Raw genomic sequence first — 72,089 nt, forward strand, 5'->3', positions numbered from 1 at the left:
TCTGATTGCACAGGAAAACCTTCAACACCCTGCTCCGCCGGGAGGTCCAGAAGGGAAACTCTTCGTCCCCCCTCAACATCGGATTACCCTCCTGGACTTAGCTCACACCTCTCCGGGCTCTGGACACCCAGGCAGGAGGCGGACCCTCTCGCTCCTACAACAGCGTTACTGGTGGCCATCGATGGCTCTGGATACGGTCCGCTACCTCAAAGGATGCTCCATCTGCGCCATAGCAGACACCCCTAGAAGACTCCCGGAAGGTAAACTGGTGCCTCTGCCCATTCCTGAACGTCCATGGACCCATATCGGCATTGATTTCATGACTGACCTCCCTCTCTCTCAAGGCTACACCTGTGTACTGGTAGTGGTCGACAGGTTTTCAAAATCATGTAAACTCATCCCTCTCAAAGGACTCCCCACTGCGTTCGAAGCGGCAGAGGCACTATTCCACAACGTCTTCCGTCACTTTGGCATCCCAGAAGATATCGTCTCCGACAGAGGCCCCCAATTCATCTCTAGAGTCTGGTCAGCATTCTTCCGTCTTCTAGGGGTGTCCGTCAGTCTCTCCTCGGGATACCATCCTCAGACCAACGGCCAGACGGAGCGTAAGATTCAGGAGCTGGGGAGGTTCCTGAGGATTTACTGCCACCGTAACCAGGACTGTTGGAGCCAGTACCTACCCTGGGCCGAATACGCTCAGAACTCCCTCCAGCAATCTACCACCGGGCTCACCCCCTTCCAATGTGTCCTTGGATACCAACCTCCGCTCTTCCCATGGTCAGGTGAGCCCTCGCAGGTCCCAGCGGTAGATCACTGGTTCCGACAGAGCGAGAGGGTCTGGGACTCGGCTCACGTGCATCTCCAGCGGGCAGTGCGGAGGCATAAGGAGCAAGCGGACGCTCGTCGAGGACCCACGCCGCAATACCAACCTGGACAACAAGTCTGGCTCTCGACGAGGGACATCCGCCTCCGACTGCCCTGCCTTAAGCTGAGTCCCCGATACATCGGACCATTCACTATTGAACGGCAACTGAACGAAGTGACCTATAGACTCCAACTCCCTGCACAGTACCGTATCTCACCTTCATTCCATGTCTCACTCCTCAAACCCTTCACTGAACCTTTGTCTCCTCCATCCACAGAACCTGGTGATGATGCCGTACCTCCTCCTCCGGCCATCGAAGACGACAACGACATCTTCCGGGTGAGAGCTATCCTCGACTCTCGACGACGGGGTCCTCAACTGGAGTACCTTGTGGACTGGGGAAACTACGGCCCGGAGGAGCGTTGCTGGGTAAATCGTAACGACATCCTGGACCCCAGCCTTCTCACTGACTTTCATCAAGACCATCCAGACCGCCCCGCTCCCCGTGGCCGAGGTAGACCCCGTCGTCGCACAAGATCCCAGCCGTCAGGAGCCGCCCGTGGAGGAGGGGGTACTGTCACAGCCACACCTTCTACACTCCCGGAATCGGACACTTACGCCACACCCACTCGTCCCCAATCACCCGAATTCTGAACTCCTGTGCATCATCACCAGAACCACATATAAAGCCATCAGTCACCATCACTCATCGTCTGGTCTTGCACCGATCTCCTCACTTGCCTGAACGCCATTATTAAACCTACCCGAACTCTTGAACCCTCTTCATCCTCGTCAGTCTTCCTGTCCCCATCGTCTTCATCTGAGCACCATCTGGATCACCGTTCACCATAAGGGAAGTTGTGTTGTCACCGTTCTATCCACCTGTCAAGATTCACCTGTGTCTGAAACCTCTGATTCACATTAAACTACCTTATCACTGTATCCTCTGTGTCCTCGCCTGTGTCTGACAGGAAGATTATTTCACCCATATTTTAAAAAGTTATCTGAAACATTAAAGTAGACACTTTACCTATATTTTATATGCTTTCTATGTACATTAAACCACTTTTGTAAATGTAACTTGGTGCAGACACCAAAATGGAAAGTCTCTGCAAAAAATTTGGAACACTGTACAAATTGTGAATAAAAAGAGAATGCAATGATGTGGAAGTTTCAAATTTCAATATTTTATTCAGAATACAACATAGATGACATATCAAATGTTTAAACTGAGAAAATGTATCATTTTAAGGGAAAAATAAGTAGATTTTTAAGTAGATCCCCTCTTCTTTTTATAACAGTCTGCAAACGTCTGGGGACTGAGAAGACAAGTTGCTACAGTTTAGGAATAGGAATGTCCCATTCTTGTCTAATACAGGCTTCTAGTTACTCAACTGTCTTAGGTCTTCTTTGTCACATCTTCGTCTGTGCCAAATATTTTCTATGGGTGAAAGATCTGGACTGCAGGCTGGCCATTTCAGTACCCGGATCCTTCTTCTACGCTGCCATGATGTTGTAATTGATGCAGTATGTGGTCTGGCATTGTCATGTCTCTTCCCTGAAAGAGACAACATCTGGATGGGAGCATATGTTGTTCTAGAACTTGGATATACCTTTCAGCATTGATGGTGCCTTTCCAGATGTGTAAGCTGCCCATATCACATGCACTCCCATACCATCAGTGATGTAGGCTTCTGAACCGAGCGCTGATAACAACTTGGGTTGTCCTTGTCCTCTTTAGACTGGATGACATTGCGTCCCAGTTTTCCAAAAAGAAATTTTTTTGATTTTCCTGACAACAGAACAGTTTTCCACTTTGCCACAGTCCATTTTAAATGAGCTTTGGCCCCGAGAAAACGCCTGTGCTTCTGGATCATGTTTAGAAATGGCTTTTTTGACCTATAGAGTTTTAGCCGGCAACGGCGAATAGCACGGTGCATTGTGTTCACCGAAAATATTTTCTGGAAGTATTCCTGAGCCCATGTTGTGAGTTCCATTACAGTAGCATTCCTGTATGTGATACGGTGCTGTCTAAGGGCCCAAAGATCACAGGCATCCAGTATGGTTTTCTGGCCTTGAAACCTTATGCACAGAGATCGTTCCAGATTATCTGAATCTTAGGATGATATTATTTTGTAGATGATGATACTGTAACTTCAAACTCTTTGCATTTTTTTCTCTGAGAAACTCCTTTCTGACTTTGCTCCACTATTTTTCGCTGCAGCATTGGGGGAATTGGTGATCCTCTGCCCATCTTGACTTCTGAGAGACACGGCCACTCTGAGAGGCTCTCTTTCTACCCAATCATGTTGCCAATTGATCTAATAACTTGCAAATTGGTCCTCCAGCTGTTCATTATATGTACATTTAACTTTTCCGGCCTCTTATTGCTACCTTTTCCAACTTTTTTGGAATGTGTAGCTCTCATGAAATCCAAAATGAGCCAATATTTGGCATGACATTTCAAAATGTCTCACTTTCAACATTTGATATGTTATCTATATTCTATTGTGAATAAAATATAAGTTTATGAGATTTGTAAATTATTCCATTCCTTTTTACTCACAAATAACTCACAGTGTCCCAACTTTTTTGTAATTGGGTTTGTATTAAATGTTTTAGGTATGGAAGGAAACTCTGCAAAGCCTGTTGTGTAACAAAGACATACACTGTTAAAATAATAATAATAATAATAATAATAATAATAATAATAATAATTCGCACCCTAGTTTGATTTATTATTATTTTACTTTTTTATAAATACGCCACCTATAAGCCTACACCTATAATATATCCCTGACATAATAAAATGTCCATGATGTCGCTGTGACGAGTGGGGCAGGGCCGAGAGACGTGGGAACGAGGAGGGAGGCCAGGTGATTGGAGATGAGCTACACCTGCGCCCCACCACCGGTCTCGAGTTCCACGTAGGAGATGGAAGGATATAAAACTGGAGCGACGACCGTGAAGGACGAGAGAGGACCAGGCCTGGGCCATTATTTTATGTTTTGCTTTTTATTTATGCGCACCAGTCGTCCGTGAGGGGCTGGTGCGCTGTTTTGTGTTTATTTTTGGCATTAAAGTCTTTATTTGATTGTGCGCCGGTTCCCGCCTCCTTCTTCCGGATGATTAGGAAGTTTTTATTATTACAGTCGCGTTATATTTATGCATGTCATCACTGTCTGGACTTCATAATCAAGTGCTCCCTCTCTTTGTCTGTCTATCAATCTGCATGGCTGTTTGTCTGTCTTTCTCCTTCAACACCTGGTTAGACATGAAGTGTGGGTGTGTTGTGTCAAATATTGGCTGCTGTGGGGCAGTAAATTAAAACGAGGTGCAATTTCCTCCAGTCTAATTAGCAGTAAATTGGCAGAGTCTGTTTAGTCAGTCTGTCCAAGGCTACAGGGAGAGATTAACATGTCGTTACATGAGTCAAGGAATAGGCTGCTTCATTCTATCACAATATGGTTATATTTACACAATATGCCATAAGTTACCATTATGTCTATTTAACATGTTCATTTAGTGCAATTAAACAAAAAAAAATAACATGCTAACAATGAACACATTTATTCACGTGTCCTGCTTTTTATGTTTAGTGATAAGGAAATAATACAAACAATATATTGACCTCAAGTCACTTTTGGTAATATCTATTCAGTGTTTGATTTAGATTAATTGCCATTTATTTGGTTAATAATTCAGCATATTATGCTATCAGTTCTGTTCAGTTCTTTTAATTGATTGACAACTCTAAACTGTAATATGCATGAACTACTATTAACAAAGAGTATGTTTGTGTAGATTCACGCAGTTTCAAACCCATTTAGGTGGTGAGTTTAGTTTTTAAAGGCTGCAATTCTGCTTATGCATATGGTCTGATGGTTTTAGTACATTTAGTGTGTGTGTGTGTGTGTGTGTGTGTGTTTGAAAGCTCACGTGGTAAAACAGATTGCACTCTGGTCAGGTTCATGAATGGAAAGCATCTGTCATGCATTGAGCTGTAAAAGCTGTGCAGGGTTCCCTGGCTGTTTTCATTCTAGAAAAGCAAGAAAGAAAATGAAAATACAGAACAGCAGCATGGAACAGAAACCTTCTCTCTCTGTCTTTCTCATTTGGGCAGGAGTGTGTGTTGTTAGTTGATTAAATGTGGTATCAGAGGTGAACTATCTATTACTTTACAAATTTTCTTTCAGATTTGTTTGATTTTTTAAGAGTTTGTCCATCCTCCTGTCTACTCTTTCCTGTATTTGAGTCCAAAGACAGCTACTGTCTTTCATCGTCTCTTTCTCACATTCGGTTACCTAGGCCTCACACTCGTCACAGTCAGTGTAAAACACAGCTCTGATCAATACACCTCCTTATCAATGTCACTGAGACCATGTAAAGATGTAATCACACCATTGACTGGACTGAAACGTGAACTGTAGCCCACTTACAACAAAGAAGACTTTTAAGGTGCTTTCACACCTGTAGATCGATGACTTTGTTCCAAAAAACATGGATTACAATGTTGCTTTTTATTCTTGGTGCAGTTGGCTTTTACACGGCAGATGTTAGGCTGATGATACACGGTGCAAGTTTTTTTGAGCAATGTTGCTTGGGCACTTTCCTATTGAGGATGGGTAACAAATATCTATCTGGATACTAAAGATCAGTTTTGGGCCCTGTATCTCATCTGGTTGCCCATTTTTTTGCTCAAAAAGTTGCCCAGTGTATCATCACTCTTTCCTAGGCTCTTGTTGCTCTAGTAGCTGTTTTGTCTCAGGGTCATAACTACTGTCCTCCTGTTGGGTCCCTGATAAAATGGCTGATTATCTGCTCAACCTGCAATTTATCTCCTTGATGTTAACCAGTGATGATGTATTTTCTCCATTGATCATTTTGTGAACAATGCATTACACTAACATTGGCTTTCAATCATTGCAGCCTCAACTGTGAATTTGTCTACGAAGCAGTTAAAAGTGTGAAATACAAATACATTGAGCAGTATCTGACTTTTAGTTTCTCCATGGGTCACCAAAAAAAGCACATTCAGACATTTTTACAACAATATCAATCTTTGTCGATGTGGCTTTAACTCAAATGACTCATTAGGAAATAATTGCTTTAGAACGTTGACAGCGTCCAGTGATTTATGACGCAAAGAGAGAGCGTGCACAGGTGAAATCAATCTGCTGTAACGAGAGAGTCCACTCTTACCAGTCTCTCTCAGTCACACTTCTTCTCCGTTAGTGTTTACAGTCCACCGTTCTTCTGGGTCTATGAAGAGGGCATTCACACCTAATGCCGTGTGGCACATGTCTGCAAGCATCGAGCTTCTCAATGCTGATCAAAGATACTTGAAGGGCTTCCCTCCATTCAATCTTAATGAGGTTTTAATGAATCCATACCTTCTGCTGCTGCCAACTTGGAGATGGTCTGCACAAATTCTGATGTAAAGTTCTCTTTGAGTCTTAGATGTCACCAGTAATTTACCCACTTCTGAGCTCCAGAATCTAACATTTTCATGAGGCCATTGAGTTTCTGTGAACTCTTGTCCACCATGGAAGTACTTGAGAAATAGGCTCAATTTGAGGTCTGTGTTCTTCCTCCCAGACTTAATTAACGTTATACAGGAAAATAGAAGAGGGGGTGTGTAGGTGGAGGGTTGCTGGAAAGATTGATGCAAGACTTAGGAAACCAGACATTTTTATTCTGCAGGAGTGGATGACAATGTTTATTCAGAAGTTTCTTTTTGAAATGTTTTACCTCCTTTACATAGTGCTTGCTTTGTTCCTGAGTGGACATTGAAAGACTGGACACTTGGTACAGTAAATGCATTTAACCATCCCTTATGAAAATCTCTAGGTATTTTCTGGAGAGTTTCACCAAACAATAGTACATTGATCTGAACTGACTGAAGAAATCCAACGGTGATCCATTGTTGACTGACAAAACATGTAAAGTAAAAAAAAATCCCATTAGCGACTTCTTCTTGTGATTGTCAGAATGCAAGAAGCATTTAGTTAGGTATGTGAAGTATTGTTAAAGCCTGCATACATTTTCTATTTTTGCAGAAACACTAAAAACGTGCATTATGAACATTTACAGTATTTCAAGTATTTTATGTTTTAACAGCTGGGTTTCATTTTAGGTTCATATAATATGGAATTCATGGATGTTTATATCCTGGTTTTATTGCATTAAATCAATGTAATTAATTAAATATGTTTAATTGCATTATGTTCATACAATGCATTTAATTAATTTGATTTTTTTCTGGTTCAAAGGGTTCCATCAATTTGCTTAAAAAATACACTACCATTGAAAGTTTTTTTTTGAAAGTCTCTTATGCTCACTAAGAATGCAGTTAGTTGTTTGAAAATACAATCAGAGCAGATTGTGAAATATTATTACAATTTAACAGAACTCTTTAGATATATTTTAAAATGTTTAATTTATTCCTGTGGTGGCAACATTGAATTTTCAGCAGCCATAACTCATGTTTCAGTGTCACATGATCCTTCAGAAATCATCCTGATATGCTGATTTGCTGCTCAATAAATAATTTAGATAATTATCAGTGGTGAAAACAGTTGTGCTACTTCATATTTTTTTTTTGTGAAAACCATGATAGTTTTTTATTTCAGAATTCTTTGATGCATAGAAAGTTAAAAAGACAAGGGTTTACTTGAAATATAAATCTTATGTTACATTCCAATTCTGTCACATTTGAAAAATTGTATCCATGCTGTATGAATAAAAGTAAAAATTTCTTAAAAAACCTTTGTTACCAATGTTACATTGTTGGACTACATTCATCTGCATATTACATGTTTCATATTGTTGAGAAGTGGTTAAGTTTAAGGTAGCGGGTTACAAATAATGTGTAACGTAGACCTTACTATATATTTATTTTGTAAATTTGTACATTTCTGAATCTGTGCACATGATTACCTTTATGTTTTTGGTGCTATTAATACATATGTTTCAGTCTATATTTAAACAGACAAAAATTAGGAATACCTACACATACTAATGTGATTAGGCAGAAGATACAGTGGAACATGATGTTCTACAGTGTCTTTTACAGAAGTGTTTGACTGAACTCTGCGCTGAACTCTTCAGTAAACGACTCTTGGAGATTTCAGTGACATGTCAAGTGTGTGGGTGCTGTTATAGGGGGAAATGGAAGCCAGTGGTACAGGCTTTATGGATTTGGTGAAGTTTTTTGTTATGACTACTCTGTGGAGGTGTAACATTACATGCAGGCCACTCACTTTCTGTCCACCCTCTTTCTCCTCCCTGTATATTGTTAAATGATCTCAGCTAGCCTTGACATGTCCCTCTGGAGTTTTTTCCAAGGAAAGGCTTAAAACAGTGAGTGGTGTAAGGGTATCCACAAATCTTGATCTTGAAAAAAGATTCTGTTAATTGACAGAAGCATTGTTAATTGTGAATATTGTTATTAATAAATTTAGTTACCTATTCAACAATAGTATATTTTGTCATATTTCTTGTGGAATTATGCTATTATAGTATACCAAGGTCAAGGTCTATAGTAAGGATACTCTTTAAATAGTCTATGCAACAACAGTGGTTCACAAATGCATTCAAAAATGTTTTTGCACTAGTTCAAGAACAGCTTTTCTGAAGGGCTGAGTATTCATGACTGTTCTGGGTTTTGACATCAAGGTGGCCCTGCATATGTTGACTGGATGATGGATGGTTTTCAGGGGCTGGTGGTTCCATATGAACACAAAACTGAAAGTGCTTATGTATCCAGTTTATATGAGTACAAACTAGAAAATTCCTGGCATTTCTCCTCCCCATACCAAGACCAAGTGTCAGCAAGGTAATGGGTGTGATGCCAAAGTAGTGTGACTGTCCCAAGACCCTTCAGCAAGAGCTTATATTGGTCCTTTACCAGTGCAATAGTAGCATGCTTGCATTTTTGACATTTATTCATGTTGTTTATATTGTGTTTTCTAGAAAAAGACTGTTCTTATTTGTGCAAAAAGTAGGCGACATTATCTTGACTTGGCTTGTCACTAATTTGGCCTTCCATTATTGTATATAAAATCAGTAAAGGAAACACTGAATCAATTCTGAGTCTGAAATGAGTAAAATAGTGATGTTTCTTTCAGCTCCATGGCTTTTCAGTTGAGCTTTGCATAGTTTAAAACGTAGACTCTGTTGTGATCCCTTCATCTCCTCAAACTCCCTCACATCCCATTTTCCGTCTGCCTATCTCTGTATTTCCCTCTCTGTTCTTAAGGTTGGCTCGTGCCACCATTTATGTGGGTTAGGAAAGTGATTAGAGTCAAGAAAAGTGCTTTAAAGACCTGCTTTTGTCTACAGCTGAAAGACTTGAACGAATTGCTTCAATCCCGCTTAGCAGACCTGAGGCTGTTGGGTAAAATCTTCTTCAAGCCTCTGGCTGCCTTAAGCTACAGGTAGGAGTTTCTCACTCTCTGGGAATTTGCATCTTAATTGGGTTCGGCTCTTATAAATGAGGTTAATTACAGCAATGTGGATTTAATTTCAGAATCAAGCACATATTTAGGTTTGAGAGAGAAGGTTTAGAAACACACTGAGATTGCAGTATTAGTTGCACCTAAAAAATCAGATGAGGTATATCTTATGTTTGCTCATGACAGTCCTAAGTAGTTATTTTCTAATTCTAAGTAGAATGGGCCTGAAAAATGTATTAGTGATAATAAATGTATATAGGCAGTGACGTATAGCCATCCCAGAATGCACCTCAACAGTGTAGAGTCAATAGCACATAATCTCCTTCATGTGTTTCTGTGTAGCTCAGTTTACCTGGAAATTAATGCTTAAATAATGTTTATATATATATATATAATAAAATCACGGTTGCACAAAAATATTAAGCAGCACAACTGTTTTCAACGTTGATAATTATAAATGATTTTTGAAAATTCTGTTTTTATGTCACAGTAATACATGACTTTTTGAAATATATTCAAACATAAAACAGTTATTTTAAATGCAATAATGTTATATAATACTCTTTTACTGTATTTTTGGTTAAGTAAATGATGAACATTGGAGATTACTTTCGAAACATTTTTTAAATCTAACTGACCCCAAAAATTTAAAATAAATACATAAATGTGTAATAGTTGGCACACACACACAAACCAACATTTATGTGTAGAATGGCGCAAAACGGCTGAAATAAATGTTATCTGATTTGAACCACATGTGCGGCTTCTGTGGAACTTAACAGCTGTGTTAAAGGTCAATACTGTGAGGTCCCAGATCCACCATGTGCTCGATGGCACTTAAGGGAAGGGTGAGTCAATCTCTGCACGCTGGGAAGGCGAGCACATTGCGCAGAGTATTTTATTCATGGCTTTGTGGTTTTTTATGTTATTTTGCCATCCATTTTTTATTGAGAGAAAGACACTGACTCACACGGCGTGGTGTTCTTGTCCATTAATACTGCATGCCAGTCTCAGCCAGGATTCTACCATGAAATGTTTATAGAGTAAATAATTGCTTCTGGTTAGCGCATGTTGTCGACACCCAGAAGGCGACGGCCTGTGTTTGGACCACAGAAAACAATATAGTCTATGATAGTATATAATATCAGATTAAAACATTTAATGGTTTATAGTAGAGGATTTTGTGTTGTTTGACAACACCTTAATATGTAATATTAAATACTGAATATCAGATCATCATCATAATATTATAATAATAGATCATAATATTACATAGTTTCAATATGGTACCTTGGTCCATTCACAACAAATTTCATCTGATCCTATCACTGTACTGTACCATGGAAGGTACTGCCAAAAGTACTATTACTATTATACTCCGGATAATAACATGGTAATACAATGTTTTTAATTAAAACATCCCAATATATTCCTTTAAAAAAATACTGTGAAATTACCAGGATACAGTGGCAGTATTCATTGGTAATAAAACCATGGCACTTTTTGTGAGATCACGTCCAAAATACCATAGCAGCACCATGTTATTTTTTTAAAGTGATATGAAATGTACCCTAGTACCTTGTCCAAAATACCGTAGTAATACCATGGTACTTTTTGTACTGTAAGTTATATGACATTTAACATAGTACCATGCCAAAATAATATAGTATTACTTTGGTACTTTTGTTAGGTATATGACATTTAACATTGAACATATCGTATACTGTAATTATACCATAGTACTTTTGGTAAGTAATATGGTATTTAATGCAGGACAATGCCCGAAATATGTTAGTCATACCATGGGACTTTTGTTAATGACTTTTTGTAAGTGGTATTAGTAGTACTTTGGTACTATTAGCAGTGATATCACATTTATGATATGTATGTACCATGATATGTTGATTTTGCATTAAAGAACCATCATGTAAAAAAAAAAACAAAAAAAAAAAACATAGTACAACCATGGTACTTTTTGTAAGTAGTATCATATTTATTGGAGTACAATGGTACTTTTTTTGTAAGTGAAATCACATTTACCATAGTACCTTGTCCAAAATACTATAGGACTTTTTGTACAGTAAGTGATATCACATTTATCATAAAACGCCATGAGGTTGATTCCCACTTCAAAACCCCTGCTTGATTTTCATTGACTGCTGGATTCCCTCAGTCTGATAAAACAGTGTTTGTGGAAACTCTTCGTGTCATCTTACATTAGCATAAGGTAAACCATAAATCGTCACTTTTTCTTTCATCACAATTCACACTGCCTTCCTAAGCATCTTCACACACCTGTCACATGGTCCCACAGTCCTGGGACAGAATCTGCATGGACTTTTGGACAAATGGCTGAGCTAAACAGTCTCATTTATGGGTTTACTATCCCAGAGTGCTTGAACAGATGAGGACTCAAACACTCAACTCAAGCGCTCAGTAGTGGGTGGAGGTCGATAGGGGGCAAGGAAGACTGGATGAAAGGGGTTTTTAGAGGTTGATGGGGGTATGGAAGAGGTGTGGGCATCGGTGTGAGTGTGGCCATGCCTTTTTGTCTTTGGGCCTGTGGATGAAGGTGTTCTGTGTGGGCTGATGGAAGGGTTTGTATTGTATTAATAAGTGCTGAGTGGGATCTTCATGTTTCCTGTGGGTTCACTATTAACATATCCTTAAAAGTGCAAGACAAATATTTAATTTTATGTATTTCTATTTTAACTCTGTGACTAAACCCTAGAGATAAGTGTTATTTCTTTCAGTCAGCTTGTTAACTAAAGTAGCCATTAGTTCTTTTTAAGGAATGCTAATGGAATGTTATCATAATTTGGAGCCAATCCAAAGAGGACCATATACAGATCCACAAAGAATGAAATAAGATTGGATAAACTGAAAATGCCTCTTTCCGTTTCTTACTTGGAGTTTATGCAGTTAGATCTTAGCGGATTCTTGTTTGACCCTTTTATGATTGGTTCCAAATGATTATAGTAATTGTATTAGTATTCCTTATAAACTTTTGATATGTGTTCAGTGAAAAGCTGTTTATTTGATAATATTTTTTTTTATGTTTTTGAAACTTAAATGTTGAAAACAGCGGTGCTAAGTAATATTTTATGGAAACTCTGATCCATTTTTAGTATTATTTGGTGAATAGAAAATTCAAAAGAGCATAATTTATTTGAAATAAAATCTTTTGTTACAGTGTACCTGTAAAAGTTTTAAAGGCTTAATTAATTAGTTCTTAGCACATGAGCTTGAGTAGCTGGAAACATTATTTGGGGAGGATTTACAGAATCAGCCTTGGTTACTCCACAAAGACAATAAGCAATAGCCAAACGATCTTCCAGATGAAGGTTTTTCTTCCAGCCTGAATATACAAACTCCCAGGAGCTTCAGTTTTCATATCATAGAGTGTGTTTGAAAGAGAATTAGTTCTGGATCTTCCACACTTCTCCAAAGGGCTTTATTTATTTCTGCCTGCTAGCACAGATTCTTAAGCAATAACACATAAACTTTCCTATTCAGCCTATATTGTTTCAATGATTTTGCTTATTGTTGAGCCTGTGCAGTTTATTGGGCTAACAATATAAAAAAAATTCAAATTGGAAACTTGGTGGTTTGAGAACCACTGAGAGATGAGATGAAAAAACAACTCATACATAATTTAAGTTTTGACGAAAACTCATACTCTGTATAATCTTATGCTCACCAAGACTGCACACACACACACACACACACACGCACAGACACACACACACACACACACACACACACACACACACACACACACACACACACACACACACACACACACACACATATATATATATATATATATATATATATATATATATATATATATATATATATATATAATTTATTTATTCATTTATTTTGTGCAAATTATGCCCTTTTACACTGGAGCAGCATTTCTGCAAAATGAAAGGCTGATAAAAGTCCCTTGTTTGGCGTGAATTACATGCATGCATGTTTGCTTTCCACAGACATTCATTCTTCCAATCTGATATTGAAATGATGTACCCCAGGCCCTTGGTCATCTGATTTCAATGTGAGATTTGCTAGTAAAGACCGGAATGCTATATGACGCCACACTGGCCTTTTGTGTGTGAGTGAGTGGAATTGAATTGAGTTGTGTAATAGTTGGACCCTGGAGTCATGCAGGAATATGCTTCGGCGGATTCCTTTTTCTTTTTTAAGCAGTGCTGTCAGTAAGACTCATGGGATAGATGATTGAAGCAGAGAAAACACTAAGGTGAGATAGAAAAGACTAGAATACACGCAGTTCATTTTTGCCAGGCCCACGTGGAGTCTGGCAGATTTTTGTAGAATCAGAACACTGGATGTTCTACACAAATTCCACCCTTTGCATGGTTGTCTGAAAAATTATACGATGTACCGTTTTTAGACATTTTACGATGCACATATACATGTACAGTATATAACAACAGTTTAAGCCTTTTCATTGAGTTCAGTAGTATAATCGGATGTGTTTATTAAGGTGTGAAGTTCAATTGCTCGCTGGAAGCAGACATCAATTAGATGGAGAATCAGTGGGGAGCTCACTGTAGTAGGAGGCAACTTTAATGAAAATTGAACACCACTTGAACTAACTTGGCAGACCGCCGCTCTCGCTCTGCATGGCAGCCTCATTATTTACCCATTAACAGACTCTCTGTTATAGCAGGCAAAGACTTGCTACTTTATCATGACTCCACATCGACTTGAATAAACAGAGTTTAGTCTCCTCAGCCTAATCTTACAGCTGGCAATTCTTATTGTGACAAATGGAGGCTTATGTTTACATAGTAAGCAAGAATTGTGTTGTCTATAAGCAAAAAGTTACTCCTACCAAGATAATTTTTTTATTTTTAATTGTTCAGAAAATTCAAGCTTCTCTTCAGAACCAGTTTTAGCAGTAATTCCAGCACTACCACAGGTCAAAGTGTAAAATAATTGTGAGTTTTTCAAATTCACCAAGACTGCATTCATTTGAGCAAAAATACAGTAAAAAAAGTGTATATATATTGCATTATTATTGCATTTTTCTGTATTATTGTATTTACATTATTTATGCCTTTGAATGTTCAGTTTCCACAAAAATGTTAAGTAGCAAAAACTCTTTTCAACATTATAATAATATGAAATATTTATAGAGCATAAATCAGCATATTAGAATGCTTTCTGAAGCATCACGTGACACTTAAGACTGAAGACTGTAGCCAACAATTATTATTATTTTAAACTGTAATAATATTTCACAATATTGCTGTTTTTACTGTATATTTTTTAATCAGATGTATTTATTTGTCCTGGCTTTTTGCCTGCATTATACAATTTACTGAGAAAGTAATTCTATCATATCATGTTCATGAGATCATATCATATCATGAGATATTTCCAGTGTTCTCTATCTCTTTTTTTCCCCCTCGTATGGCGCCTGTTGCTGAGAGATTTGGACAGTCCTGTCAGTCACAAGCTCTTTTGTCAAAACCTGTTAAATCCCAATTATTGAAGCATTCATGCTCTGTGTGGTTTGTGCCAAACAGAAATATGAAGAGAGTCTGGTGGTCTGTAGTTCAACATTATCATGTTACAATAGGCAGCATCACGGCTTTGGGTTATTAAAAAGAGATCAGACTGAAAGCACTGGAATTGTTCATGGACTGCTCCATTGTCTTCTAGAAGTGTTGGTATGTTCTGTCGGGGAGGGATCACTGATAATAAGGTCAATGGATTTAGGGTGGAGTGGGCAGAGTCACAGAAACTGGTGTCAATCAAATATGCACACAATGAAATCTTACTGATTTAGCTCTCTTTAAATGAGTATATTGTCAAGCTAGTTATACTTAAAGGGACAAATAAAAAATAAAAAATGTCATGATTTGCTCACCCCTTATGTCATATTTTTTACTGCTGTATAAATGTTTTTGTGAAATATGAAAAGCCACTCTTTTACACAAGTAATAATGTGAATTTATATTGACATGTTTTTTTTTATTTTTTATTTTATATTTATATTACAGTTTAAAAGTTTATTATGCACATCAAGGCTTAATTTCTTTGATCAAAAAATGCAGCCATTATAAAAACATTATATATTTATTTACAATTTTAAATAAATGCTTTCTAATTTAATGCATTTTAAAATGTAACTGTTCCTGTGATGACAAAGCTGAATTTTCAGCAGTCATTACTCTAGTCTTCAATGTCACACAATCCTTCAGAAATCATTCTTATTATGTATATATTTCTTTATATTTATATTTAAGTTGATCTACATTTTTTATGCAAATATGATTTATATATATATATATATATATATATATATATATATATATATATATATATATATATATATATATATATATATATATAAATTCTTTCTTTTTTAAAGTTTACCATACTTTTTATGCAGTTCTTTTGTAGGTTGTCAGTGTAAACGACCTATATGCAAGTGAGTAAATGAAAGTGAGTAAATAATAAACTATCCCTTTAACTTTATAAGTTCCCTGACCAGCCTTTCTTTAAACATTGAATATCACCTCACACGGGGAGACATGCTAAAAATAAATGAGGGTGGAGTTTTGACGGGTGTTTTCATATGAGACATGGACAGGAAGGGACAACTTCCTAATGTCCCGACTAGGACATACATTCTGTTCTTGCATTAGATATAGAGCAAAATAAACATTGAGAAACCAGGACAGTGAGGTTAGGAAATATCTTCCACACCACACCACACATGCCCTCCAATGTCAGAATGATTCTTGTAGAGTGAGTGCAACTTTGACAGTGTGTGTGGGATGTGAAAGAAAGGAAAAAAGTCTACCTAGAGGATCCTCCACTGGAAGAACAGTCCTCCCCTTTGCTCTCTCTCTCTCTCTCTCGCTCTCTCTCTCTCTCTCTCTCACTCACAGTCTTTCTCAGCTGGCTCCGCTCTCTCTCAGTCTTGCGCTGTGAACGTGTGTGCTGAGCTTGTGCGAAGAGAGAGAGAGAGAGCGAGAGAAGCGCCTAGGGCTTCACCAAGCTTTAGTTGAGTTCAGTCTCAACAGTGTTACTATTTAAAACAGTCAGAGAGGAAGAGCACACAACATCTAGGAGATACACAACCACAGAAACACACTTTAAAGTGAGACAGTGAGTGGTGTGGACACTCATGGTCCTCTCCTGAGGCTGTGACTGCTTCACCAGGAGAGATGTGATCGTTGTGTGACTTATTTAACACACAGTCACACCTGCTCCATTCAGGACTGGATTGCTGATACGACACCGTGTTTACCAGAGGCCACTGGACTGCACACAGCCGGGGCGAACATGGACTACCTGTGGGGGATTGTACTACTGCTGTGGACGCTTGGCGCACCGGAAAGAGGAACCAATGCACAGAGGAGCAAGAACAACGTACCCCGGCTTAAACTCTCGTATAAAGGTCAGTCACCTTCTGCTTCTGCTGCTGATGGGGATTCTGGAACATTGATCAAAACGATTGAGGAGTCTTAGAAGAGCAGATGGTAAAGTTAGATGGTTTCTTGAGCGGGTTGCTTCAGGGGGATATTTCATATCACATGGTTTAATTATGCATGGTTGGTCATTTTGAAAGATGTTTTTGCTAGAATGAAAGTGATAGTCATGGATATATATGGATATGTGTGTTCATTATTCAAAACTAAAATATTAGTGTGGTGTTACTGAACGAGACATTGTCTTTTTTGTGTTTGGCTAGTGCTGAGGAGGGAAATTTTAGATTAAAAAAAAATCGAAAAATATTAAAGTAGGATTTAACAATTTTCACTTAGAAATTGCAAGTAAATGTAATTAATAATTACAAAGTAACACATTTAATTAAATGTGAAATTTCGAAATATTATTTTCTTGTAAAACATACTCCAGTAATCTTTTTTTTTTTTCGTAATTGCGTAATCATAGATTTTATCAACAATGCCATTTTCTTTTTCTTAATTTTTAAACAATTAACCTTAAAAAATGATTCTATGTAGTTATTTACAATTTCAACCTGATCTGAATCTTAAATATTACTTTTGTTTGTAGTGCCTGTTAAGGTTGATTTGGTCATATAAAAAAAATATATATTTTTTTAAGTTACCACATGTAGCATTTTGAACAGTTTAGAGCTTTAATTAACAGTTTTACTTTTGAAGGAAGCACTTAGGTTTAATTCTACAAGATACAGGTAATAAGTTCAGTTTCACGCACAGGTTAAATCAGGGATGTGTAGTAATGTTTGTGCGTTTGCAGAGCCTTTGGGCTGAATGCGTTTGTCTGGATGCACAGGTGGGAATGTTTAACAACTGCCATTCATTGTTTCCCTGAAACACCTACATGTACAGTTCATACACCAAAAATACAGACTCAACTCATTTTTAATTTATATGCTGTACATTTTCAGTCTAACTTAATAATAGCAGTTAATCATAAATGATCTATCATGGCGGTTTTTGTTTTCAAAAAAAAAAAAAAAAATAATAATAATATATATATATATATATATTTTTTTTTTTTTTGCATCAGTTTATTTATGTATTTTATTCAGGTATGAGAACATGTCATTCAGACTTTCCATGTTGGCATCTGCTAAGTTATACAAAATTTGCACCATAATATTACAGAAATTGTTTGGATATGCAGTGTTTAATATCATCAACAGATATTGGAAATGTGGATAAGCCTATTTATTTTGTATGTATAACTTCAAATGGATTTTATAATTTTTATACAGCAGTGTTTGATTCTATCAGAACAGACTTGCCCATTATTGGATTGCGACCCATTACTTAAGGACCAATGATCTATCGTATTCTTCTCTGCATGTAAATGTCCTGTACTTTCCTCCACTTTTGTTGCTCAGCTAGAGTAAATTGTTTATAAGATTCCCAGTGTTTTGAGAGAGTGTGTTATGATAATTGCAGACTGTATAACACAAGGTGGCAGTTTTTAACTGTGCATGTTTGTTAAAACATTACAACTCTTTCCATCTGATTGGCATTCATGATGAAGTGAACTGTCAGAAGCAAATTCACAGAACGAGTGTTTTAATGCGAGAGCTTGTTCCACCCTCCCTTTGTAATAAGAAAGAGACAGAGAGAGAGAGAGGTTTAACAGTCAGGGCAGATGGCTGTATAAAAGTGAACCATTTCTCTCTTTGCCAGCTTTCTAATTGCACTGACAGCTCCTCATTAGCTGGCTGGTGGAAGCTGAGCTCTATATGAACCGTGGTGTGTGACTGTCAGGTGACAGACGTCCTCGATCCAGCATGCATACACACACTGGGGGCACCTGAAGTACCCAGAGCTCTCATCTGCCCCAGCACACACACACACACACTGGAGCTGTTTACCGTATCAAACACTGACACCTACAGGAATACACACATGAAGAAAGAGACAAAGAGAGATGGAGAGGGAATATATGTTTGTGTTTTGCATCTAGAAAGAAGTGTAAATGCCAAGACTGATTCTGATATCCACAAGCACCAGAGAAAACTTACACACCTGTGAACATTTGTCACCACAGTCTGGCTAATTCATCTTTTTCTGAAGTCTCATTAAAATGCATGTGGGTGTGTGCAATTAATCATGGCGAGAATATATTTGTTTGTTATATATACTTTGATTTACTATAAATGTATTTAACTAAAACAAGAGAAAGTTTTAGAAAACTGAAAAATTAATTAATTCATACATACATACATACATACATACATACATACATACATACATACATAGAGCTTAAAAAAAAAAACCTTGTCTTCCTTTGGTTGGAAAAACATATTGTTGTGCCCAAAATCAAGATGGAATGTAACTTCTTTTAGCATAAACCATCATTTTTACTTAAATTATCAATACAAATTGATACTTTTTTAATTTTACATTTGTAGAAATATACAAATTATACAAAAACATTTATTTTATTTTATCTTATTTTGATTTTGATTTAAATGTTACCACGTGAAACACAACATCATCCAGACAAGTTGAGCCATTTACAAGCAGACACAATTCCCTAGAGAACCTTCCAGAGACATAATGATTTTTATTCTATGATAATGATATTTACAGTATGCTCTAACTTTCACCGTAACCTGCTGACATTATCAGATTTGAATCAAAACATGATTTGGCTAAATAAGGAACCTTTCAAATATCGAGGACAACTTTAAATGTCTCCACAAGTTGTTTTTGATATGTTTCACTTCACTATATTTGTGAGGATAGAATTGTGGCCCTCACATTTAGAACCCAACTTCAGTCCTTATAGCCATAGCTCCAAAGAATGAAGGTGTGTGTGTGTGTGTGTGGTATAGGTATCCCCTCTGAGCCTAGAGTTCCCGAGCAGCTTAAAAGTATCTCCTTTACATAAATGTTAACCGGTGTGGAAAGACATAAAGAACGAGATAATGTATGTAGCTGCATGTTGTCTCAAATAAGTGGCAAAGAATCAAGAGATTGGCTACTTCAGTCCACACATACTGTATGTGTGTGTGTGTACTGTAGGTGTGTGTGTGGATTTGTGTGGTGGAATAATGTTTTTGGTGTAAAACTATCCAAGTGAATGTTTTAAGACGGCTATAATCTCATGAAGGAATGAGAGAAGTTTTATTTCACTTTAATTACGCTTTTAATCCACAAACATGCCAGGAATCTGGTGTTGTGTGGCATTTGCAATATGTGAACTCTCCGTATCCAATAAAGTTAGAGCACAGTGTTAGAGCACACACACCTAAACCAATACGCTGCCAAATTCCTATGAAATGGAAAACATTTATGCAGCAATACTTATTTTCCCCCTTGGAAAGCAAAACGACTTGAGGGGATTTGTATTAGATTTGATTTCAGGTTTGTGATTGCTTTAAAATCATCTTTGGACCCTGTGGAAGGAGTTCAAACGATAAGGTATGCTAATAATCAGAACTCCAGATTTGATTAGATGGACATGCATGCTGTGATGAATGGAAAAAAGGTGTGCGTGGATAGCACTCATATTACATCTGCCCACACACACACACACACACGCACGCACATGTGCCCTGCAGAGCAGAGAGCGCAGGCAGTATGTAGGGTAGGGAAGTTTATTTTTATCAGCCTCAGATGGGACCGTTCCTCTGCCTCCACCTGCCCTTCCCTCCTCGCTTGTGCTCTCAGAGGTTTTTCCACAATAGATGGAGGGAAAGAGACAGAGAGACGGTCTCAGTGGTTCGAAGAGGCAGAGACTAGCTCTTCTTCAGATTAGCAGCATGTCTAAAGCCATGTCCTCCTGTGTGACCGCATGCTGCTACTGTAGATTACCCACAATGCCAGGCAGGTGCACCGTATGTTCTGGAATCTGACACAGAACATTTTTGCACTGACTCAGCTGAACCATGATACACTACTATTTAAAAGTTTGAGGTTGGTAGGATTTTTAAATGTTTTATTTTTTTATTTTTATTTTTTTTTAGAATGATGTCTTATGCCCTTATTGGGTATATATTTTAATTAGTAATTTATTCCTTTGATGCAAAGCTGACTTTTTAGCATCATTACTCTAGTTTTTAGTTTCACATGATCCTTCAGAAATCATTCTAATATGTCAATTTGCTAAAACATTTCTGATTTCATCAGTTCTGGAAACAGTTACGCTGCTTAATATTTTAGTTTGATACAATTTTCAGGATTCTTTGATGAATAGAAAGTTCAATAGCATTATAAGTGTTTTTACTGTCACGTTTAATCATTTTAATTCAACATTACTAAATAAGAGCATTCATTTGTTTAAAAAAAAATTAAGCTTTTATTTATTATTATTTTTTAAAGCAAGTTAGGAAGTGGCGTTTTCTCTTAAGTACTGAAACTGGGCTGTGTTTCTCAAAAGCATCGTAAGCAAAGTTGATCGCAGTCACCATAGATGGCAATGGTTCTATGATTTTATGAGTTACGTTGCTTTTGGGAAACACAGCCTTGGTCTCTTTTCAAACATGTTCTCATCTCAATTCAGCAACACGGCTATCAAAATGATCTCTTTCCAAATCACAGCATTTTCAATAATATATCCGCAGATTCCATGTAGACTGTTACTTTTATTAGTTCATGAACAAACCTACACTCAGTAGTTAAAAAATTTGTCCTGGAACTGAAATGCATTTTTTTGTTTTTTGTTTTTGTTTCAGTATTCTGATGCTAGTGATCGAATGCTAAAGTTTTACATTTGATGTCCACAATCTTACATTTTTGCTTAAATCTTTGCAGAATGAACTTTAAAACCATTTGGTATGTGTATTGGCATCTCAAATCTTTGATACTGAGACCCTGTTCCTGAAGGTGTTCTCAGATTATCTTTAATAGATAAATAACTCTGGACTATATGATAATTACAGCAACTGTCGCTAGAGAAACCTGCCAAGAACAGTCTGTAACGATAAAAACTCCATAGTCGTCGGGAAGAAGGAGGCGGGAACCGGCGCACAATCAAAACATCATTTTTTAATAATCAAAAATAAATACAAAACGGCGCACCAGCCCCTCACGGACGACTGGTGCGCATAAATAAAAAGCAAACACATAAAATAATGTCCCAGGCCTGGTCCTCTCTCGTCCTTCACGGTCGTCACTCCAGTTTTATATCCTTCCATCTCCTACGTGGGACTCGATACTGGCGGTGGGGCGCAGGTGTAGCTCATCTTCAATCACTACACCTGGCCTCACTCCTCGTTCCCACGCCTCTCGGCCCCGCCCCACTCGCCACACAGTCACTTTTTCAGATTTATATCAGAGTTATGTTTCTGTGTGTAATGGATATTACTGATTCTAAAAGCACCTTTCTCTGTTTTACAAGGCAGTTAGATCATACATCTCATGTTCTCATTAGATATTTTATTACCAGGCCCAATTAAACGTACTTCTCACACCTCAATCGGATCACACACTCACAAAGACATGAACAATTAGCAGAATGATGTAATAATTACAAGATTTTCTATCTGGGGTTTCTGATTTATGAGCTCGGAATGCCCTGGCCACCGTCTGGATCATAACAGATGCTTTGTTTTCACCTATTTGACTGAAAAAAAATTGACGATTGATTTGTTGTTTTGATGAAGACACACAATCATAACAAAGAAAGCAGCATTGTTTCAGAATGCTCACAGACATTTATTGTACACAGACTATTTGTTGCAATGCTTTTGACAGTAATCAAGTGTAGTTAATTTCCTCTTGAAATAATTTAGGACATAATTTAGGAGATGTTTGTAAGACATAAAGCTCAGAGGAAACGCTGGTTGAACTTTGTACAGTTCATTTCCTCACAGTAACTGAAATATATGTAAAACACAAAACATAAAAGTCCTATACACTGTCAACTTGATTGCGAAATGCATTGCTTTGAACTGGATGCTAGTGATAGGCTTATGTTGAAAGATATTTAAATATAATAATTTATATATTGCCTTGTAAGAAGCAAATACATTGTAAAATTCAAATGTATTATATATTTTGTTAATATATTTTTGCTAATATATTACAAAATGTAATTTGATTGAACTGATTAATGTGAAAACGTGCATTTCACTTATTTTGCTTAAAGTTGGGCTAATTTGCTAATGCTTTCAGTCATAAATAATAGTGCTTTGTTTTAAACATTTACCATGTTTGAATCAGTTTCACAGAATTCATTTTATTTATTTTTTTTCCTAGTGAACAAAGTGATAGTGAAAAAAAGTTTCTTGTTTTGGGGTCAGGTTACCTTTATTTATATAGTGCTTTATACAAAGCAGTTTTACAGTTAGAAAATACTGATTCAGTGAAGCAAACAAAATTTAATTCAGCTGTAATGCAGCTCTCAAAAATTATAGTAAACAGTCATTATTCAGAGGTTTGAAGTTTAGGCTGAAATGAAATGAGTATGGCTTTCGGAAGGATTTTTATTTGAACAGAAACAGCTTTGTCTTAGAAAAAAGCCTGTTTGTGAGTGAGTAAGTGTGCACATTGAAGTGATGGTGAGATGAATGCCATGGGGTTTCTAGTGTGTCTGAGTGTGTAAAAGGCATTCTGAGTGTTTTTGAGTCATGGCGCCAAATGGAAACACCACAGCCACTCCAAACCTGAGTAAGAGATTCACTTGCATTCTCTCTTTCTCCTCTTCTCTCACTGGCCTCTTTCTAGTCATCTCAACCTTAGTCTTAACCTTTCTTTTTTCTGCTCTTCTCTTCTCCTATGTGACACTCCACAGGTTTGTCTTTGCTTTCTCACACTTTCCGCTTTCACTCTTTCCTCTCTTCTGTTCTTCCTCCCATCAGGCCCCTTTGAAAAGCTTTTCATTTTTTCATTCACTCATTTATTAAATATAAATGCAAATGATGTGTGTATGTGCATGTTTATGTATAGGTGTGTGTGATATTATTATTTTTAATTCATTAATTAATTTATTTTGCGTAGGTATTAACCTAAAAGGTCAGTTCATGATCATGTGTTTGAATTTAAGTAGATGTATTTATGTTTACTTTTGTACGATGAATACTGCTGGGTTATAAAAATGAATACAAGCTGAAACACACACACATTCATAGGTTACAATAATTGTCCAAACACTTCCATATTTCTCAGCTGCTATTAATGTCCCTCTGGAGTGCAATTTAAGTGTGACGGTAGGGAAAATCTTACTTCCCTTAAGGACAAATGCTGTAATTACAGCTGGCTGGTCCCGTCACACATTTTCTGTTTTCTTTAACGTGGTTTTACACCACATGCCAACTTACAGAACAAACCTAAGAGTCGCATATAATGATGGACTGAGACCTTCAGTTAGATATGCTAGATGCTGACTCTGAAATAATTTCATTTATTTATTTTTTTGTCTTAGTGACAGATATTTCACCCACAAATAGAAATTCTGCCATTGTTTACCCCCAAGACCTGTATGGCTTTCTTTCTTGTGTGGAACAGAAGTTGAGAGATGTACACTCTCAGAAAGAAAGGTATGGAAGCTGTCACTGGGGCTGAAGCTTTTATAATATGCACTCTTTAGTAAATAAGGTACAAAGGTATATCTTTTAAAAGTGTACTACCCAAGTGACAGCTTTTGTGCCTTTTTTTCTGAGAGTATATTTAAGATGTAAGGCATCATGTTCAACTTGTTTTTCCATACAGTGAACACATAACAAATCCTGCAAAAAGGACTTGAAAGCACAACAACAACTAAAACAAATCCTCTGTAACCCTCAGATATCATCTCTGCGTGCTCGAATGTCAAGATAACTCAAATTCCAGTCTGTTCCTCACACAAAGCTACTGCATGTCTTCTGAAGATATTGTGCTTTTATTGTGCTTTTTTTGTGTGTGGCTTGACAGTCACGGTTGAATGACTCTGAGTGTGAGTAAATGAAGCCAGAAATGTCATTTTTGGCTAAGCTATTCTTATAGAAAAGAAATAAGTAAATAGCAAATGTGGCCTATCACTATTATGAAGCTACTTGAAATTATTGTACGTAAGTTCCTTTTGTTTATTATGTCTTGGCTTCATTCAGCTATTTGCTCTGTACAGAATTAAATACATAGGAAACAAAAGAAAAATCCGCAGGCAAATATCTGTATTTGAATTTATGAGCACCGCCAGCTTTCCTAGCTGCATATTTGCCACAACCACAGTCACACGTCTGTCTCGCACACACTAGAGCAGAGCTGAGGTCCCTGCTGAGCTGTTCGCTGTCAGAGCCAAGGTCCATCTATCTGTCTCCCTCTCAACCATATTACTCTAAAAAATGAAGATGAGGTTGGAAAACATCACGTTTAACGTATCGTCTGCCATAGTTGAAAGCTCAGCATTTTTTTTCTATCAGCTTTTGTTTTGTAAGTTTGTAGGTTACCCATTCTCAAACGAATCCTATAAACTATATTCCCTTTTTTCTCCCACAGAAATGTTGGAGTCTAACAACCTGCTCACTTTCAACGGATTGCCCAACAGCTCCGCCTATCACACCTTTTTATTGGACGAAGAGAAAGGAAGGCTCTTTGTGGGGGCAAAAGACCATGTGCTGTCCTTTAACTTGGTGGACATCAATCTGGACATGGATCTGGTAAGACGAGGGTGTTAGAACAACTATTAAACTAATCAGGATAACTTAAAATTAATTAGATGATCAGAATTGCACATGGAACATCATTCAAACGAAAGCTGCTAGTTGTGGGGATGTGTGAAATATATTTCACATATGACCAGCTCTTTTTTGGGATGTTGTTAAACCCTCTGTAAGCAAAGTCAGTAGGTTTTAGTCTAATAAAGTAATATTAACTTAAATTTTCATGGGGAAAAATCCTTTCTAGGTCAAAATGACTGGAACAAAACACGAGGATATATAAAAGTTTATATATACATAATAGCTTTACTTGCTATTTAAACATACACAGTCTCTCTCTCTTTCTCTCATTCTCTTGTTCCCTCACTCTCTGTCTTGTACACACAAACACGAACACATCAGCACACACGGGGATCTGTTTCCAACAAAAAGTGTATGAATATTTCAGAGCACAGCTGTCATACTGATCACATCGAGTCTGGCTAAGAGCTGCTATCCATTCACCTGGATAAATAATGAACAAAATAAACGTAGCCAACTACAGACGAACGGCGCCAGGGCAAAACCACAGACCATTTTTGCCTATATACAACTATATGCAAACATAACAGAACAAGAACAAAGCGAATATAAATGTTATCCTATGAGGAAACATAGGATATATATCACTTATCCTGAAGAATTTACTTTAGCCAGCTATCTTAGTAACATTGTAAGAAGCTGTTCACACAGAACATGCTCTCATTCTTGAGTTGAATTACGTATATTTTCCATTGGGCATTTCATCCCATTCTAAAACAAAAAAGTTAGTCAACTAATTCAGTTATTGTCAGGAATAGTGGCGTATACTGTACTATGCCACATTTATAATTGAGATCTAATGAGGGCAACATGTACCACTTTCTTCCTCCATACCAACTACTATACAAGTTCTGTATAGTACTTTCTCTCTTTTTTTTGTCCCTTGGAAACACAGTTTCACCCAGCACTTATCTGATCAGGGTGCAGTTTTACACGTCCGCAGCCATCAGACAGGAGCTCCATTACAGCACATTGAACTCTCTCCAGCCACAGGGAGAATGGAACTCGCTGTGACAGCAGTCCCACAGAAGCCTCGTTCTTCCCACTAATACAATTCCATTACTCTTTCCACTCTTTTACACAACGTGTCTGGAAAGTTGTGTCTAGACCTTGGCTAATGCAATAGCTAATACTGATTTATACAGATTTGTGTTAAAGAATGGCGTATACACTGGGTTTAGAAAAAAATCTGCCCCCTTTAAAATAATCCCATTTTGTTGCTTTGCAGTCATGCTAAACGTGTTGCTATGATACATTTTAGAGTCCGAACTGCTGCTGTACATAGTTTCAACCCATATTTAGTGAAAAAAGTATATAATATTAATATATAATAATATATAATAATATTTAGTTCTTAAAACAAGTAGGTTGCTACAGTAGGACTATGAGATTTATTAGACAACAAGAAGCTCCCAACAAAATATTTCCAGTATTCTTTCGCCTTTAACTTTCTCTTTATCTCTCTCTCTCTGACCGGTAGATATCCTGGCCTCCTTCTCCTTCTCGACGAGATGAATGCAAGTGGGCTGGGAAGGATGTTCAGGTAAGTGCTTCTCTTTCGCTTTGAATTTTTCCCCCCATCCTCTCCACAACCCTGAGATCTGTCGGATAGTTCTCTCTGATGCAGTGAACTGCTTGTTTGTCTGTACTGTTCCACTTCCCTCTGCTTCCTCACTCATGTCTCACTGTGTAGTACACATATGCATGATCTAACTTTATGATTAGATCAGCAAGATGAAAAATGATTACACAAAAATCTGTTGCTGTGAACGGACTGATTATCTGACCTTGTAATAGTATTTCCCAATATTATTATTTTTTATTATTAAATTTTTAATCAAATAAATGCAGCCTTGGTAAGCATAAGAGACTGTTTAAAAAAATCTTACTCACCCAAAATGTTTGAGAAGCAGTGAATGTTTTTTTTGAGTCTCTAAGAATTGTAGCTAGGTGGTGAAGACAAAAAAAAATTACAATGTCACTTGCAGTCACCACTTGCACTCTCTGCTACCTGTGACATCACTTGCATTTTTTGTATTTTTATTTTTAATTGAATCTCTCAGAATTTTACAACAGTAGCTAGGTGGTGAAGACAAAAAGAAAGAAAAAAACTAAATTACAACCTCACTAGCAGTCACCACTTGCACTCTCTGTTACCTGTGACGTCACTTGCAATCGACACAAATGGTGCGTTGCCAATAAAGACGAGACACCATAGTGGTTAAATGATTAAACCTAATTTAGTAACAATGTACAGGTTCCTGCAAGTCACCTGTAGGAGGAAAAGAAAATACCCACAAATCCGTGGCCACAGAACTGCAGAATATGAACATAAAGCGCAAAGTATCTAGTTTAGCGTTTTCCTCGTGGAAAAAGCCATAACTTAATTTGTGGGTCTTTTCTTTTTTTCCTACAGGTGACTTGCAGGACCCTGTACATTATGGTACTAAATTAGGTTTAATCATTTAACCACTACTGCGTCTTGTCTTTATTGGCAAACCACCATTTGCGTCTATTGCAAGTGATGTCACAGGTAGCGGAACATGCAAAACTAAACTAAACTAAAATAAAAAAAAAAAAAATTATAAAAACAAAAAAATTAGCAGTAAAAGTTTGCAAGTGACGTCACTTGAAGAAGCGCAGGTGTCTGAAAGTTCAAGTGCATGTCTGCAGTCAGACCCCAATTAGACAAGTATAGATCATAGACAGTAAAAGAAATGGACACAGCGACCCCATTGGAACTCAATTGAGACAAATGAAGCCCAGTTTTAGCGTTTTTTTAGCACTTCCGTTTCTGACGCGCAGACTCAAACGAAGCTTGACGACGTCAGCAACCTGTCTGGCAGATGTAAATCTTCTAGTAGCTGTGCGTGCAAACTGCCTTCGTTAATCTTGCAGAGACGGCGAGCTTGAGCGGAGAGTTCTTTGTCGTGAGTGAGCAGGAGTAAGTAATCTGATTAATTATTTTGTATAGTATTTTAAAATGTAACGCCAGTACGCCATATTAAGTTAATTGCCTGCGAGCTTCTCCTCCTGTCTGTACGGTAATGCGACAGAGAGCCGAGTGGTTATGACGCAATCGTTAGCCTATTTTTTACAAAAACTGTTTATACGGGGCCATAATGTAACATAGAAGGTAATGGAGCCCTTTATACATTGTCGTGTATCTTTAGAAATAAATAATGGACAAACAGAGTCTTTAAACGCCTCAGATGTAAAGTTATTCGCTGTCAAAGTGACGCCAAAATGAATGGGAGTCAATGGGAATGCTAACGCAAGTGAAGTTCTGCTAAAAGATGGCAGCCCCCACCCGACTTCAACTTCCGGTCGAGTTCCTTGCCCCTTGGTATAGATATATAAATTTAATAGTATAAATATAGAAATGTAAAATATTTTATTTTATTTTACTTTATTTTCATTTAGTTTGGTTTAGTACAGGCACGCTTAGTCAACAGCATGGAAAAAGCAGCACGTTGTGTGGAGAACTTAAACTTTAATTAAAACCATGCTTTTTTGTCCTTAAAAGACAAAAAATGTCAGTTTAAATTAAGTATGAGTCATGCAATTAACAAATGCTTGCTGAGAGAAATCACCGTACAAATAAGTTACATATAATTATCAAGGTATGTTATGTTGGGATAGGAGGTTGGAGAAATTCAGCTATGTCTAAAGTATCAGTCAGTCAATATTGACGGAGTAGAAAAAGCCAAATATTTGAGTCACATATTATATGTTGTCATAGTTTTTTGTTAACCTTTTCCACATTAGATGAGTCACTTCAGTCCCTTCCAGATGAGACTTGCTCAGTCATGTGATTTTAACACAACTGAGGAGCTTCTGAACATACACATGCACATTTCCATAGGAAAAATCCCTGCTCAGACAAACACAAACACACACACACACACACACACTAACCCTGAGAGTACAGGCCACTGGGGAGCTATGGACGCCCATAACAGGATTTCCCTGTTAATGCACTAAACACCCGGCTGAAAACAACTCCAGCTGTTGTAATATTTTCCTTTTAAAAAAGAGCTTTGTGAAAGCATGTTGGTCTGCTGTGTCGCTGCATGTGGAGTTCTGCTACAGGAGTTTAATGCACACAGAAATGACATACATTAGCCACAATAAACAGAGGAATTATGCAATAGTAAAGAACATGGACTGATTGGGTCAGTCCACAGATTACAGCATTACAATCTGAGGATATCAAAAAATAAATAAATAAATAAAATAAACTTATGGAGGTGATAATGTAAGGGTAATTATTGATGAATATATGAAGCAAGTTCCCCTCAGGTTCACGCAGGTGTCCTAATCACAGGATTTGTCATCACATTAACTATGTTCCATAAACTGGTCAAAACAAGAAAATAGAACAAATATTTCATCCATCTTCTCTACTGTTCAAAAGCTTAGGGTCCATAATTTGTAAATTAAATTAATGCATTTAGCAGACACTTTTATCCAAAGTGACTTACATTGCATTCAGGGTAACAATTTTCTACTATCATGTGTTCCCTGGGATTCGAATCGCCGACCTTGCACTTGCTAACGCAATGTGCACCAGTTGAGCTACAGGAACACTAAAAAAAATATATATATATGTGTGTTTGTGTGTGTGTGTAATTAATTCATGTGATAGTAAAGCTGAATTTTCAGCATCATTACTCAGTGTCACATGATCTTTCAGAAATCATTCTAATATGTTAATTAGCTGCTCAAAAAACTGATTATCAATGTTAAAAACAGTTGTGCCCCTTAAAACGCTAAGTATTTATTTATTTATTTTTTCACTTTTGATCAGTTTAATGCATCCTTGCTAAATTAAATTAAAATATTTTAATGGATTAAATTTTATTTTATTTTACAGATCATATTTTTTTATGGCATGCCACTTGTTTTTACATTTTGCTACCTAATTATTATTAGTATTATTATTTTTATCTTGTTGGCATTCAGACATTTTTAAGTGTGTCCAAATACTTTCTGGGGCCACTGTATGCGTGTGTGTGGGTGATAAGCGGTGTCTGTCGGCATTTGTTGACACAGATGGGAAGTGTTTATTTATCTGAGAACACAGTGACGACTGTGAATCGAGAAATATCGATGCACCACTGATGTGGTTTGCTTTTCTCTCTGTTAAGTTTAAGGTTTTGTTTTGGAAGTTTCTGTTGGTAAACTATTGGCTACATCACTATAAATGCTATGTTTCTGTTCATAAATTGATGTTGTTTTGTTCTCTTTCTCTGCAGAAAGAGTGCTCTAACTTCATAAAGGTTCTGCAGCCGTTCAATCAGACGCACTTGTATGTGTGTGGAACAGGAGCCTTCCATCCCGTCTGTGCTTATGTGGAAGTGGGCAAACGCCCGGAGGTAAATACATCCCTCATCAGTTATTCTTTAAAAGTTTATTGGCGGTTCTGTTCGATCAAATTATTGTTATGTCACTTTTGATTATTTAGAGGCTTTGGTCTCTCAGATAAGACCTAAACATTATGCAAAAACATTTGCAAATCACTGTGTAGCCTTAAAATGCAATGGAAATTTGATAATTGTTTCAATGTGTTTTGTCATTTGCACAAAGATTGATTTTGTGCTCATTTCTATCAAGGACAACATCTTTCGGCTAGGGTCGTCAAACTTTGAGAATGGCCGTGGAAAGAGTCCCTATGACCCCAAACTCCTGACTGCTTCCATGCTGATCGGTGAGTGATGCTGAATATGAACGATTGATTTTCTGGTTAATATTTAAATTTACTGTAAACCTACCTGTCAAACGTAATTCTTGGGGTTTGTGAAGATAGATGTCTTTTATAACAAATAATAATAATAATTTAAAAAACTTTCTTGGCTTCACATTTTTGAAAAAGTGAAGTGACATACAGCCAAGTATGGTGACCCATACTCAGACCCATACTTGCTCTGCATTTAACTCATCAGAAGTGCACTCCAATCATGAACACACACAAATCATGAACACTCACCCGGAGCAGTGGGCAGCCATTTATGCTGCGGCACCCGGGGAGCAGTTGATAGTTCGGTGCCTTGCTCAAGGGCATCTAAGTATTGCCGGCCTGAGCCTCGAACCCACAGCCTTAGTGTTAGGAGTCAAACTACACATGGGTGTAGGATACAGTACAAACCCTTGTGTAGGGTTTCACAAAATGAAATTCGAAAGCATCTAACTAGAAGCACAAATTGCAATATATAATATAATATAATATAATACAAATAAACTTATAAGTATTAAATAATTCAAAATTTTTATTATAATAGGAATAATGATAAAATCCTAAATAAACAAATAAATTCAATTCATTTTATTCATTTTGACTCAAATTGTTATGCTGATAATATTATTACGCAGAGACGGAGCATATGTTTGTCTTCTCAACAGCAGTTGTTGAACTTCACTGAACTGCTTTGTTTGTCACTCTGAGAAATTAATGAAACTATAAACAGAACATAAAGCAGATCTGGTTAGAGAAAACTAATACAGGTCTGTGTATTTGGTGTGTGGCAGTGCGTAACAAGACTGTGTTTTGCTTCGGTTTATGTGCTCTGAATGGAAACTCATCACCCTTGATTAATGAGCTCTTTGAGGATGACCAGTGCAGACTGTTCCTCTGATTTTGTGCTCTACCTGCAGAGCGTTCTACTGTTAAATCTCTCATCTCAGATTAAAGGTCACTTATGACACACACACAGTCCCGTTCTCTCACGCCTTCCTTGAGCGTGAAATTGCCTGTGAGTGTTGACTCTCACACCTCTTTGAGTCCTCACCTGAGCCGTGATTAAACTTTACAAAACCAACTGAAATAGTTCCTCCTGTCTCCTGACATTTCATTCTCGCCATCCATATTGAACACACATTAACCATCTTAAATGAGTTTTAATTTGTGTTTTGATCATCAGATGGGGAACTTTATGCTGGGACATCAGCTGACTTCATGGGCCGGGACTTTGCTATTTTCCGAACGCTAGGCAAGCACCATCCAATCAGAACAGAGCAGCATGACTCCAGATGGCTAAATGGTGAGACACAAATACATATTTGCATTCATTATTCACGATAATGTATATATATATATATATATATATATATATACATATATATATATATATATATATATATATATATATATATATATACTATATATATATATATATATATATATATATATATATATATATACACATATATATATATATATATATACATATATACATATATATATATATATATATATATATATATATATATATATATATATATATATATATATATATATATATATATATAAATAAATATATATATATATATATATATATATATATATATAGGTCAGTGTGAGCTGGTGACACAGTAAGGAGATGAAAAACTGTCTGAGAGCTGGCTCACAACATCGTAAACATCGTAATCGTAATCGTAAAGTCTATACACAATTTGCATCTCATTAAGATGCACACACACACATATACACACGAAAATTAGAGCATCAGACCCATTCAACTATATGAAAAATTAATCTTCAAAATCTGAAAATCTGGAACGGTCAGTACCTTTGCTATTAAAGTTATTGGTCCACAATATTTTTGGCTAAATTATTTTTGCTGTATTGTGTATCTTTTAATGTGCTGTTTGTTGGCCTTTCAGATCCCAGATTTATCAGTGTGCATCTCATCCCAGAGAGCGACAACCCTGAAGACGACAAGATCTATCTGTTCTTTAGAGAGAACGCTATTGATGGAGAGCAGATCAGCAAAGCCACACACGCCAGAATCGGACAGTTGTGCAAGGTACAGATACTCTTCACACATGCATACACCAAAAGGACTACAAATACAAGGCAAATTTGAGCACAGTTCAGGACTCTTTTCTCTGAAAAATGCTTTAAGAGACTGCTTCCATTCAGTCTTCTTGTATAGAAGACATAATTGAGATATTAACAATCTCATTTGTGATTTTTCTTTATCATGGTAATGTATACACACAACATCACCCCATTCTACTCCTCCTGATGGTGGCGATACAGGCAGCAGTAAGGCCCAGCCAGTGTTTTTGCATTTGGCTTCACCTCTGTTTTGTGGCCTTGCTCTTACCCCCCGACCGTGAAACTTAAGAGATGCCTAAAATGTCAAAGGAGCCATCAGCCGAGAGAACAAAGACTTCTCTGTGGAGAAAATGTGAGACTTTGGCAGACTTGCTCAGCTCAAGTGCGAGTCTACAGCTTGAAGAGGTAGAAAGGTGTTCTCAATTTACAGCTCGCTCGGTATGACTGGAATCCTCCAGCACAGTTCACCGGCACAGACAATCGTCTTATTATGCCGAGTGTATGTTTAGTTTATGCAACACATTTTACCGCCTTGCTAATTAGAGCTGATCAATCAACAGCAAAGCAGACTGTTTGTTTATATTGCTCTGTTGTTTCTCATGCCAGGGTTTTTTTTTTTTTTTTTTTCATGTAAAACCTGATTGTAGACACGTGTGTGTGTGTGTGTGTGTGTGTGTTTATACAAATGCACACACCTCTTTAAAATGAATGAATCATCAATTATTATACCCTATACATAAACACTGTCTGTGCAAAAGATTACTGGAGTTATTGTTTTGGGAATTTTATGTTTTAGTGCATTTACCTTAAAGGGGTCATGCAATGAGAAATACTTTTTTTCCTTGATCTTTTGACATGTAAGAGGTCATTGTACTATAAAAACACACTGTAAGTTTCAGCTGTAAAAGCTTCTGTTAACCCTAAAACAGCTTTTATTGAAACAAAGCTGCCAAAATGACTCATTTAAAAAAAAAAATTGCAATAGAAACGAATACATCAGTGAGTGCAAAGCTGATTTTCAACTATGTGAATGTCTCAGAATTCTTTGTTTCATGATTCTGTGATACTGTAGCATACATGTAAAAGTTTTGAAAAGTGTATACACACACAGGGTGGAAAATAGACATTTTAAAATGATTAATTTATTTTTAAAGTGAAGGTCTTTACATTATAAAATAAATAAATGCCTTTAATCACATTTAGAATTGGAAAGAAGATTTTGTTTGTGCCTCCGAAATGAACTGTCTTTATTTACAACTCTGTTTAAATTTGTACCATACAGATGGTATTCTGGGAAGTTAAATGTTCACCCACAATAGTTTATAAATATTTAAACTTTTTTACCTTTTTTTTTTAAATGCAGATGTCAAGTCAAAATTTAGAGTTTGCATTGACAAACTTTTTTTTTTTTTTTTTAATTGTTATAGCTTAACATATTTCTAATTAAATTATCTTACACACTGGCTTGTCTAAAGTAAATATTATAAGTAAAATGATACAAGTAAATTTTAATTTGTTCCCGACAGAATGATTTTGGAGGCCACAGGAGTTTGGTGAACAAATGGACCACCTTTTTGAAGGCCCGTTTAATCTGCTCCGTTCCTGGCCTGAACGGCATCGACACACACTTTGATGAACTACGTAAGTGACCCATGCTATGACGATACCTTCAGATTTTGCGCTATTTTTGTGATTTGACGTATTTGGCTGTCCACTCACTAAAAAAAAATTGCGCATTTTCAGAGGATGTTTTTCTCATGAGCTCCAAGGATCCCAAAAACCCTATTATCTATGCTGTTTTCACAACCTCCAGGTATTAAAACATCCAATTTACACCAAATTCCCTTTCCCCACCAAGCCTGGATGCTTATCCTGTCTTTTTGTATTCAAAGCTTGATAATTGTGTCTCAAGTCCCTAATGGCGAAGCTGTCAAATAACTCATAACCGCTGTTCCTCGGGTTTACAGTAACATCTTTAAGGGCTCAGCGGTGTGTATGTACGGTATGGCAGATATCAGGAGGGTGTTTCTCGGCCCCTATGCCCACCGAGATGGACCCAACTACCAATGGGTACCGTTTTTGGGTAGAGTGCCATATCCAAGACCTGGCACGGTAAGACAGCCAATCAGTGCTGATGCCTCTGTACATTTTACTTTTTAAATTAAAATGCCTTGCCTGCTTGGATTTGAACACATGTTCTCCTGGATGTTGACAGTGCCCCAGCAAAACGTTTGATGGTTTTGAATCAACAAAGGACTTTCCTGATGACGTTATCACTTTTGCCAGAAGCCATCCGGCCATGTACAACCCAGTGTTCCCCATCAACAACCGTCCAATCATAATTAAAACCGATGTCGACTATCAGTTTACTCAGATAGTGGTGGACCGGGTGGAGGCAGAGGACGGCCAGTATGATGTTATGTTTATTGGCACTGGTGAGTAGAATAAAGTTGTTGTTGTTTTTTAAATAATGTGATTTACATGATTTTAAGTAAGTCAATCATGTTATTCTTCTACCATAGACATGGGCACAGTTCTTAAGGTGGTTTCCATCCCCAGAGGAACATGGCATGACCTTGAAGAAGTCCTGTTGGAAGAGATGACTGTGTTCAGAGTGGGTTTATAGAGCTTATTATACTCATTTATTCCTAATCGGTACATTAGTAGGATTTTTTATTGAAAACTATTTAGTGCACATTATATACTGTTGAATTTTTCTACTAAAATACCTCAAAGGCATTATGTTTTAGGTTTAATTATTTTTCCGTTTTTCAGACTGAGGAATATTTAGTAATATTAGTTTAAAAAAAATATGTATTTATTTTTTCACAGGAGCCAACAGCTATTACTGCGATGGAACTCTCCACAAAGCAAGTAAGTATTATTAGAACTTCAAACAACTGATCTTGATTTTAATGCAATAAAGGCGGTGAAAGCAGTTCTGCATTGAACAGGATTCCATTAGGCAAGTCTGAAGAACATAATTGGTTTAATGAATGAAGTGCAGGGAAAAGAAGAATCTAAAATAGCGAAATAGGCCTAATTCTTTATAGAACACAATGGGTCTCATTCACTAATATTTGTATGCAAGTGGACAAAAAATTCACAACAGGTGTATTTGTTTTTATCATCGTTGCTTAATCCAAATGATTCTATTCTATTACTGAATATGCTTCGTGGAGGATCATATGACACTGAAGACTCGAGTAATGGCTGCTGGAAATTCAGCTTTAAAATCACAAGATTAAATAACATTTTTAAATATATTACATTGAGCTGGTGCTTTTATCCAAAAGCGACTTACATTTGCTATATATGTCAGAGGTTGCACGCCTCTGGAGCAACTAGGTGTTGCGTCTTGCTCAGGGACACATTGGTGTCTCACAGTGGATTCGAACCCGGGTCTCTCACACCCGGAAAAGTTGAAATAATTCAGCTTAACACATTCACTAGAAGACTGTTTGCAGATATGTAGCTCTAATTGATTCTAAATATATTTTTTAAATATGTTTATTGAGCATCAAAATACAGGATGCACACAATAAGAAACAGCACCTATAAATATACAACAGTGCTCACATTTTTTCCAGTTTCTCCCCCCCCCCACACTTCCAACATAACACTATCCCTGTCCCCTACATGGGGTCCCAGACCCTGACGCCCCCCACTCCTAGATAACAAACAAGAAGAAGAAAAATAAATAAATACAAAATAATAATAATAATAATAATAATAATAATAATAATAATAATAATAATAATAATAATAATAATAAATAATAAGTAGCATTGTTGTTAGTTACACTGTATGTCCAAAGGACATAAACATTTCACTCATCAGGAATAATATTTATAGAATCTATGATGGAAAGCAAGGGGTTCCAAGTTTTGTCAAATCTCCTCAAGGAGCCTCTAAGGGAGAACCTTAACCTCTCCGGTTTTAAGTTATGTAAAACTTCTATTATCCTAAATTTAATGCAAACATTCACTCACAATAAGATCCAATAACAGGTGATCTCTGTGAGTGCAGAACTAGCCTAGCATGTGAGCTTTTTGAAAAAGCATGAACTGGCCAACCAAGTAAGCACTGGGTGTTTTGTGGGGAAATTGTCATTTATTTATCATGTACCAAAAAAAAAAAAAAACAACAACACATCTCTTACTCTTGGGCTGGGATTACACACACACTTTGCTTGGCCTCCAGCTGCATTACGCAGAGCAGGGGCTGCTGTCACAGTCACTCACACAACACGGCAACATGAGGTACAGCCATTAGAGGCCACACACACACCAGCTAGTTTTACACTCAGGACTGCAGAGTGAGCTCTCCTTTAGATTGTGTGAATAATCAAGCAGACACTGAGGATATCTGAGGGGATACATAATTAAACAGCTGTGTACAAGCCCAGAGAAAGTTCCCGTGTCCTTAGTGAAATAACCGTTAACTCAGTGATCACACTAGTGCACAGGCCATCAAAACTTTGGCATTGTTGTTTTAAGGAAGTCCCAATCTCTCTGCTCTATCTTTCAGCAACAGCTCTATCTGGGATCCACCATTGGGGTTTCTCAAATGCCGCTGCATCGCTGTGATGTGTACGGGAAGGCCTGCGCTGAGTGCTGTCTGGCGCGTGATCCTTACTGCGCCTGGGACGGCTCACAGTGTTCCAGATACTTTCCAACTGCTAAGAGGTACACTGAGGAATGCAGAAATACTGCAATGTTGATCTAAGATGAAGAAGATGTTGCATGAACTTTGCTTTTTCTCTCTCTCTCGACAAAGGGCTTTGAATTCCTTTCAGATTTGCAAATATACATAAAAAATGGCCAGAATATTTTTTTTATTCTTATTTGAACTAGATCAAGGTGATGAATTTAATACATTTTTAGTCGGAGCGTAATTTAAACATAATTTAAATGGGCTCACTGTAATAGCATTGCTATTTTTTAGGCTGTAACATGCAGCACTGCAAGGAGTAGTTGACTAATAGTATTAATTTTTTACTGCTAAAGTATTTATTAATATTTTGAATTGGCTTTTATTTTAATATTAGTTTTGTCATGTGCTTCTTTTTCTTTTTTTCAGTAACAAAACTGATAGTTAACAAAAATTACCAACAAAATTAAAATGATCATTGACTTAGCCACATTCCTACAAACCTGTATCTTTCTTCAATGGAAAAAAAACGTTTAGTAAAATGTCTAAGCTGCTCTTTTCTTTACAAAATAAAAACACATACACATTGACTAAGGGCTCTCAAAAAAAGAAGTACATAAGAAATACCAGAAAAAAAACATTTGTATTACTTCTGCATAACATTCTAAGTCTTCCCGAATGAAAGAAAGTTAGTTTTGGAACAACATGTCTGAAAAAGATTTAATTTTGGGGTGAACTATCCCTTTAATGTCAGTTTTCTATTATATACGTCACAGAAAGAACATTAGAAGTTTTGAAAGCACTTCAAAATGCTGTCATTCCATCTTTGAGTTCTTGACATTATTTGAAGTGTCCATCATAATCTAATTGGATTTCCCAACTGTCCTTTGTAGCACTTAGAAGCACCACTATCGTTTCCACTGTTTAAACTCATCTCCTTCGGGCCGTGAAAAGCAAACATACCACTACTTTATACTTCATCTTAAATTTCAAAAACAAGAACAGAACAGGTCTCATGTTTACAGTCCATGTCTTGTTCCAGGAGAAAGGAATATGCTTGTGGATGAGGTTCTCAGAGAGGTTCTTTGTGTGCTACTAGTGCTGAAAAGGTCTCACATATTGCCAGCATTACAGAGTTGCCTCAAAGGTGCATTCAGGACAAGATTTCTCAGGACATGTGTTGTATGATACGTCTTTTCATAAAGGTTAGAGACTAAACAGCCCAGAGCTAAAACGGTGTTCTATTTCAGACACACTTATGCTTACGTGGAGCTGTGATTGATTTATTTAACAAAGTAAGAGATTTTCCGTGGAACAGATGTGTGTAAGAGTGGATTTGTGAGTTTCGGTGGTCTCTTTATAATTCTCTGCTGTGTGTGTTGTACGTTCGCAGGAGAACGAGGCGTCAGGATATAAGGAACGGAGACCCTCTGACTCAATGTTCGGATCTGCAGCATCACGGTAATACTGGTGCAATCATTAAACTTGTTTACTATGTGCAGAAACACACTATGAAGTTTGGGTTAATGATTACACATTTCTATCCACTCCATAATTTTTATTTAGTATTTTTTGGGGTCTCTCTTGGCCTTGGCTTGGATCTCTATAGACCTGAAACAAACAGAGTTGTGATATAGACATGCTGGGTGTTACTTTGCTAGTGTGATAGCATATGGTCTGAACTATCAGTTTGTATTCTCACTGTTGGATGTCTTGTTTGTCTGTATCAGGATCAAGAGTTCTCACTTCTTTCTCTGTTGTTTCACTGTCTGTGTGAGCAGATGAGGCAGACGGAGAGAACGGCTTGCAGGATAAGACAGTGTATGGGGTTGAAAACAGCAGCTCTTTTCTGGAGTGCAGTCCTAAATCCCAGCGTGCCCTTATTTACTGGCAGTTTCAGAGACACGGAGAGGACCGCAAACAAGAGGTATGTTCTGTTGTGTATGCAATGGAGACCAAAAGACCACTAGTTATCAGCATAACAAGTAAGAAGTTGAATTGAATAATTACCATGTTACATTTCTTAGTATTTGGTCTGTGCCTCTTTTACCTAAATGACAGCAGCAGTTGAGCAGCACATACGTCGAGTTTCTTAGACTTCATGATCACGATCTCCAGCAAGATTTAAGAATGGATATTGAATGGAAAGAATTTGATGTTTGCAGTGTTAAATATCAGGTCATAATTCATGCAAGCCTTGCATCAATCTTTCATCAATTCATTAAGATGTGTGATTGGTATCATAAAATTATTTATGAACTGCATTATATATATATATATATATATATATATATATATATATATATTTAAATTGGTTTATGGGGTGAACGTAGCCAATAATACTGAAACTGCTGTCAATAATGTTTACAGTCCTCAGAGCATGTGATCTGATCTGCATGTCTACATGTTTTTGTTTAGATAAAGTCAGATGAGCGGGTGTTGGGCACAGAACAGGGTCTGTTGATCCGAACCCTCCATCAGAAGGACTCGGGTGTGTATTACTGCCATGCTGTTGAACACGGCTTCATCCAGACCCTCCTCCGCCTCACGCTCAACGTCATTCCCACCGAACACCTGGATGACCTCCTGCACCGAGACACGGCCGACAGCAACGACCCGGCCAACGGCAAGATGTGGTACCGTGACTTCCTGTCCCTCATCAACCCACCGAGCCCAAACAGCGTCGACCAGCTCTGCGAGCAGGTTTGGAAAAGAGAACGGAAACAGCGTAGACAGAAAGCCAATCTGCTGCACGCCAGCCAATCACACGCCAGCCAGCTAATCCACCCCAGCCAATCACACACCAGTAAGTGGAAGCTGCTTCAGGAAAACAAGAAAGGACGCAATCGCAGGACCCACGAGATGCAGCGGGCGCCCCGTAGCGTGTGACATAGACTCGACATAAAAAAAGGATTAGGAAATCCAACAGACTTCTATTTGAGACTGGAGACAGGAAGAACGGAATTCCACTTCCTGTAGTGTGTGGAAGAGATTAACTTATGAACCAGAGCACATCTTCATTCACGCATATTGAGACTCTAACTCTGAGAGGACTTAACGGGACACAAGATGCAAACAGAAACTGAAATACCTGTAAAAACAACATAAATACAAAATTATACTGTGAGACAGGTTTCAGACTTTCATTTTATGAGGGTCAAAACATGGATGCTAAAAGACCACCGTTTAACCTCCATTTAGCTGAAGCACAATGCATTCTGGGTAATAAACTTGTCTATAATATTATGTGTATAGAGTGTGTTGACCTTAACATATACTGTACTGTATATCTTTGTTTCGAAATAGTAGGCCCATCTGTTTATGTACATATCCATTAATTAAGGAATTATTCATTAGGTTTTATTCTTCTTTCTTTTTCCATCTTTCTATCTTCCTCCTTGTGTTTTCTATACTTATCTGCTGCAAAAGCAACGCCTCGGCAAATCCATTAATGGAACTGTGTTGTTCCTCTGAATAAGCTCTTCTTGACGAGGAAAAAAATAACAAAAAATATTTTCTACTATTTTCTTTAGATTTCTATTTAATTTTGTACCTTGCCAGAGTATATCTAAAATATTTCATAATAGATTAATTTTATTATTAGTTGTAAACCACTGCACCGTGAGGGTAAACAAGCCCTTTCCACTATTTTTTTTTTTTCCCTTCACATTTAAGTTATTTGTTGACATGATTTTGTCTATGTTCACATTCGCGTTTATATAAAAGGATTGTGGTCGAGTATGTGAAAAACGATGGCATTTATTAAGGGGTATTGCCATCATGTTGTTATGTTTGTCACACATACTTGGGAAAATACTGGTTTTCACTATAAGTAAAAAAAAAAAAAATTACTTTTTATTTTGAAAAAAAAAAAAAAAAACACACACACAAACATAACAGATGGCACTTCAGGACTGACCTTTCCTGTCCCTGCTCTCTATATACATAATCTCAGAGATGTTAAATATATAAATCTCAAAGATCCAATTATTACATTTCTTTAAGAGAGATTACGAAAACAGACTATTTCTTTCTACTTTACTTGAAATACCTTATGGACTCAATCATGAAGCATGAAATAAGACCAGAAGCATGTATTGAAAGAGTAAATGGGGAAGATTTAGATTTTCTCTTGACTTTATGAGAGGGCAATGGAGGACAAATTTACAACTGTTATATAATATTCCGAGCCTGTCCCTTGGCTGAGGAAAGGACAGCTGTGTGACCGGAACTGCTGGAATCAGAGCTAGAACAGCTGGGACAGGACTCAGAGACTCAGACTGCTTGAGAAGTCCTACTTTCACTTCTACCACTGAATTAGTTTCATCAAGTTGTTTTTTGTTCCTTTTTTGTTAAAGCCACACACACACTCACACCTACAGCACAAGTATATCTGAATGTAGCTGTGAACATACAGACTGTTTATGAAAAAATGGCCCAAAATATACGCCTCTGTGTACAAACTGCATGTGAATTTACAGCACCACTCATTTCTATACTCGTTTACAGTAGCTGCTCTTGTTAATGAGTGATTTGTCTGGCGTTGGATTCCAGGTGGTGCTGAAAAATATTCTGCTAATAATGACAGATGGTGTTATTGACAGGCATAATTTCTGCCTGAAAAAATATCTCCTTTTGTAGCTAATTATACAACCAACAGGAAACCATTTTAAATGAAAGGATTTCAAATGCAAAACTCAACAGCACTTGAACTTGGTTGCCCTGTTTGGATGGACTTAGGGCAGAAAAGGACAAATGCCTTGCTTCGACTTTTTTCAGGTAATCCCCTGAACTGGAAATGAGGGACAAAGACATGAAAATGCTGCTGTAAATTATTCATTTCTGGCATGCATTCTGCTGTTCAAATAAATGTCTCTTCTAAAGAACCTGTTTCAGAGGGCTGGACCCGCTGGGTGCGTTTGTTTCTGGTTGCCTTGGCAGTGCCCTTGTGTTCTAGGTCAGAGTGGCCAAGTCTGCTTTTAATACGTGACATTGGGCTTTTCTATTTTGGTTAAGTTGTGTGAAAAAAAAAAACCCAGGTTGAGGGTTGCGTTTTTTGGGGTTTATTTAAAAAAAAATATATATATATATGGTTGCTTAAGAAAACTCCATCTATCATTTAGGAATTACACAATCACGTAAATAATACCATATTTTTGATTAAAAAAGGTTTTTGAAAAGGTTTTTGAAATTTAACAATTACATATTAATACATGTTGTATATTGTGACATTTTATTGTGGTAAAACAGGTGACAAATATTAAATGTCTGATCTACTCTGATTTGATTGGCCATCTCAATAATTTTGACATTGACGAGCGTCTTGAGTAGCCAAATTTTTTTTTTTTATTTAAACATTTTTGTCATTCTAACAACAAACTGAGCATTATTTGGCTCAGTAGCAAAAGTCAACCAATAAGTATTGATATTTAAATAAAGTTACGAGTCACCATTAAAAAACATGCTCAAAATGCAAAATGAGGGCTGGATTAAATTAGCCTTCTGCCATAACCAACCATCATCATCAGCTGTAACATTTCTAACCAATCAGCTTTCACTAGCTGTTTAGCTTCCTCGTGTCTATTTATGGTGAACGCCAGTGGCGTCCTTATCTATGTTCCCATCTTGCCCACTGATCTACATTCATCTTTATATAGATCAGTGAATTTGCCATTATTATGTTATCTAGTGACATTTAGCTACCAGTTTAATAATGAAGGAGTGGAGGATGGACCGTCTTCACACAGAAGTCGATGTTAGATGGAATGGGTCCCTCCAACGTTTCTGAGCGTTTATGTTGAATACATTCTGTGGATGACAGCTGCATTTGATTTGTTTCGTTCATTTAATCGTGACAGAGTTGGGTTTTTGATCAGGAAAAATATAAAACGACATAATGAAAACTTTTTTATTATGTCAGGGATATATTATATGTGTAAGCTTATAGGTGGCGTATTTATAAAAAAAATTTAATAATATATAAATAAATAATTAAATCAAACTAGGGTGTGAATTATTATTATTATTATTTTAACAGTGTACGTCAATGTTACACAACAAGCTTTGCAGAGTTTCCTTCCATAGCTAAAACATTTAATACAAACCCAATTCCAAAAAAGTTGGTACACTGTACAAATTGTGAGTAAAAAGGAATGGAATAATTTACAAATTTCATAAACATATTTTATTCACAATAGAATATACGTAACATATCAAATGTTGAAACTGAGACATTTTTAAATGTCATGCCAAATATTGGCTCATTTTGGATGTCATGAGAGCTACACATTCCAAAAAAAGTTGGAAAAGGTAGCATTAAGAGGCCGGACAATTTCAATGTACATATAATGAACAGCTGGAGGACCAATTTGCAACTTATTAGGTCAACTGGCAACACGATTGGGTATAAAAAGAGCCTCTCAGAGTGACAGTGTCTCTCAGAAGTCAAGATGGGCAGAGGATCACCAGTTCCCCCAATGCTGCGGTGAAAAATAGTGGAGAAATATCAGAAAGGAGTTTCTCAGGTAAAAAATGCAAAGAGTTTGAAGTTATCATCATCGACAGTGCATAGTATCATCCAAAGATTCAGAGAATCTGGAACAATCTCTGTGCATAAGGCTCATTTAAAATGGACTGTGGCAAAGTGGAAAACTGTTCTGTGGTCAGACGAATCATGACACAATGTCATCCAGAATAAAGAGGACAAGGACAACCCAAGTTGTTATCAGCGCTCGGTTCAGAAGCCTACATCACTGATGGTATGGGAGTGCATGTGTCATGGGCAGCTTACACATCTGGAAAGGCACCATAAATGCTGAAAGGTATATCCAAGTTCTAGAACAACATATGCTCCCATCCAGACGTCATCTCTTTCAGGGAAGACCTTGCATTTTCCAACATGACAATGCCAGACCACATACTGCATCAATTACAACATCATGGCAGCGTATAGAAGAAGGATCCGGGTACTGAAATGACCAGCCTGCAATCCAGATCTTTCACCCATAGAAAACATTTGGTGCATCATAATGAGGAATATGCGACAAAGAAGACCTAAGACAGCTGAGCAACTAGAAGCCTGTATTAGACAAGAATTGGACAACATTCCTATTCCTAAACTTGAGCAACTTGTCTCCTCATTCCCCAGACATTTGCAGACTGTTATAAAAAGAAGAGGGGATGCCACACATCAACAGATGTGTTGATGCCATGAAATTTAAATTCACCTTTTTTCCCCTTAAAATTATAAATTTTCTCAGTTTTAACATTTGATATGTCATCTATGTTGTATTCTGAATAAAATATTGAAATTTTAAACTTCCACATCATTCGATTCTGTTTTCATTCAAAATTTGTTCAGTGTCCCAAATTTTTTGGAATCAGGTTTTTATGTTTTGGACCTTAATGTAGGCTTACAGTACTTATGCATGAACACAGGCACTTGTAGCTATGCCATCTCGATTGTAAGAATACATGTGTTATAAAATATTGTATGTCAGAGCGCTATTAATAATGCTAAGGTATGCTATAGCAGATATTGGCAAAAACCATCTTCTACAATGAGCAGTTTTCTCTTTCAGATCAACTAAATTTGGGGATATAATAGAGTGCTTTGCTATTAGCTATCGCCCATAAACCAGAGCAGAACACTCTGGCAACCTCACAGCAACACCCTATAGCTCAGTATCATTTTATTTTATTTTATTTTAATTTTATTTTTTAATCATTCACTTTTATTGTATTTTATTAATTGACTTTTATTTTATTATCATTATTATTATTTATTTATTGATTGATTTATTTATGCATTTTTTATTTATTTGCATGGACATAGGGAAATCTGTAAAGCTCTAGTTTTGGTTATTACAAGAAAACAAAAGGACATATCTGCCATCTGGTGCAAGAGTTTGTTACTGCACTTACAGGTTTAAAAACTCCGGAGCTTTTCCAGGGAGCTGATGTACCACAAGGTCATCACACATCTAAATGACTTCCTAAACACATTTATAGCATTCTGTAAATCCAGCTATACTCACCAAAGCTGTAAGAAATGTGAGGAACAGATTCATGCTTGTAGGTGAGGGAAAAATCAACTAGTTATCAAAACTGAAAGTGCAATAATCAAATTTTTTCCGTTGTTTTTTCTTATGGAAAAACAATTCCTTTTGGCTTTTGAACTCCCTCACACTTAAAGCTGATGGCTGGTCATGTATAGTGACGAGAGGTCAGAGGTCATCCAGATTACCCCACAGACTGCTCTGCAGACACAGATGTGTGTCGTAAATGTCCATATCTATGAACGAGTGCATTTGTGGTTGTGTGATGAATGAACTGGGCAAGATTCCATGGTGCAGACCTTTGACACTGAAAATATATGCCCAGCGCACAGTTATTTGAAGTTTTCACCTTTGGGAGTGCTTCAAACCAAATGAGCCTGTGTGTTCCATGTTATGTTGGGGCATGTGTTTTGCATGCACTGCAGAATGTGTGTTTGCCACTTAATCCAGAAGGCCATACAGAGCTTGGGACAGATGTGTAGGACTATAGAATATATAACAGAAGGCCCTAGTGGGTTTGTAAAGTAGAACTAAAGTATTTGTCATTTGTGGTCTATACTAGCACTTAACAGACTATTAAAACACTGTCTTAATGATTTGTTTAACTTTACTATGTTCAGAAAAACAGAATGCCACAATGTTTACCAGCTGGATGCCCTCTGTGTCTGTATCTTGTAAAAGATGTTTGTCTGAAGAACATGTGTCAGGATTGTTTACACTGCTTTATCAAAGTGCGTGAAAGCCTATATGTGAGGAGACAGCAGCACAGTTTAATGGAGAATTCCTCCAATGCCTTTCTAACACATGTTGGCTATATATATATTATTTATTTTTATATCCTTTATACCAATAAGGCATTTGAACTGTCTTATACTACAGTATGTTTTTATTGTTTTTTGATATTTTGGCAATTTATTTACCACGGGTTTAATTGGATGCAGGATTGTATTACTTCATGACTCTGTGCTGCTCTCTGGAGGGATTCTTGGAAGTATCCTTAAATGTTCAAATGTTGTCAGACTGTACAAAGAAGTTGATACTTTGTGTTTTACTGTGCAAAGATGTATAGCTTGCTGTGTTTAAAGTAATATACAGTGTGTTATATCATTAATAGATTACAATCAAATTTGTGTCATTTATTAGGGTTGCACAATATAATGATTGCATTAGTAATCTGCCAATATTGTTTTTTATTTTAATAAACCTTAGCAAATATTGAATATATAATGTATCTGCAGTTTATATCATGTTTAATTAATTGTGTATGCTCATTTTTGACATTTTTCGGCATCTAATGAATACTTAAAGTTATTTTGAAAGACGAACAATTGAGTAACATGTTAAATGCAATCTTTAGCTAATCTCAAAGTGTAATACATTTTTCATACTGTACAGTGTGATGTTGTGATGTCCAAGTTCCTGTGTAGCATTTAAAATGACTGATTTTAGTATTTTTGTGTGTGTATTTTTAAATGGATTTAGTCAAAATAGTACGTATATATACTTTAATCAAGAAGGCCATTTTAGAAGTTATGATTTTGTATTGGATTAGAAGAGACATTTTAGGAAGTCATCCTTTGTGGTAGTTGTGTTTGTGTGTGTTTATTTGTCACTAAACTCTAAATTCAGTCTAAAACATACACACAGACATACCTACAGTATGTGATTTTATTCCCTCAGATCTAGATCCCAGGCCAGAGATCAAGCCCTCCTTCTCTGGTCTTATCACACATGTGGAGATGTTCAATGAGGCAGATAGACAGCCAGCAGAGGTGAACCAGGACCAGGGTGAAACACCAGACACTGTTTTAGTGTGTGTCTGTTCAACGCCAATGTGAACAAGAGTGATTGCTTTAGTGCCATGGGCGAGGGGAGCTAGACACCTGCAAAAACGAAAACGAAAATATTGTCCTTATAACAACGAAGTGTTAAAAAAATGATGCAATGAACCTTTATTATACCCCCTTTTTATCCAACAAGGATTCATTTATAATGTTATAGAAGATTTCGGAGGTATTTTCCCCTCAGGGTTGTTGCAAGCATTGTCAGTGTGTAATGACATGTTATTCTAGCGTAATGTCTTATTTATACATTTCACTCAGATCATTCTATTTGCCCATGTTTGAACTGGCATGTAACTACAGAGACAATGAAACAAACCCATGCAGGTGAGGCTCTACAGCTATTTGTTTAGAATTTCTATTTGCTTATCTCCTGATTAGCGCTGTGTATGTGCATTATGCTATCACGGTTACTGGGGTTGGGAGGCTGAGGATGAGCACTAAACCCTCAGCACGGCATTAAAGCGGCCTTGTGTGTTTGTACAGTATCCAGTACACTTCCCTTCAATAATTCAGTCCACAGTTTTTCCTGTGTTGGTGGTTGTCTCAGTGTCCAGTTTGCAAATTCATGACCATAATTCTCAAAATAAGATGGTGTTAGCATGATGGAAGAGGCTGTAGACTCATGAGAGAGAGAGAGGAGTTAAAGTTTGCTTTGGAATTAGGACTTAAGTGTTTGTTTATTCAGTGAGTCAGTTTAGCAGAGTATCTCCCTGCAGTGTGTTTGTTTAGTGAGCATTACACTGCCATCACCATGTCACGTCAGGTTTTGTTAACTTTCACATTTCACCACCACCCGGCCGTTGCATTAATGTTGTTGTTTTTTTCCTTCCCCTCATCTCTCTGTCTCACTCCTGAAGGAGAAGATCACGAAAAGTGAAAGTTCATGGCTTACTCACCCTCATGTTGCTACAAGGTTTCTTCAGTAATTGTTTGTAATTTTGCTACAAAAAGAACTATAATATATATATATATATATATATATATATATATATATATATATATATATATATATATATATATATATATATATATATATATATATATATTCATTTTAGATTACCTTGACCATCATCTGACATTAATTTAATGTTAGTCATTAAAAACACTAATAAATTTACATCACTGTTAAATCTAAGCTTTAGCAAATTTTCAATTTGAATATTTATTCATTTCTGTACATTATGACATTGTGGTACCAGATTTGCTCGGAACATTTAAAACGATTGATTTTAGTTTTTAGTGTTTCTATTATTTAGCTACACAAAATTTAACAGAATTTTAAAATTAGCCATTTATTGACGCTTTGCTTCACAAGCACCACTAGTAGTAGTAGTAGTAGTAGTAGTAATAATAATAATAATAATAATAATAATAATAATAAGACATAGCACAGTTTTTCCTTCTTTTGTCCTTATCGTTGGTGACTGATTGCATTTTTATTGTCTGATGAGCTCTTTTTTTTGTTTGTTTTTTTCTTGAACTAATATCTAAACCAAACTAATAGTATATTCACCACTGTTTGGTAATGCTGTGTTTTAATGCACACACAGTTCTTGCTGTAGGACCTCATCACGTACAAAAGGAGGAGGTAGTGTAGCAGTGGGGGTGATGGGACAGCCTTTAGATGGATAGTTTTGCATTAGCAAGATATTAGCAAGAGGAGATGTCTACAATAGGTTCCAGAAGTTCAAGACAGTAACTCTGTGTTTCTCCTGCTCAGACGCACCAGAGCTTTAATACCAACAAACATGGAGGGACTGTTTCACTGGAATGAGGTGAACGAGAGGATTGTGGTCCTGTTTTGTGGCGCGATGCTCTGTCTAGTAATGTGGCACTAATTATTGAAGCTTTATCTCCATCACCTCCACCAGAGATTACTGTGGAAATCAGGCTAAGGATATGTGAAAGATACAATGCTAAGTGGAATTCAAGGATAATTCGATTAAGTTAAAAAGTTTTCAGTTATCCTAGTAAAATGATACACCTATATGAGTTTGCTTTTGCAAACATACCACCATTTTCATTTTTTTTACACCAATTTTTGTTACTAAAATTTACTTAATGGTCATCGGGTACATATTAAGACTGTCAAACCTAAACTACCATATCAGAAAATAATATAAGCTTTCTGGAACTGTTGACAGAAGTGTCACACGCTAGTGAAATGGTTTTCGCAGTTGCAATATGGGTGTTACAAATGACTCAAATGTTGTGCGACACAAGGTCATTCAAACATAACATGACATAACTTTTATCTGCCCTCTTGACATCAGCTAATCCTTATGTCAGCACACTCTCTTCTGACTTTCTGGAGCCCTATGACAGGTCAGAGTGTGACGCAGACTCAATCCACCATTGAACACCCTTCTCTCAGAGGTTTGGAATGGAATAGCATACTGCTTACAACTTGCTACTATTTTTTTTAATTGAATGGTACAAAGTGGCACTGAGTTATTATTTGAGTTATTTAATGTTTTTGAATATATGTATTTTATTCTCACCAAGGCTGCATTTATTTTAATATAAAAAAAAATACAGTAAAAAATAATATTACAAATATTACAGTTTAAGAAAGGTTTTCTATTTTAAAATGTCATTTATTTATGTGATGGCAAAGCAAAAATGTGTCTTGCCATTAGAGAAATAAATTACATTCTGTTTAATATTTTTGTGGAAATGGTGATACACTGACATTCAAAAGTTTGGGTTAAGAAAAAAAATGGAAGAAAAAAATGAATGAATAGTTTTATTCAGCAAGGATGGTTTGATTTGATCAAAAGTGACAGTAAAGGCATTTGTTAATGTTTCAAAAAAAGAAAGAAAAAAAAAAGTATTTAGTGTCTTTATTATTATCCAGTCTGAGGCTGCTCAGTACCATCTTGACTTTTATCACTCATCAATACTTGTACCAGGAGCCGAAGAGTAATAAAGGTATCACTGTGTCTCTTGTTAAACACAAAATTCTCTTTCACTGAGCAGGAAAGGTCTGGAAACATGCTTTTTCTTTTCACCACATGATCTTCTTGAGCATATTAACAGCCTCAGGATTTTTGGACATTTTGGATATAATCTTCAAAGTATTGTTCCATGGAAGACCAAAAGCTCATTTGTAACCGCGAGTGTGAGTAAATGATCATAGATTTTGTATTTCTAAAGAGTTAACCCAGCTTGATCAGATACTTTTATGGCACACAGGTATTTCAGTCATTTATATATACTGTGCAATGTAATGCATGTTAAAAATATGATATGGTAATCATCACAGAATGCTTTGTTTAATTCACTTTCCATTCTCTAAATAGCCCCAACAAGTAATATTCTGAGAAAAGAAGTTTAAAATGCCTGATGGTCCTCATGTGTTTAAGTATTTCTTAGTTTTCTTTCATATTTCTTTGAATGTTATGTGAATCTATTTTGTTCAGTGGCAGCCACTGCATAAAATGTTTAATACTTCAAAAAAGCATAAACACTGCAATATTGTACTAATGGTCTAAATTGTCTATCCTTGAAATGTTATGACGAGACAACCAAATTTCTAAGCACTTCATTCATCCTGGAATTGTATGAAATTGTATTTTTGCAGACTAATTTATATGCAATTACAGTTAAAAAGCTAAGTCTTTATTGACATTTAACAGAAGCTACATTTATTCAGTATTTGAGCATTTATTTTCTAGTTAGAATTTAGTGTTTGCAGATCAAAATGCAGAGGGTAAAATCATGGGCTCTGAGCATTTGCCCAAGTGTTTGTGGACGCAGGGTGGTCTCATTGGATTTTGTAATAAGAGCAGTTCAGTTCGGCTTAAATAGCAGCAGTCATACCAGTACAAAGGAAACCCTCCAACAGGGTTCTGCTTTAACTCTTCAGTTTCCTCAAGCCTGCTGAGAAAGATCAAGTTACAGTTATTTTTTTTTCCTTCACTCTCACACATTTTATTTCTGTTTTTGCTGATTTCTATTAAGTCTATTACTTTTATTGTGTTGTTTCCCAGAGCTTACAGTACAGATATATATCCTTACTCCATTATGAAAATATTTAGCTTTAGTTGGAATTATAATCCCCCCCCCCCCGCCCCAGACATTTATTTTACAATTATTGTAATAATCGTAATTGTAATATTTTTTATTTTTTTTATCCAAAAATAATTGTCTTAAAGAAAAAGTGTTTGTGCTTAAGTATTTTGCAAAGTATAAAAACTTTTAAAAAATATAAAGGTTTACAGCTAGAATTTTTTTTACATGTAAGATCCTGTCTTTTAGAATTTACAAAAATTGTGCTGTGCCGTTCTGAAACACTGCTGTTCTGGCTTTGGTTTGGGTTTATACAGTGATAATTAGTTAAAATCTCCAGGCCTTCAATTTACATAAGCACACGTCTGGTTAAGCATCGGAATATCACTGATGGCCGACGGTTTCCATTCTGTGGTTTGTTTGTGGCTTTTCACTTTTGATTTGTAGAGAAGGTTTGGAGCAAACCACTGTGCATTTGTTTATTGGAACAATGGTCTGCTTGTAAGTTCTCACGGAATATCTTTTTCTGCACTATGACATACTGTACAATGTATGACACAGAAATATACCATGCATTGGAAAATAAGTGTTTTTTACTTTGAATGGAGACTAATAATGAAGCTATGGGAAAAACTGAGGAAAAACTCAAGAGACGGTGCAAAATCATTCAAAGTTGGTCTTAAAACTAAAACAGGATGCAAACTTCACAACCACGTGGAATGAGAGGTCATTACAGCACAGTCATGCTGCTAATGAGTCTTTCAGAGGCAACGTTCGAGTCATGCAGGAGAGCCTCCAGATTCATACAAAAAAATGGCAGTTTTATTAAAGATGTCTGTGGTTTGTGATATGCACTTGGATAAACCTTTTTTTTTTTTTTTTTTTTGTCTAATATGGCAGCCAGGACGAGTAACTGTATATTACTTTAGGGAACATGTTTTTTTTCAATGGTCTACATAACTTCCATGCAGATAACAAGTACTAGACTCTTGAGATATTACGGTCAGATACACACATGGAAGCCCATCTAAACCACCAGACCATCTGCAGGGCCTCATCTGTTCTTATCATATTTCTCATATATATTTTACACTCAAATATATTCAGACACACCCACACACTTGAATAAATGCCAAAGTGTTGGACATTTCCTTTCCGGATGGAGTAATATCAATGCTCATTTTCTGAAGCAACCCGTATTGCAGATAAGCATGGGTTAAGATGGCGTTTCACACATTTCAAAAGCAGATGTTCTTAATGCACAAACTGTCGCTCGTTTGCTATTTCAGCATTGCGTTTGTGGAAGATTAACATACTTCTTTTAGTCCCCATGAAATCCAGAATTGTAGTTTTGTGGCTTTTAGTCAGTGTTAGCTTTGAATCCAACTATATATTAGTGTACTCCAAAAAGTTCACAGTTATCTTTTAGCAGATATAAACATTTACAATTGATAGTCTTTCTCTACTGGGAAAACCAAATTATTGTTTCATCCTGTGCTTTTGCCATATGTTAGTTTTAAATGCTACTTGCAAACAGGTTATAGTGTATGATGTCGGTTTAAATTCCAGTAATGCTTTTATAAATAAATTAAATATATATATATATATATATATATATATATATAGTTGAGTCATGAAACTCTAGATGGCGCATTCTGACACTGTGTTAATGTAACTGATGATATTCAGAGAGTTAAATGACTTGGCACAAGCTGATTGCTTCATGATGCATATGCAGCCAATGAGCTTACTGCCTTACATTAATATGACTGGCTAGCATTCACTTGAGATTCCTGCAGTGCACTTTCAGAGTTCTCTGAAACCCTCCTCCTTCTCCAGCTCCACCTGTATAGATCTGCTATGGGGATATTTTATGTGCAGTACGTCTTAAACAGGGTTCTAAATTAACTTTTTTGATCACCAGCCAAAGTGGCTGGTAACTTTCTAAAGTTACCAGCCAATCAGAATTTCCACTAGCCATTTTTTTTTTTCATTTTATTAACATTGTTGGCATGAAAAACTTCCGTTTATAAACCTTACTCACGAATTCATAAACTGTTACCTTGGTTTAACAAATCGTGCCCACGAATTTCCAATCCGTGTGCTCAGTTTTTGTAAACCGTACCCTCGGTTTTTGAATCCGTACCCACAAATTCATAATCCGTGCGCACACTTTCGCAATCCGTTCCCACAGATCTGTAAACCGTACTCACGGATTCATGCAGCAAGCTCCTGTTAACATACAGTTTTATTGACTATTATTATGTGGAATAGGTTTAATAATAATAAAGGAATAAACTTATAATAGCAACTGATTATTATTGTACAATAAACCTGGCATTGTGACTAACTCTGGAGTAATTTTTTCCTCTGTTGTAAATTGTTTTGGATAAAAGATTCTTATGCATAACCTGTATAATAATATATAATAATATATAAGTTATTTTTATCATTTTAATTTTTAGGCTAAATAAAGGGGACGGATTGCAAAACCGTCATCACGGATTGATTTTTTTTCTCCTACAGGTGACGTGCGGGGCTCTCCGTAATATCCTCATCCCCTGCCTCGTTCCTCTTTTCGCCCAGAGAAATCTGTCCCAACCACCGCCACATTTAGTTTAATCTTAATTTTTTTCTTTAATAGCTAACTCCCTGCTCTTTCAGTCTATGCTCCCTGCTCTGGCTCCATTCGTTCTTTTTCCTTGTGTTTTCTGATGGACGCTATTCGTTTCCATGTTTTTTCGCGCTGGTTTCACTGCAAACTGCGTGCAGACAATGAGCATATGAAACGTCATCACGTAGCATTACAGCACAGTGTTCATGGGAAATGTAGGAAGTGCTGCCAGGGGATAAATGACCGAGAACAGAGCCTCATGTCATGCATCACCAGCCGAACTGGCTAGTAAGTTTTAATTAACACCCGCCAAAATGAATTTTAACCCGCATTTGGCGGGTTGGCGGGTGTTAATTTAGAACCCTGGTCTTAAATACTCACAGTACCGTATCGCCATATGCATTGGCAGTAGCAAGTTCCTGTACTTGCTTTCAGCAGCAGTAATAATCTACAACTACAGCAATAACAAACAGCAGCAGCAATTCAGCAGCAGCTTAGCAGATCTGTTCCGCCAAGACTAAATACATTAACATTGTAACATCAATCACCATGCTTATATGTTCAGAGAGTTGCCATGATTGAAAAACATGCACACACACACACACTGGGGTTGTGGTGGTGAGGAAATTTTCCCACCGGTTAATTGATGTGTGACACCACTGGTAATACCGGTATCACCGTTGGGGTGGGGGTCTTAGTTCGAATGAGTTTCCCTCTTTTCTTCGCTTTCAAATGGCTTGTAAAAGTGCTGTGCACATTTTACTTTCACTTTCAAATTATGGGCAATTGAATAGTTGCAATTTGGTGTAAAGCAATTGTTCTTTGAGTCTTCCCTCTTTTCCTCTGATTTCTTGGCTTTCAAATAGCTTGCATTTTACTTTCACTTTCAAATTAGTAATTCGGCATTGATTTAATTCAAGCAACAACAACATCAAACTCATAGAACTTTATTAACAAAACAAATAAAAATACACAATATATGCCTGATAAAATAACAAATTACTTAGGCTACACAAAGTTTAAATAGGCTTGGTAGGCTATATAAAACCGAAAATCAGCAAACACTGTGGAACCAAATATATAAGATACATACAACGTTTATTAGCAAAACGAATAAGAAAACTTTTTGATTTTGCGGCATATACACCTTGATGTGCAATAAAATAAATAGGCTAAAATACACAAAGTTTTAATAAAGTAATCAGCAAACACTGTGGAACCAAATAAATAAGTTTAAAAAAATGTCCAGTCAATAGGCTTTTCAAAATCTAAAATATTTCCAAACAGGCACCTTTGCATTTCCTTTCTAAACAATCTTCTGCCACCGTCTTGTCTTTCTCACTTCACTCTTGTCATTCAGCTTGACTCATTTTCCCCTCAGATTCAGATTCCCCTCTTTTCTCTCCAGATGTTTTCTGACAAGCGCTGGATGGGTCAGGTGGTTCTTTTATACAAGCCTGTCTTTCTGTGTATGTACTTGTATGTAAGACATCCTTGTAGCCCCTCAGGGTCCAGAGAAAAACTCCCTCGGTCATGGAGCCTGATGTTTTTGTGTGCAGTGATGCGTGAGCCAGTGAAAACACACCTGGATTCACCGTCAGAGACAGAGAAACTGATCATACCAGCTCTTAGAACGTGGACATTCAGGTCATTCTGTGTTTTTAGTCACTAACAATAACTCATCAATTGAGGAATGTGGACAAATAAATCTGAAGTTATCTTGAAATTTCATTTTGAATTACCTAAACCTTGCCCAATCCTTAGTGCTCAGTGTTTATGTAGAATTTATTTAAGGGATACATCTACACATACACAAATAGACATGTGGCTTTATTTAAGCTATCAGAAGACATGGTCTTATCTCCAGCTTCCAAACATTTAAGATAACAATCCTTTCAATTTCAAGGGTTTGTGGCAAATATTATTTATATCGGAGTTTTTAGATTAGATTTTTATCACAGTTTTTTGAGATATGAGTTGAAGCTTAAGAAAAAGACACGCCTCACCTCACTGTATGAAGCTAAAAGCTTTATCTGACTCAGACAGACATTATGGCTGCCAAAACAGCAATGCGTTAAGACAGATTAGGAACAATCTCAGCTAAAAGTGTGTGCTAATGCATCTATAAAATCCAGCATGGCATCCAGAAGAAAGCCTGGCAGTGAAGTAAATCTTGTCTTGTCATGACAGTCCCTGCTCTGTAACTTATTTTGTTTGGCTTTGAATGTTGCTTCTGAAGAAATGCAGTAGTTCAACCCAAAATGTAATTATTTACTCATGTTGTACCATTGTTTTTTTTTCTTCTTCTTCTGTTTAACACGAGAAAGAGCTTACACCAAGAGCAAGTACGATAACTATAAATACAACGACATATATTTTTTCGTCCACACTACCGAACAATAACTGTCTGTTTAGGCCAAGCACACGATCATCTGCAGATTTAAATTCTCGAGCTCATTATAGCAGGATTAATTCTGATTGGGTGTCAATCTTTTTATTGTTCACCAGTTGGAAAAAAATCTGAAAGTTCTGAAAGTGATTCCAACGATATTGTTTCTCTGTGCCTTTATCGTTATAGCTGTGGTGTGGACTTTGATTTTCTTTAATATTGAGACCGATTTCTAGAACTGTCTCTTAATTTTTATCTTTATAGTTGTCCTTGGTGTGAACGGGCCTTAACAACCTATTCTGATCCAGTTATAATAGGGCTATAAGATTAAAACACGAAAGTCAGGAGAAGTACTTTTTAAAGGTTCTTTTATGGTGTTTTTGGTCCATTTAGTTATGTTGACTTGAAACAGTGTTGCTTTACAGAAGAAAATAAAATACAAAAAAATAATAACATTTTTGAAAAATATTTTTAATTGAACTAATAATTGTATTTTATGTTAGCATAAATAACGATACTAAAACTCTTTTAAAATAATGGAAATGGTAAAAGGTAAACATCAAGATTTTTTTTTACTAGTAAGAATTGTGAGGTAAAATATACTAAAACGTCCTGGGAAAATAAGGTCCTAAATGTAGGCTTAAATTTCTCTCCTTCTTCTTCTTTCCTCTATGCGCACATGCAGACTGAACACGTAATGGGCATGTGCATGCATCACCATTTTCACAACGTGCATTTTTTTAGTCAGACAACAATGGTATCGTTTTCAGAAACTTGTACCGTTTTCAAAAGTTAGCATTTTCAGGACCCAAAACACATATGTTTTCTGTTTCATTAATCTTTTTGTTTGTTTCATTGTTTATGTCTGACAGAAGAAAAAAAAGACATATGAGTTTTGAACAAAATGGGAAGTAAATAAGGACAAAATTTACATTTTTGTGTGAACTATTCCTTTAAGAATGTGGTTTAGTTAGCCAATATTGTACATCAAATAATTTGTAATTTTAATAGTTGATGAAGATGGGTAAATAACATGATGCAAGTAAAACAAATATAGACTCTAAATGTTTTAGTCTTACCATAAGGCGGCTAAAAACTGACCTGCAGAGCATGAGATTGTACAGAACAGTTAACTTAGTTAACTTCTAAATCGTGTTATCAGCCTCCAGCATTCACCTTTATACTACTTTAATCCTGTCTTGTTGTATTCTAGGTCAGAGAGGCAGAAATCCAACATCTTAGACCTCGTTGGCAAGCTCTCATTTCTTTTTTAGAGAGGTTGTGTCTTCTGAAGGTCATCTAATCTCATGGAGCTGTGGGCGGATATTAAAACAACAACAACATCTCCTTAATGAAAAAAGTGCTGAGGGTTCTATTTAAAACAGTGATACCTGATCAACTGTTTGAATCATGTAGGCATCTGCGTTAAAATCAATTTACAGGCTTTCTTTTGAAAATGGACCTGCCATTTTGGACCTTTGAAAATGGACTGCAGCTGCTGACATTTGAGAAATCACCTCAGCTGAAATGGGTTTTATGGTAGAATGTTCTTGCCAGTGATCTTCTGCTCTGCCATGGTCCTACAGAGCAAGGCTTTGTTGTGGTACTGACTGGAAAGTTGCACTTCATTCTGTGTTAAGTGTAGCAGAGAGGCCTTTCTCTCGAGGCTCTTAAGTCGCTCTGCCTGCTCAACCGTGGCATTGTGATGGACACACGCTCAAACTTTTAAGGGAACAGACTACTACTTGGTCATGGCCGATCCATTTCTCTACGGCTCTCCATGTGTGAATTTCCATACTTCTCTCAAACAAGTGATTTTCGCCATTCAAGACCTTTGAAAGCCTTGAATCAAAGACTTGCATTGAGGGATTGTCTTTGATCAGTGTTTTCTTTATGCAGACTGCCATGTTGATAATGTAAGGAATAACTGACAATAGATGCTTCACGTCAGAGTGGCATGTTACGGTGTGCATTACATTTTCAATAATTCAATGGTCCATTGATTATATGGGATGATTCTCACAAAACCTTTCAAGAAAATGTTTAGGTCATATTTGATAAATTTTTTACTCAAATTATTAAACCTTTTTTTTATTATTAAAAAAAATAATAATAATAAAAAAAAAAATATATATATATATATATATATATATATATTTTTTTTTTTTTATTATTATTTTTTTTAATAATAAAAAAAAGGTGTAATAATTTGAGTAAAAAATTTAATTGACAAGACAAACTTTACGACAAAAATGTAAAGTGATATGCAGCTGTATTACAACCAAAAATTTGGATCTTCAAAGCTGTGCAATTGTTGAATCAATTAGACAATGCTATAATATGAGTTAATGCAAATAATTCAAGTATGCATAATGTTTTGTGATATATTGTGAATGCATGTGTCAAAGAGTACATGTGATGCACACCTGTGTAAACTAGATGAAGAGTGAAATTCACTCTGAAGATGAACAGAGCTTTTGTTGCAGGCCATAGACTAGCACCCCTATTGAGCCGTCAGTCTCTCGTCCATGTGTTTTCATTACGGGGTGCATGTTTCACCCTGTCAGCGCGCTCCTCCCACCTCTGTGGTATGGCTGTCTGCTGGTGGAGGATGTTTTCATAGCATTTACATTAGAGAAAATATTTTCACTACTGTGTGAATCATGAAAGCAGCGGCTCCAGACAAGGTCAATGGGAAACAAATCTCTGATATTAACACAGAATTAAACTGTCTTTTTTCACACAGCAAGCCGTCTGGTCTGACAGGAGATGTTGAAGGGGGGTTTAAAAGGGCTCTGCGAAAAACTTTCCTGGGTTATACTTGGAGAAAGATCTTTGTGATCGACAGATTAAGAGAAGGTCAAGTTTATGAGCTGGAAATACACTATGGCTTAAAGGAGAGAAACATCACAAAAGAAATGTCTTAAAATATCTCATTTATAACTCTGAGAAAATTCTACAATAGGGGAAAAAAGGTATTTGCAAGGGAAATGAAGAGGGACAAATATTGGAGTAAATGTGTAAAAAAATTCTTATTTTAAAAAATGCACTAACATTAATGTTAAAAATAAATGTATTATTTGAGATGTAAAGCTATTTGAATTATTTAAACATTAAACTAACATAACTAAAATATATATATATATATAGTATATATACAAGTGTGCTATTTTAGTATTATTTCACATGTTTACAGTATTCATTGGGGAATTCATGGCTTAATGGTTAGCGATTCAGACTCATAATCCAAAGGTTTGCCTGTTCGAGTCTTGAGCCGGCAGGAATTGTGAGGTGGGGGGAGTGAATGTACAGTGCTCTCTTCACCTTCAATACCACGACTGAGGTGCCCTTGAGCAAGGCACTGAACCCCCAACTGCTCCCCGGGTACTTCTGCAGCATAAATGGCTGCCCACTGCTCCGGGTGTGTGTTCATGGTGTGTGTGTGTGTGTGTGCACTTTGGATGGGTTAAATCCACAGCACAAATGTATTTGTTTAAGCTATATTTAAATGACCCAAAATGTTTAATTGTTTAATTGTAATCTCAGTTTTAGTTCACACTAACAACACAGGTGGAAATTAATTGTTGTAATGACATTATGCCACAAATGCAGTATTTGCACTGAACTCTGAACATTCCCTTTTCTCCAGGGAAGTGGGAGAATTTAAGACCCTTGTAATGTCACTGTTTTTAAAAATCCTTTGTGTTTGTAACTTAATTTAGTCACCTTAATAAAATGTCCCACTTATCTGTTTGAATTTATGAAGCACATCTTAGTCTGTTTTTATATCTCTTTATATTACAAATGATCGTTTGAAATGCTGCGTCAATTAAAATCAGTGGTAGTGAGTCATCCACATTTTTTCTTCAGCTAATCTAAGAAAAAGACATGTGTCCCAAGAAAATGTATGACTGGAGAGATATAAAGCAATACTGTATAGTATACTATATCAGTATAATGGGGTGTCAAACATACTGGCACTAGCAGACTGATTGCTGATGACTTCCTTTTGGACTGGCACAGCTGCCAAAAGCCTTCACTCTATTTTTCTGTCTCTCATTCAGCTGGAGATTGTAGGGTGACTGTCAGTATACCAGATAGCTGTTATTAGAAAAGAAAATGTGAAAGAAGTGGATAATGAAAGGTTAGGGGAATGGGCAGCAGGCAGATGGTGACTGACATGTATCAACTCATTCACAAGACTGAAACACAGCCAATGATGTTCAAATGGCAGAATGCAACTCTACACATGACACACTCACTCACACTGGGTTTTCATGCTGATTGTATTCAAAAGGAACCAATTAGTCATTGTTCAATAGCCTTGCCATTTTTATTCTGATGCAATCGCCCTATGGAATAGTAAGATGAGAATGTCTTTGTTTGCACTACTGAAATTGAAAAATCATTTTTAAAGTGTAGTACAAATAATTTGTCTAAATTGTGAATAACACTGATTATTGGACTATGTTTGACAAGAAACATATGTTTGATGTGCAACTTGCCATTTATCTCACTTGTTTTTTCTTCACTCAAATTGCTAGTAAATTTTTTTTTTTCATGTTACAGTATATAGGAATTCAGCAAAAATCAAAATTTACATCTCAGTTTTTCATAGACTATTTGTAGAAACTAAGCTACAAAAAAAGTTTTTTCAGAAATTGTTCAGAAATTGTTGCTCAGAAAAAAGAACTGTCCTTGTATGTTGGTCCTATTTAATGATTTGTAAAAAAAAAAAAAAAAAAAAAAAAAAGAAATCTATATTTTTCACAAATTCTTGCTATCTTCATATATTTTGGCAGAAATTTGGCAAATTTTATTTTTATCCAAGTTTATTTATTTATTTATTTATTTTTGAGTTTGCTATTAAAATATAACAATATTAACGACTGGTTTACGCTGTTTTTGGTCTAAACTATAATTATACAGATTTTTGAGTTATAAGCTAAAGTGTTTTTCTGAATTTTGTGGCCAAGTACTGTATTTTCTACAGATGAGGATAAACGGATTTTTAATGAGTACTAACAGTGTGGTGTTGTTTGAACGGGAAAGGTTTTTTGAATCACTTTTAAATGAGGAATAAAAAGTTAGAGGTCCAGTAGAGTATTTACAAAGCAATATGATGTCACCCGATTCAACAAGCACAACCAGCATGCCATATGTGAACATAGAATGAGATCATCTCAGAATTTAACAAGGATCAGCTGCCATTGGTTTACGAAATAACACAGAGTGACCTCATTTCTTCTGAGATGACAGGCGAATGAGATAACCTTTTAGTTGATCTAAGTGCTGAAGGTCTGATCAAGTACTTCACATCAGTCACAGGCTGGAGGAACTCAAACTAAGAGGGATGTGTAGAAGTGAGAATGACAAAGAAAAGGAGCTTGAAAGAGAAGTACAGTAAGTTAAGTACAGTTTAATGGTGCTCACAAAAATAATCATTGGTGAACACAGAGCTGCTCTAATGAATGCAGCATTAGGCTGCGTAATCGCAGGAGCAGATGAAAGTGATTGCCACCAAAGCTCAAGATCTGCGCTGTGAATTGTTTGTTTGGTCATGATCAGAGCATGAGTGCTCCCTCTCATTTTTCATTGGTGGTTTACATGAATGAGTGCACATCTGATCTGACTTCTGTCCTTAATTTTCATCTTCTTTTGGCAAACTAATGTGTATAATATTCGAACACAACCAGATGGAATCTGTAAGGGTACTTATGTTTGCCAGGTTCGAACCCGAGTTTAGTTACTCCCCCATCCTACTGCAACTGCTGGTTTGTATTCATACTGTGTTTTTTTTTAGATGTTTGTGTCATAATTAGGTAATTACTGTGTAAAGGACGGCAAAATGAGTGTTCCTTTAACATGACTGCTCCTTAACATATACATATTGGATAAAGCTAATCAAAATCAAAATACACTATTGCCACTTGTGCCAGTTATAAATTTGATCAAGTACAGCTGCTATAAAGAGGGATATTCAGGTGCTTTGATTTGTTGGTTGAACATATATTTTCAAGGAAAAGTACTTGGGATCCCTGCTTTAAATTAATATGTTTAAATAAGAGAGAAAGAACGAGGATGAGAAATTAATTTTATTTATTTAGTAAAATCCAGAATTTTTATTAGGATAACTGCTACTGCACAGAAAGACAAAGCGAGCTACTGAAAGAGAAAGTGTCAAATATATAATAAACAAATAATGTACAGTGATATGATGCAAAGATTTGGTCCCAGTCTTGAATGTCGGTTCCATTTGGTCAGTGGCTGTTGCTTAAAGTATAATATTCTTTACCAATATAATATTATTTTAAGGACATAAAGGAAATACTGGCATTCATATTTAATTAATATAAATGTAATTATTTTTTTTAGCAATTCCACTCAATTTTAAACTCATGGTCTTATTTAAAGATATATTTCACCAAAAATGTAAATTCTGTCATCAGTGAAAGTCAGTGGACTTCAAAATATAATCATTTCCACAGGCTTTTCAACAGAAGTTTCATTTTTTCTATACTGTGAATTAAATCTCGTAAATCTCTATTTTCATATATTTAATTGTTTGGAAAAAAAAAATGTTTCTTTCTTACTCCAAACATTATTTCTTTGACTTGACTTTAAAAATGTTTATTTTTTCCCCCACAAATCTAGCACAATTACTTTCATTTGGACATGTGCATGAATAAATATATTATATGTGGATATTCTGGGGAAGAAGTGTTTATATGACACAGATTTCTGATTAATTAAATCATTTGCCAGCTGTCTTATTCAGATTTCCCGAAATGTCTTACATTGTCCAACTGCAGTTGCAGTAACCACAATATGACCAGATTTCAATATTAGTTATAATTTTTAGTTTCATGTAAACACGATCCATAAGATGAGAACAAAAGTATGTCATAAATAGAGGAGAACGCAAGGGTGGAACTAAGAGAGTGAAAGAGAAGGGTGGGGGTGGATGAGAGTTTTTGGCTGTTGTCCATGTGTGCGGCAGGGGAGTTGAAGCAGTCAGGAAGGGAGAGAAGGCTGGCACGTGGAAGGGCAGTATTTTAAAGAGACAGGAGAGAGAGAGAGAGAGAGAGAGAGAGAGAGAGAGAGAGGGGAGAGAAAGGAGGCTTCTTCTCATTAGAGGAGGTGGAGGCTCTCAGATCAGTGCGCTTGTTGTCTGACACACGCTTGCACTCACACATTCTTATGAGTTTAAGGAATCCATCGCCTGTGGTAAGAGTGACAGGAACAGTCAGCCAGGGTCGAGTCACAGCGTTGCGCATGGTTTAAACACTTTATTCACATTGGAAGCTTCTCAAAACACAACCTAAGTGTCATTGAAGTGAGTTTCAGCACACTGCTCTAATGACAGCAAATTTTTCTGTAACCGGCAATTCATTCTGTCAGCGAATGGAGGCTGCTCATGGTGGATTGTAAGGAGTCAGTGTGAGACTTGCGTGAGGATGGCATGGGGCATGTGCACCTTCATGCTTTGCGTGACACTGTGGATCTGCTCTGCAACTCAGTCAGCGAAGACTGTGAATCCAAGATTACGACTGTCTCACAAAGGTAAGGCAACAGGTGTGTGTTGGTGTTTGTGCAATGCTTGAGCATGAAGTTCACTCAAGCTGAAGCTCATCATTTTAGACTTAAATTATGTTTTAAATGGACATCCCAGACAGTACAGCTCTTCCAAATGACTTCATACAGGTTAAGCATTTTGATCACTCTAACACTTTCTTCCACTGTTAAAATAGAGAGTTGTCTTAAAGAATTAAACAAGTAAATTTAGAATAATTTTTTTAATGCTATTATTACATTTATATGCATTAATATTAACATTTGTTTTATAGTTATTAAAACAGTCTCATGGTGGTACATTTTTAATTTCATACTATTTCATTTGTACAATTTAATACAATTTCATTTGCACAGTTTTGTATGATCTCATTTGTACAATTTAATTTGTAAGATTATGTACAATCACATTTTGTACAATATAATTCATACAATTTCATATGATCACATTTTGTACGATTTCATGTGATATTAATTATAATCTACTTTTGTATGATCTCTTTCATACAATCTAATTTGTTCTATTTGTAGGATTTTATACAATACTTTTTTCATGTTTTCTTCTATTTGCTTAAGCACATCTAAAGATAAGGTTTAGGGGTGGACCTTCATGCTAGGTTTTTTTTTTTTAATTATAATTTTTTTTTATTTTTTTTATCTTGACTCAAATAATTTACATTTTATACAAATTCACCAAAGTCTAAAATAGATACCAATATAACAAAATATATATTTTTTGAAAATATTTGAAAATATTTTTTTTTATTTATTTATGCTTTTGAGTGTACTACATATTTAATCTGTTAGAAAGTGTGAATGAATGACAATGAAGTTGATTATGGACATTTGGAGGAAGTCATAGATCCTGCCATAAATGCATATGGATTCTCTTTTATTTGTGTTTTTCCTCACCGTTGCGGTGGTTGAGCTTATACAATGTGCTTTTCTGTCAGCTTAAGCGGTTCACTGAAGGAATGTCAACTGTTCTTTTTACTATGCTGGTCTCTCATTGGCATGTTTACAGTGAAATTTGGGGATAGATGGCGGCACCCTTTGTAGATGAACTCCCTAGCCCGAAGCAAAATAGCCCAAGCCTCTCACTCTTCGTCTTTGATCAGAATGCTGTGGAAACTGTCATATTAAATCCACACCCCATTGTTGGTCATGGTCGAGAGTCCTTGTGGAATTTCAGTGCATGGTAAATCTATGAGCTATCTGTAAAACCTGCTCATGGAAACAACACTTCTCCTTTGAGAAAACACTGACAACTATGTGCCCTGGCCAAAGGTTTTAGACTGAGGTTTGTTTGAGTGGCTTTTCTCATTAGATTTGTCATAATATTGATTCTCAGTGTCATATTCAGTGGGTTGAGTGCATGGCTGCTGGCAAACTGAAGTGAATTGGGACTGACATGTGCCGAAGGAACCGACTGGCAGCAGGGCAAATTACCCCAGGCAAAGATAAAATGTGGAATGTCTTTCCCAATCCTCTCAGTCCCATTCTTCTCCCGTTTTTTTTTTTTTTTAAGGTTGAATTTGAGGGGGAAATTTTCTACCTGATTTGCCATGAAATGTCTTTTATTGGTGTCAGGTTGTTATATTCATAGAATTGTTCATTTAGATTAACTATTTTTTTTTTACTTGTACTTTTTCAGATTTGTTTTAGACATAATTTTCTCTTTTATTTGTCATTTACAGTTCTTCTGAGTGTCTTTTTTTCGTTCTCTGCGTGTCTAGACTGATAAAGTGTTCTTTACTCAGCAGAAGAAACATTTCTGTTTGTATCCTATCATTATGGAATGAAAAACATGTATGCTTTAAATTTTGAATAACTTAGAGACCTCTGAGGTAGTTGAGGCATTTTTGTATACTTTGGAGGCAATCACAAGAGGTTGACTTGTGGTTAAACCCATTGAGATTCTCCTCTTAAATTTGAAAGATGTCTTAAATTATAACTTGAATGAAAACCAGTAGTTGATTTAATGAAATATTGCCCTGATCTGCCTGCGGCTGCATGTGTTGTGCTAACCAGAGTGGGAATTTTTTTTTGCCTTTATACCAGACATAGTACTTGACTGCCCAATTTACCATTACGTTAATTATAAAACTGAGTGAAATGTAATTCAAATCAAATGTTCAAAGCATTAGGTATTAATACTGGTTTTCCTTTTTAGAGTCTGAGTTAGTCTTTTAGTCTGCAGATATTGTTAGTAGCCCAAAAATGACGGTAAATGGGGGGTGGGGTCTCTCTTGTCCTGTTTACTGCTGTGTAGTCTTGTGTAGCTAAACCTTTGACCTTTTTGCAGCTTATTATGGGCAAGAATTACCAACTTGGATGGAAGAGACTGTACGTATATCAGACATGATAATAATACAGACTGGTTTGTCATATTTCATGTCGTGAAAAATAGTTATTTTTCGAAAGGTACTGTTTATGGACTTGTGAATTCTCCTAGCCAGTTTCTTGTAACAATCTGTGTTTTGTTTGCTTGAGTGGAATGTATTTTACATCCTTATCAATATCTATAGAGCTTGGGTTTTTCTCCTCTGTGGACTTAATGAATGCACTTTTGTTTCCTGCTTGACTAGAACAGGCAGCTCTGGTTATTACATTTTGGTTTGTTACATTGAAAAGCTACTACAGTGCAAAGTGCTTTTCTTCTTAATTAAATACATTTTCAATTGTGTAGGCTGAAAAGTTTCAGTGTGATTTTAAGCTTCTAAATTTGTTTCAGTAAGCATATTAACCCTCGGTTAGGGCTTGACACACACTAATAAAATGACAATGTAAAGTCTGGATTATTCTATTCTTGTGATTTTTTTTTGTTTCTCTCTCTCAATCTTGCAACATTTGCGGGATGCTATTCAAGTGGAAAATGGAGTTCAAAGGGGTATTTGCAATTCAAATTTAAGGGCAAGGTGCTGATCTGCTTTGATTTGGTTTGATATTTAAGCTTTGCTTAAATAAATAAAAAAATAGCTATAGCAAATGTTAATTAGGTGTAAAGGAATCTTATTTCAAAATGCCCTGTTTTGGCTTCGTTGTCTAACAGCTGAAGCAACAACTCATTCAGCTGGTTTGTAGGTGTTTGGGTGTGATTGTGTAGGTGGTTGTATATTTGATATTTATTTTTAAATGGTTTTGAGGGTTTAATCAGGCTAAAAACAACAAAAGTGGGAGTTAAGAGATTGTGATTGAAATTGGTTTAATCAGTAGGAGCTACAACTTGGTAAAAGAGTTTGTTTATGAGGGAGAATAACGCTGCCATGATTTCAGGCATGAAAATTGTCAGCTGCATCCCAATGGTGTATTCTGAGTTTTATGGCCACCTTGATTATATGCAGGTATATGTAAGAGAATCGGATAGTGAGGCCAAATTATTTAAGACCCTTTCACACTGCACGTCGGACCAAGCAAATTGCCTGAACATTGCCGGCTCGCCTTCTGTGTGAAAGCAAACACGTCCTGGGATTGATTCCGACATTGAACCCAGGTCGGGGACCTATTAACAATCCCGGGACGAGCGCTGTGTGAACAAAAGCCAGATCTAATGCTGTATCATAGATTTTTGAAGTAACATCAACGTTCGCGAAAAAAAATATGTGCAAACTGTAATGTAGCAGAGATCAGGTAGTTCCTCACTTTCTGCGCTGACGCCGAGATCGTTTCACCAGCTTAAGTGAAAGTATAATGTGCCTAATGTTTTCAACTCGTACATTACACGTCACGCCCTGATGTCACGTGTCGTTACAGGACCTTTACGGGTTGTGTGTGAAAGCACGCACATATGCCGGGTAATCACTGGTAGTGTGAAAGTGCAAAATCTAGCGACCCGGGAACAATTGCTGGAACACTTTACCCACGTTTTTGCCAGAATCGCAGTGTGAAAGGGGCTTTAGTGGTGCGATTGTACGTTCTTCCCTACCGCAGGGTCCGAGGGGCAGCATGTTAAGCACATGATCTGCAAGAGTTGTATATTTATTCGAGAGTGAATTCGGTTTCAATCTACTCTAAACATTATTTCAAAACACTTCCAACTGGTTTTGGAGTGTCTGACCCCGGTTTGAGGTAATGTCATGCTGTTAAGACAGAGTTTGAGTTTCGTGCATTAACTTGTATAAATAAACCATGCTGGCTTTGGTCTGGTATTACTGGACAGTTACACCTTGTAAAATGTCAACAAGGAGCCCTCCAAAAGCTCTCTAGAACTTTTAGCCCTTGTCCCAGCTACTTATAAAGAGTGTCAATTTCTTATCCCGAATCTATAGTCATTCGAACATACAAATCCTCACGGACCTCCAGTTGTCCCTAGCATACATGAGTTTTTTTTTTAAACAACCCAAACATATAACATGTTAGCCCCCTACATCAATATAAATGTGAGAAAAGAGACATATTTTTAGCTATCTGACACTTTAGTAGTCAAATAGGTAACATACTTCAGTTTCGCCATGTTATGTGGTCTATAATAACAAGCTATATTAGATTTTCCATCGTCAGTCATCACTAAACGACTAATCGCAGTTTGAACACCCTAAATTGGTTTTTCATCACCTTTTGCTGGAGAACATGATCTTTAAGTTTTCAATTCAGCCTTGGGATTTGTTTTACAGAGCTTTTGGCTTTTAGAAAGGAAGACAAAGGTCTGTGTTTAATATTTTTAACATTATTTTTTATATTACCAATCCACATGATTTCATATGAAGGTTTTCATGTACTTTACATCTGTCATAAACATGTGTTTTCCCTCATTAGATTGCGATCAGATAACTGAAACTATTTGGAGGTGGGCTGGAACAGATGCTGACCACAGGGATAATTCACAATACAATTTTTACAACACTACAATTATTATTTTATGGTTTTTTTTTTCACATTTTTTTTTTAATTTACTCACTTTCATGACATTCCAACCCTGTATGACTGACTGACTTCTGAAAAATATAGAATATTTTGAAGATATTCTGAAGAACATTGGGTCCCACTTTATGTTAGGTGGCCTTAACTACTATGTACTTACATAAAAAAAAAATAAGTACAATGTACTTATTGTGTTCATATTGTTTTGTAAAACACTTTTGCTGCTATTGAGGTGGGACAGGGGTAAGGTTAGGGAGAGGGTTGGAGGTATGGGTAAGTTTAAGGGTGGGTTAAGGTGTAAAGTATGGGTCAACAGTGTAATTATAAATGTAATTACAGAAATTAAATACAGATGCAATTACATGTAGTTTTTTTTTTAATATAAGTACAATGTAAAAACATGTATGTACAGAATAAGTACATTGTACTAAATTATTAATTAAAATGTAAGTACATAGTAGTTAAGGCCACTTAATATAAAGTGGGTCTGAACATTGTGGTCCAAACAAAATTAGACAATATTTGTCACGCTGTCCAGTCTCTGTTTCCCTGGGTGTCCACTAGTGGGCTCACTTCCCCTTAGGCACTTCACTATAGGCACTAGAGGCGTTTCTCAATGTCAAGGATACTTCCTTGGAAGGACTGATCCTTCCAAGTCACTTCCTTCAGAGGCTAGTTGAGAGTCCTCTTTAGCATACGGAGAACACGTAAATGGAACAGGCTAGCAAGTGCACATAATTGCGTCATTACGTCAGTGAAAAGGTCCGTTTGAATAACGCTGTGAATGGTATCATTAAATTACTTTGAACAACTTAACTTATAAAATAAATGCCGTTGACACAACCAATTGTTAAATGACAGGTCCGGTTCAGTTAACGATTTGTATAATTTACAATATTGTACTGGCATTTAAACGTCAAACTTTACTTATATTTACTACAGTTATAACAAATGTTTGGTAAAGTAAATAAAAACCGTTAACGCTCCGACTATGTTAATGTTCGACATTTTTTAATTTTTGAACTAACGTTAGATTGCAAAGCTGCTCGCATAGGATTGTGGGTGATTTGAGAGCGAGAAGAGCGCGAAGAGCGCGAAGGATACACATGTGCATCCTTTCCTGTGTATGGGATATTCTTCGAACGAAGGACTCAGTCCTTGGATGAAATTCCGAGGATCCTCGACATTGGAACAGTCCTTCGACGGATGTCGATGACGTAGCATCCTCGAAATACTGGCTTCCGAGGATCCTTCCTTGACATTGAGAAACACCTTAGAATTTCTCTAGTCCGGTCCTGTCTTCACAGTAATTGCACTCCAGTTAATTGCACCAGGTGCAGGGAATCTATTGTCATTAGCCTCCTTATAAATACCAGTCTTTCCCTGTTGTTTGTATGGAGTCCTTACCATTCGTATACCAGCCTTCTCGTATTCCGAGTTCCTTCCTCATCTTCTCGTCCTCCGAGTTCCCGTTCCTTCCCTTTCCTGTTCCCTTCCTTGTTTGTTTTGGACTGCTGTATTGGTTTTGACCCTGGCTTATGTTTGACCACCATTTGGATTACCCTATACAATAAACATCTGCGATTGGATCTCTTGCTCTCCTTGTGTTTTCACTGGTCGCGAATCGTTACAATATTGACTTCTTTTGTATGAAAAAATAGAACTTTTACAAAAAGCCTTAAATGATATGTAATATTGACCATTCTGTTATTCCAAATGCAAATTTTGCTTTGGGTCCACAGCACATGAAAGAAGAAGGACTTATACAAGCAAACCTCCTGCTGTTTCATCACCCAGTCATTGTATCCAGATAGTGCTGCCTGTGATTTGCTGGCCCGCAAGTCATTGCGTAATTATTAATGATGTTCTTTAAAACGTTTGTTCTTGCTTTGGTCTGTTCTTGCTTCTTCCTACCTCTCACTGTGTCTTTCTCAGTATTTCTCCTGATAGTTACGAAAGGTCTGTTTACCCAATAAACCCATAATTTCCTTTCTAACATCATAAGGGTCTTCATGGAGACGGGTTCTTCAAAGGCGGCAGGACAGGAAGGAAGAAATCCTGGGTTTTAATAAACTTTACAGTCAGTACAATCAGCGCAGGACAGCAGCTCAACAAATGGCCCCAGAAAACAATGGTTTCCTTGACTTAAAGTGGCTTTAGTGAATGCACATTGTTCTCTGGTCAATGACAGATCTCCAATGTCAGGTAATTCACAATGTATCCATCAATCAGCTTGTTTCTCCACATCAAACAGCCCGAACATCCATTTTCAATAAAACAATGGTTTGGAATTTCATCAAACGTTGAAGATTGGCGGTCTATGTGACACACTCTTATCTTTGATATATTGTACTCCAGTGAAGGCAGTTTAAGGTTGTCGTTTGGAATTTCTCTGTCCTTCATGCTCTTTGTATTCATTCCCTCACTTTGTGTCCATTTGACATTCATTTTAGAGGCGAGACGCAATGACTTTGTGAAGATAGTGTAATTTTCTGTCATCCTGAAAAGCTTTCAAACTACTGTTCCTCTTAATCCACAGAGAAACATAGGTTCCATAAATGATTTCATACTCCTGAACTTTGGTTGAAAGTTGACCTCTTTTTTGGCACTCAGTAATCCTCTACAGACTTTTCACTTGAGGTATTTGTGGCAGTTCTTGAGGGAGGACGTTGGAGTAGAGCTAATCGTCTTATATCTGTTAGTGAATTACGATGTGGCATTACTCAGGAGATCTACTTAGTCAGGTTTAATCTACTATGACTGACAGTC

At 36.6% G+C, this 72,089-nt stretch overlaps 2 protein-coding genes across 2 annotated transcripts in view; both read left to right on the forward strand.

Annotated features, from left to right (window-relative positions):
* The first annotated feature begins 16,221 nt into the window (after positions 1-16,221).
* Positions 16,222-42,859, forward strand: LOC127934651 (semaphorin-3ab). Its single transcript, XM_052532168.1, has 17 exons — positions 16,222-16,762; positions 25,239-25,399; positions 26,961-27,023; positions 30,739-30,858; positions 31,097-31,190; positions 32,401-32,520; positions 33,143-33,285; positions 34,847-34,961; positions 35,064-35,133; positions 35,288-35,432; positions 35,536-35,755; positions 35,843-35,934; positions 36,153-36,194; positions 37,851-38,008; positions 39,367-39,434; positions 39,755-39,900; positions 40,392-42,859. The coding sequence occupies exons 1-17, from the start codon at positions 16,648-16,650 to the stop codon at positions 40,860-40,862; spliced, it is 2,343 nt and encodes a 780-aa protein (XP_052388128.1). The 5' UTR covers positions 16,222-16,647; the 3' UTR covers positions 40,863-42,859.
* A 21,168-nt stretch (positions 42,860-64,027) lies between these two features.
* The window catches only part of LOC127933897 (semaphorin-3E-like), a 41,395-nt gene continuing 33,333 nt past the window's right edge, over positions 64,028-72,089 (forward strand). The window contains exon 1 of the mRNA XM_052531006.1: positions 64,028-64,451. Within this exon, the coding sequence (XP_052386966.1) occupies positions 64,346-64,451 (106 nt within the window). The 5' untranslated portion in view covers positions 64,028-64,345. The remainder of the gene's footprint in view (positions 64,452-72,089) is intronic.

The sequence above is a fragment of the Carassius gibelio genome, chromosome A18 (assembly GCF_023724105.1).
Source record: "Carassius gibelio isolate Cgi1373 ecotype wild population from Czech Republic chromosome A18, carGib1.2-hapl.c, whole genome shotgun sequence".
NCBI classification, from domain to species: Eukaryota; Metazoa; Chordata; class Actinopteri; order Cypriniformes; family Cyprinidae; genus Carassius; species Carassius gibelio.

Coding starts and splice junctions, on each gene's coding strand:
- LOC127934651 (XM_052532168.1), top strand. CDS start 16,648: ATGGACTACCTGTGGGGGATTGTACTACTGCTGTGGACGCTTGGCGCA. Junction 36,195..37,850: donor TGGAACTCTCCACAAAGCAA/GTAAGTATTATT, acceptor TCTATCTTTCAG/CAACAGCTCTATCTGGGATC. Junction 39,435..39,754: donor TTCGGATCTGCAGCATCACG/GTAATACTGGTG, acceptor CTGTGTGAGCAG/ATGAGGCAGACGGAGAGAAC.